The sequence below is a fragment of the Esox lucius genome, chromosome 9, assembly GCF_011004845.1.
Source record: "Esox lucius isolate fEsoLuc1 chromosome 9, fEsoLuc1.pri, whole genome shotgun sequence".
Classification (NCBI taxonomy): domain Eukaryota; kingdom Metazoa; phylum Chordata; class Actinopteri; order Esociformes; family Esocidae; genus Esox; species Esox lucius.
The window spans coordinates 5,437,813-5,498,037 of NC_047577.1; the positions used below are offsets into that span (position 1 = coordinate 5,437,813).

The following is a 60,225-nucleotide window of genomic DNA, read 5'->3' on the forward strand; positions in this document are numbered from 1 at the left end:
GAACTCAGTCTATGTGTGGGTGACTGTGTCCCAAATGGCATCCTATTCCCTACACAGTGTCCTACATCACACCAGGACCTGTAGAGAACTCAGTCAGCTGTGGGTCAAAATTACACTTTAATCCCCTACTTTTGAGACTCTCTACTTTTCAGAGGGGCCTCATCAAAGTTAATGAAAAGCTGATAACTGTCAACTTCCCTGTTCTGAAGTAACCATGTTTATTTTAGACAGTAATTGTAATACATTTTGAGACACCCATGGTAGTCCATAAAGACATTATAGCATCATTATAGCGTCATGCTTATTCAAACAGTTTTTCCCACAACAGTATTATGCATTTTGTAAATACATTTTGAGAAATAATGAAAGACCTCAATGTTTCTGCCCGTTGTTCAATGACACAGAACACCATGGGTCTATGTTGAAATACAGATGTCTGAGGGGGGTTGGGTGTGTCTGTCAACTTCTCTGTTCTACAACACAAACACACATGCACACACACACATGCACACTTGCGCACACACACACAAACACACTTGCACACACACGCATGCACACACACACACACACGCATGAACACACACACACAAACACACTTGCACACACACGCATGCACACACACACACACGCATGAACACACACACACAAACACACTTGCACACACACACGCATGCACACACACAGGCATGCACACACACACGCATGCACACAGACAGACAAACACACACATACACACACACACGCATGCACACAAACACACACGCATGCTCACACATGCATGCGCACACACGCTTGCACACAGACACACACACGCATGCACACACACGGACACACATGGACACACACAGAGACACAAAAGTTACAAATTACTAAATTTGATTGCTATGAGCCTCAATGGTGCCAGTGGGCTGTACTCTGCTGGCAATACTCAGCCCTCATTCAGAGTGGTTGCGGTTGGTGGGTGTCCCTTTGGTTGATGCTTGGCAATGTGGGTGGATTGATTTCCTGCCTGTTGGGCCCTGTCCGGGGCCTCCCCCGGGTAGGGCCACCGTGACACTGGACCCCCCTGTCTCACCCCAAAGTTTACGCTGTTATATTATTGTTCTGGGGGAGTATGGACAGTTCTCCTTCTCCACTATAAATCCTTGTTGATATAAGGAATGCATTTTCTAAATTTCCACTGTCTCCTGCCCTGTTTTAAATTTAGGAGGTCTTGGCCCACACCTGCGGAGTACCAGGCTTGAAAGACCTGTTGCTGTCCCTGTCCAGACTCCTCCTGGTTGTGTTGCAGATCTAGACGATATCTGACGATTTCAGCTGCCACTGTGCTGACACCTCCCCCCTCCCCTGTGTTGTCCCTGTCTTTGTCCATCTGGTCATGCTTCTGACCTGGACTAAGTTTAAATAGACTCTGGACTCAGCCCACATGCATGTTTTAATTATTACAACTTGTACTCTTAGAGTTTTTCTCGATTTCTAACAAGCGTGGGTCAATACTGAAACCACAATAACAAAACACTTCACACAGTCTGCCTTTCTAAAACACTTCACACAGCCAAACAAAGTTGAGGTGGTTCTGGTATCTGGTAAGGATGCCCCCAGGACGTCTCCCTAGGGAGGTGTTCCAGGCACGTCCAGCTGGGAGGAGACCTCGGGGTAGACCCAGGACTAGGTGGAGAGATTATATTTCGACACTGGCCTGGGAACGCCTCGGGATCCCCCAGTCAGAGCTGGCAAACGTGGCTCAGGAAAGGGAAGTTTGGGGTCCCCTGCTGGAGCTGCTGCCCCCCCGACCTGATACTGGATAAGTGGATGAAGATGAGATGAGATCTTTGCCAAACAACTCACTAAAACCACCAAAACGCTTCATACATGTCTCAAACAAGCTTGTTCAACCAAAACACTGGCAACAATTCTCACTCAGAAATACACACTGTCACTCGTAACACACTGACCCAAAAATCACTAACAACAGGGAGCATTACAGAAATTAAAACGTTTTTTTCTTTATTTATTTTTCACATAAATCAGTATTTGATCATAGAATAAGAAAAACACCTCACAAGAATGAATCGGAAATGCAGCAATTTGAAGGAATATCCTTTGTTGTTTCTACATCTTTGCTTATAGTACATTTTCATCATCATCATCATCTTCTTCCGCTTCATCCGGGGCCGGGTCGCGGGGGCAGCAGTCTAAGCAGGGATGCCCAGACTTCCCTCTCCCCAGACACTTCCTCCAGCTCTTCCGGGGGGACACCGAGGCGTTCCCAGGCCAGCCGGGAGACATAGTCCCTCCAGCGTGTCCTAGGTCTTCCCCGGGGTCTCCTCCCGGTGGGACGGGACCGGAACACCTTCCCTGGAAGGCGTTCCGGAGGCATCCGAAACAGATGCCCAAGCCACCTCAGCTGACCCCTCTCGATGTGGAGGAGCAGCGGCTCTACTCTGAGCTCCTCCCGGGTGACCGAGCTTCTCACCCTATCTCTAAGGGAACGCCCAGCCACCCTGCGGAGAAAGCTCATTTCGGCCGCCTGTATCCGGGATCTTGTCCTTTCGGTCATGACCCAAAGCTCATGACCATAGGTGAGAGTAGGAACGTAGATTGACCGGTAAATCGAGAGCTTCGCCTTGCGGCTCAGCTCTTTCTTCACCACGACAGACCGATACATCGACCGCATTACTGCAGAAGCTGCACCGATCCGTCTGTCAATCTCCCGTTCCATCCTTCCCTCACTCGTGAACAAGACCCCTAGATACTTAAACTCCTCCACTTGAGGCAGGCACTCTCCACCAACCTGAAGTGAGCAAGCCACCCTTTTCCGACTGAGGACCATGGCCTCAGATTTGGAGGTACTGATTCTCATCCCCACCGCTTCACACTTGGCTGCAAACCGTCCCAGCGCATGCTGAAGGTCCTGGTTTGAAGAGGCCAACACGACAACATCATCCGCAAAGAGCAGAGACGAAATTGTGTGGTCCCCAAACCTGACACCCTCCGGCCCCTGGCTGCGCCTAGAAATTCTGTCCATAAAAATTATGAACAGAACCGGTGACAAAGGGCAGCCCTGCCGGAGTCCAACATGCACTGGGAACAAGTCTGACTTACTGCCGGCAATGCGGACCAAGCTCCTGCTTCGGTCGTACAGGGACCTGACAGCCCTTAGCAAAGGACCCAGGACCCCATATTCCCGAAGCACTCTCCACAGGATGCTGCGAGGGACACAGTCGAATGCCTTCTCCAAATCCACAAAACACATGTGGATTGGTTGGGCAAACTCCCATGAACCCTCCAACACCCCGTAGAGGGTATAGAGCTGGTCCAGTGTTCCACGGCCCGGACGAAAACCACACTGTTCCTCCTGAATCCGAGGTTCTACTATCGGCCGTATTCTCCTCTCCAGAACCCTGGCATAGACTTTCCCGGGGAGGCTGAGAAGTGTGATCCCCCTGTAGTTGGAACACACCCTCCGGTCCCCCTTCTTAAAAAGAGGGACCACCACCCCGGTCTGCCATCCCAAAGGCACTGTCCCCGACCGCCACGCGATGTTGCACAGGCGTGTCAACCAAGACAGCCCCACAACATCCAGAGACTTGAGGTACTCAAGGCGGATCTCATCCACCCCCGGTGCCTTGCCACCGAGGAGTTTCTTGACCACCTCAGTGACTTCAGCCCGGGTGATGGACGAGTCCACCTCTGAGCCCTCATCCTCTGCTTCCTCAATGGAAGATGTGACGGCGGGATTGAGGAGATCCTCGAAGTACTCCTTCCACCGCCCGACGACATCCCCAGTTGAGGTCAACAGCTGGCCACCTCTACTGTAAACAGCGTTGGTAGGGCACTGTTTCCCTCTCCTGAGGCGCCGGACGGTTTGCCAGAATCTCTTCGAGGCCAGCCGATAGTCCTTCTCCATGGCCTCACCGAACTCCTCCCAGGCCCGAGTTTTTGCCTCCACAACCACCCAGGCTGCAGTCCGCTTGGCCTGTCGGTACCCGTCAGCTGCCTCAGGAGTCCCACAAGCCAACCAGGCCTGATAGGACTCCTTCTTCAGCTTGACGGCATCCCTTACTTCCGGTGTCCACCACCGGGTTCGGGGATTGCCGCCTCGACAGGCACCGGAGACCTTACGTCCACAGCTCCGAACGGCCGCTTCGACAATGGCGGTGGAGAACATGGTCCACTCGGACTCAATATCTCCAGCCTCCCTCGGGATCCAGGCGAAGCTCTGCCGGAGGTGGGAGTTAAAGATCTCTCTGACAGGAGACTCGGCAAGACGTTCCCAGCAGACCCTTACAGTACGCTTGGGCCTGCCGAGTCTGTCCAGCTTCCTCCCCCGCCATCGGATCCAGCTCACCACCAGGTGGTGATCAGTTGACAGCTCCGCCCCTCTCTTCACCCGAGTGTCCAAGACATACGGCCGCAGGTCAGATGAAACGACAACAAAGTCGATCATCGACCTGCGGCCTAGGGTGTCCTGGTGCCATGTGCACTGATGGACACCCTTATGCTTGAACATGGTGTTCGTTATGGACAAACTGTGACTAGCACAGAAGTCCAATAACTGAACACCACTCGGGTTCAGATCAGGGGGGCCGTTCCTCCCAATCACACCCCTCCAGGTGTCACTGTCGTTGCCCACGTGGGCGTTGAAGTCCCCCAGTAGAACAATAGAGTCCCCAGTCGGAGCACTTTCCAGCACCCCTCCCAGAGACTCCAAGAAGGTCGGGTACTCTGCACTGCCGTTCGGCCCATAGGCACAAACAACAGTGAGAGACCTATCCCCGACCCGAAGGCGCAGGGAAACGACCCTCTCGTTCACCGGGGTAAACTCCAACACATGGCGGCAGAGCTGGGGAGCTATAAGCAAACCCACACCAGCCCGCCGCCTCTCACCATGGGCAACTCCAGAGTGGTGAAGAGTCCATCCTCTCTCAAGGAGTGTGGTTCCAGAGCCCAAGCCGTGCGTAGAGGTGATTCCGACTACCTCCAGTCGGAACCTCTCAACCTCACGCACTAACTCAGGCTCCTTCCCCGCCAGCGAGGTGACGTTCCACGTCCCTAGAGCTAGTTTCCGTGTCCAGGGATCGGGTTGCCTAGGCCCCTGCCTTCGACTGCCGCCCGATCCTCTACGCACCGACCCCTTATGGTCCCTCCTGTGGGTGGTGAGCCCACGGGAAGGCGGCCCCACGTCGCTCCTTCGGGCTATGCCCGGCCGGGCCCCATGGGGAAAGGCCCGGCCACCAGGCGCTCGCGTGCGAGCCCCAACCCCGGGCCTGGCTCCAGGGTGGGGCCCCGGCTGCGCCATACCGGGCGACGTCACGGAACTCAAATAATTATTCATCATTAAGGGGTGTTTTGAACCGCTCTTAGTCTGACCCGTCGCCTAGGACCTGTTTGCCTTGGGAGACCCTACCAGGGGCATATAGCCCCAGACAACATAGCTCCTAGGGTCACTCGGGTACTCAAACCCCTCCACCACGTTAAGGTGGCAGTTCATGGAGGAGTAGAGTAGTACATTTTACTTTTGAAAAATAATAAGAAAAAACGAATTTACCCAAATTCCAGGGCTGCAACAATAACAAACAAACACTCACAAGTATAGTATAATCACTGGCCTCTGTGTATTGTAGGGACCAATGAATGGTTTGTGTAACAGCGAACCATCATTGGACAGTGCTGCACACATTGTGATGTTATCTCCTCTCTGGCCTGGGACATCCATGGTGGCTCTCTGTCCAATCACATTTCTTCCCCTGCGGTGAGTTTTTGCCAGGTTGAATCCAGCTTCATCCACAAAGATGAATTTATGTGCAGTTTGACTGGCTTCCATCTCCATTACTCTCTAAAAAAACAGTAAATCCATAGTTTTACAGTACTTTACATTATGTGTAAATGTGTAAATACCCTGTTTGGTTATTGAACAGACATTTTACCTGGATATATTGATACTAGAGTTAATTTCTCTCAAAGGGTACAGTGTACAACACTTGGGTTGGTTTTCAGTTAAAACTGCAATTGACTGTGTTTTGATTGACTAAATATTCTAACATTATTAAAATGTTCTTACAAATATCAAACATTTTCTGGTTACTGCACAAATGCACAACATTTGGCATCATTCTGTTTTGAATGTGTTTTTAACAGTTTTGAGAACAGTGTGTAAGCATTTGAGAAATCATGAATATATTGTTTTGTAGATGGTGGAGTATGAATGAGGAAAGAGTTCATGGATTTGGGAGAACGTGTTAGTTGAATGCATTTTCTGTGAAGGCAATGAGAAATTATTCACAGTTTGGTTCACATACATGTCCGTTTGGCTGACTGTGTGAAGAGTTTTGTTAATGTGACTTCTGTATTGTTCGATGCTTGTCAGCAATCTGGGAAAACTGTAATATGTTCACCATGCACAGCCAGAAGAGGACTGGTCACCCCTCAGAGCCTGGTTCCTCTCTAGGTTTCTTCCTAAATTCGTCCTTCTTAGTGAGTTTTTCCTAGCCACTGAAATTCAACATTATTTTTGTTTGCTCCTTGGGGTTTAGGCCGGGTGTTCTGTAAAAGCACTTTGTGACAACCGCTGATGTAAAAAAGGCTTTACAAATCAATTTGATTGATACATTTGATTGAACGGTTGCAGATGCCAAAGGAGGATTCCATTAAAAAAGGTAGGCTACATTAAACACAAAATATAACCTTTTCAACTATGTTGTTTTCTCGCTCTTTGTATAATTAAACTAAAATGATCCAATGTATAAACCTGATCACAACAGAGCCAATACCCTGAGATCATGTATAAACCTACAACTTTTTCAAAATAGCAACAAATACATTATTTACATTTGGATTGATATAATGTACTTATAATGTACTTATAATCATCTAGACAAAATAACATCTAAACTCAAACAGACAGACTCACCTGAGTAGAAACAGCTGAAGACAACATGGAGGATATTCATTCCACAACAGTTATTCTACTTTCACACTCCAACTTTTACTATTACTTAATTGTTTCCTATTTATTCCTCACCAGTGTTTTAACAGAAAGATGTACTGTACTGAAGCTCCTCCCTCCAGCCCCTCTCACTCTCTGCCCTTGTTTCCGTCTCAATGTATTTAATTTTAATGGCTTTATTTGCATAGGAAATATCCTAACATGGCTAAAGCAAGTGGAAAATAAGAAAGTACTAATAAACACAATATCAAAGAAACAACTATGTAAACATTAAGGACGCAAATGTGTCATAACAATAAAGATGTTTCAGAGGTTGTGTTATCGGTAGTGTTTAAGTTTGTAACGTGTGAATTAAGTCACGACGACAAGGGTGAAAGTGATGCACATTGAAAATGATTCAGACTGGTTGAATGTTAGACTTCTAAACCACAGCAGAACTCAGTCTATATGTGTGTTTGTGTCCCAAATGACATTCTATTCACTACACAGTGGCCTACTTCACACTAGGACCAGTAGAGAAATCAGATGGCAGAGGGTAGAAATGACACCCTAGTTCCCCTACTTTAGACACACTGTACTTTTCAGACAGTTGATGAAAAACTATGAAATCTGTCAACTTCACTGTTCTATAGTAATATGTTTATTTCAGCCAGCAATTGGAAATGATGAGACGAGAACGGTAGTCGATGAGGAAATTATAGCAGCGTTACAGTGGCTAACCCAAACAGATTTTCCCAGATCAATATTACGCATTTTGTAATTTCATTTTGTGAAATAATGAAAGACCTCAAGGTTGTTCAATGACACAGAACATGTTTAAATGGAGATGTCTGAGGGTGGTTGAGTGTGATAATGTTACCATGTTCATTTTAGCTGAGGAGACACACATAATCACAAAGGTAAAAATGCATTTAATAAATGATGGTCTACATTAGTTATTGGTTCGAAGAAGCTCTCCTTCCCAGACAGAGACAGTGGTTGTCATATTGTCGTCACCCTTTCCACTGCTTTGGGATCCAGAGCCTGATTGGCTGATTGGTTGGGGTCAAGGTCATGAGCAATGGTTTCTAGTTTTGCGTTGCATTCTGGGTAGAGGTAATATTTTCTTCATCATCAACCTGTGAGAAAGCGAGTAATTCTTAGGTAAAGAGACACACAGGCATGTACACACCAAGTTATTCCCATTTAAGATCCTATTAACCCTAACTCTAACCTGAAACTTAAATATAACCCATCCCCCAAAACCTAACACTATGTACTAAATCTGAACCCAATTGTTTGTTCTTCCCTTAACATAACTTTTTAGTCATGGGGACTAAATGTTCAGGGTTAAAATGTTCTTGTTATATTGTCCCTTCAGGGTCCCAAAGCCCCACACTGTTGTTCCTTGTATCACTGTTTGTTATTAACTGAAGTGTTCATAAATAGAGTCAGAGGTCTATGATGCTCCTTTCCCTTCTGACACCGTTAGAAGGGGAACGTGGGCCCCATGGCTCTGAAGAAGGCCGTGGGGCCCATATGAGAGATTAAATAAGTAACAGTGAAAGAGGCAACAAAAGTGCTGGTTTCTCTTTTCTTCAGAGTGATATTACCTTTATATCCTACCACCTGGAATAAGTCTGATGGGAAGTGCGTGTGCTATTCTGAAATGTTTCATTTCCACCTCAGTAAAACATTGACACACACATGCACATGCAAATGCACACACAAATGCACGCACACACACACACACACACACACACACACATACACACACACGCATGCATAAACACACACACACGCACACATAAACACACCTGTACGCATGCATGCACAAAACACACACACGCACATAAACACACACACACGCACATAAACACACACACTGGTTATCTATTTCTCACCTCGCCAGTACTTTTTTTATTTGCATCATTAGAAATTGACCCTGTGGAACACACAACATATACACTTAATTACTCAGTGTGTGTGTCTGTGTGTGTGTCCGTGTGTGTGTGTGTGTATGTGGCTGTGTGTGTCCGTGTGTGTGTGTTCATGTGTATGTGTGTGTCTGTGTGTGTATGTGTGTCTGGGTGCATGTGTTTGTGTGTGTGTCTGTGTGTGTGTCTGTGTGTGTGTCTGTGTCCGTGTGTGTGTGTCCGTGTGTGTGTGTGTTCATGTGTATGTGTGTGTGTGTGTGTGTGTCTGTGTGTGTGTCTCTGTGTGTGTGTGTGTTCATGTGTATGTGTGTGTGTGTGTGTGTGTCTGTGTGTGTGTGTGTGTATGTGTGTGTGTGTGTCTGTGTGTGTGTGTGTCTGTGTGTCAGGGCACCCGTTTAATGTCCTTAAGATCACACTCAACGCCTGAAGACACCCCCACCTCCCCAGGGCGTTGAGGTGCTCAGCCCCGAGGGAAGAGTGTTCCCTATTGGCTGAATGGTTCTCTGAGTTCCTTGTCTGTATCTATGTGGGTGTGTGTTCGTGTGCGTGTGCGTGCACGTGTGTGCGTGACAATATCCTACCTGGTGTGATGTCATTCTGCCAGTGTCTGTAGAATATAACAGGGATGCCGGCGAACACCAACACAGCCAGACTCACACACACAAGGATCACCACGGAGGTGCCTGGAACCCACAGAACAGACCCCGCCCACCCAGAATTACACAGAAGGTGGCACGACCAGCATACAGGTTTACATGTCTGTTTATGATTTATTCTCCTGGCGGGGAACGGACAACGTTAAAGCATGATCTGACATTCTGACCGTGGCCTGGGGTAAAGGTTATAGTAAGCACCAGCGTTCGGGTTGAGGTTTGATGTGGAAACTGAAAAACCCACAGAGCGCCGTTTGTGCGTCGCCAGATACAGAGGATCCACACAGAGACTTAAACAAGCTGGGCACATGGCATGATGAACGGCACAGCTGGGGGGGAACTGGAAGGAAGGCCTGTGTGTGTGTGTGTGTGTGTATGTGTATGTGTGTGTGTCTGTGTGTGTCTGTGTGTAGGTGTATGTGTGTGTGTGTGTGTGTATGTGTGTGTGTGTGTCTGTGTGTGTGTGTGTGTGTGTGTCTGTGTGTATGTGTGTGTGTCTGTGTGTGTGTGTGTGTCTGTGTCTGTGTGTGTGTGTGTGTCTGTGTGTGTGTGTGTGTGTGTGTGTGTGTGTGTGTGTGTGTGTGTGTGTGTGTGTGTGTGTGTGTCTGTGTGTATGTGTGTGTGTCTGTGTGTGTGTGTGTGTGTGTGTGTGTGTGTGTACCTGTCAGCAGAGACTGTGAATGAAGCCCTCTGTTGCTCCCCTCTGTTGATCCTTGTGTTGGTTGGACTGTTTCTGGAGACGGACCAGGCAGAGCGGCTGGAGCTTGGAGAGGTGGGGGGGGCGAGGGATGATAAATGTGTAAGTGGTTCAGGGGTGACTGTTAGAAGTGTTAACAGATCAGATAAGTGGGACAGGATCACAGGATCCAAAGTAAGTTCTCGCCTCACAAGAAGATACTGTATGTGATGGACCATTGTTAAGTCGGTCTGGTGCTACAGGCAGGATTGTAATAGAGGTTTTCCTGGAAATTGAAACCAGTAAATGGTGTTTTACCTACCTCGGCCCTATCAATGTACGTATACATGTGTCATATTCTCAAATGAAATTCTTGCGTTCGCTCAGTAACAGTCCGATCTGAAAATGTAAGGCCGTGTTAAAGACATACATTCCACAGACGGCACACGCCCGCTGACAGTAAGATGGATTTCCTGAAGCGAGGCGTGGGCAGCCCTTCCCACTCCACACCAGTACGTTCCAGAATCTTCCACCACCAGCCCTGTGACGGTCACAGTGAACAGCCCGTCTCCCCTGTCCTCTAAACTGTACCTGGGAGAACGTGGAGAACGTTCCGTCAGCGACAGTCCAGGTTGGAACCACAAGAATGTGTGGACGATCATCATAAAGAGACACTCACCAATAAAATAGAACCATACTATATTTAAAATATCTAAAAGGATTCAAATCCTTGTCTTGTCAACCTTCCACCATCAGTTTAATCTGAGTCATTGAAACGACCATAGCCTACCTCTCTTTCTGTATGTAACCGCCACGCCCTTGCATTTTGACCAGGACATGCTCCGGCAGACAAGTCCCCTGGCAGAAATATTTACTGCTGTTTTGGGAACGTTCATGAAAGCAGTGGATGGTGACCTCTCCTCCCAAGAACCCACTCACGTGGATTATTTCAGAGGCCTCCAGACACACGGCTGTAAAAGCAGAGGCAGAGCTACAGGTCAGGGTCAAACACATGGAGGCAGAGCTACAGGTCAGGGTCAAACACACAGAGCCGGAGTTACAGGTCAGGGTCAAACACACAGAGGCAGAGTTACAGGTCAGGGTCAAACACACGGAGGCAGAGTTACAGGTCAGGGTCAAACACACGTAGCTGGAGTTACAGGTCAGGGTCAAACACACGGAGGCAGAGTTACAGGTCAGGGTCAAACACACGTAGCTGGAGTTACAGGTCAGGGTCACACACACGGAGGCAGAGTTACAGGTCAGGGTCAAACACACAGAGGCAGAGTTACAGGTCAGGGTCAAACACATGGAGGCAGAGTTACAGCTCAGGGTCAACCACTCGGAGGTGTTGCTACAGGTAAAGATCCAAGACTTGTAGGCGGAGCTACAGGTCAAGGTCAAACACACCGAGGCTGAGCTACAGGTGTTCAACCCAATTCACAGCTACTAATTAACATTTGACTGTAATTTACTAAAAACTATCTGATAAATTGTCAAGACAAGATATGGATTAGTGATTGACTGAAAACCAAACTCACCTGAGAGGAGGCAGCAGGTGATAACATTAACGATCATTGTCCGGACTGCAGAGTTCAACGAAAGACTCTGCTTCTACCACAAAAACTCCAGTAGCTGTTACATATGACGTCGTCCGTAACTACAAAATACAACTTATTTAAACTTGAAAAAGACACCTATTGTTAGCCCCAACTGCCGATCCACTTGTCAAGTTACACTTAATGTTACACCAATGACTACAGGACTAATTATTCAGTCATTTAATCCAACTCCTCATCCAAATGTTGCATCTTCAGTCACTCTGGCAGTGTGGATTTTAATCCTGGAGAGTCAAATAGAGTCCATTTATTCTCCCCATTTTAAGCAACACTTTGAACAGAGATGCCTATCTCTCTCTTCTCTCCATGCCTCCCCCTCTCCCTCTCTTTCTCACTCTCAGTCTTGACCTCAAGTGATGTCATCTATCATCCGGGGAGACACACACACACAAACACACACTGTAGTCATGAGCTAACTTGGAATTGAAGCCAATAGTTATTCGTGGTCCTAATGTATGTGTTCATTGTTAGATCACATTGTGACCTGGGGGAAACAGATGTTTACATTACAGGTCAGCTGATGGCATCACTGGTCGGTCATTGTTCAGTCTGAGGGGGAGTGCTTCTGATGTTTCCCATAGGGGGCTGTGTGAGTTAGCCCAGCACCGTGCGGGAGGGTTATATAGATCAGCCTCATGAACAGAATGCAACCCTTTATCTGGCAGGATGAAGGAGAACGTCGTCGTTTATTGGCTGAATACTGTCACCTAGTGGCATATTAGACTAATTACACAAATGAAAAACTTTCTCTACATTCATGCATGGATCTTTGGCCACCGGTTGTAAAAGTGGAACTGTCAAGCCAAATCAGGTCCCGGGCAATTGTGTAGTGTCACATCTGTGCTAATGTGTCACAAAACAGGAGAAAAAAAGTCCATATATGATTGTTTTACAGTGAATGCACTGGCATGTGCAATGTCATCAAAATACTGAAATTATGAATGAGTGGCTGTCCGATATGCTCAACCAGCATGTTGGAAATAATTAATAAAAAACTACTCTGCCAGCACTCAGATTTTCTATTTCAAAATAAAAGCCAGCTTTGAAATTTACAAGGCAATATAGTAACAATGTAGTCTGTAAAAACAGATAAGAACAACATTGGAACGGACATTAAACATAAAACATACCGTCTAGATTGTTAACTATATTGCCATATATATGTCAATGAAGGCTTTTATTTTGAACCAGAAAATCAGAGTTAGCGCTGCTAGCATAATATCCGGCGGCTAGAAGAACGGTAATGAAGCCTCGTATGGCCGTCACTAGAGTCAAATCTGTCTACGCCCTCACATTGTCCAACGCCTCAAAGTTCCGTTGTCTCATAGTCCATCATCTCTTAGTCTCAAGAGTATCTGTTATTTTTCCTGCCATTAGCTACCAAATTAGGCCAAGTCTATTTCAGAAATAAGACTTAGCCTAATCTAAACTGTTATACAAGCTGTACACTCACTACTTTACATTGTAACAAAGTGTCATTTCTTCAGTGGCGTCACATGAAAAGATAATCAAATATTTGCCAAAATGTGAGGGGTGTACTCACTTTTGTGAGATACTGTAGATGACTGTACCGTTTCTATTTAGGTGTCCGGCAATCCACAATACTTCTGAGCTAATGTTCTATTAGTGGAACAGGACCTCAGGCGAGGGACATGTTGCCAGTACTAGAGCTCTAGGTTCCAGTGTGTGATTAGTCCTTGGTTCCAGTGCTTAGGGAGCTCCTGCCCAAGGTCTTTAAGCACTGGAACCAAGCAGAAGATCATTCATTTAACAAGGCCTCTATATAACTTGGTTCAGTTCAAGTCAGAAAGGAGGAATAAATTCAAAGATGGAAAGGAGAAATTAAAAGACTTTGGCTGAATGGTGGACATTTACAGGTTTTTAGAATTTTATTGGTACATGGTAAACAAAAAAAACAAATGAGTGCATTGGTTTCATTCATGTCCACAAAAAATAAATTGCATAGGTAATTCAAAACAAATGGATCTTGGTGCTCTGTTTGGACCTTTGCATTCTGAGACAACCGGTAACAGGAACATGTTACTATGGAAACGAACAGTGGCGTGGGGTTTGACTCTGCAGTGTACACCATGCACAACAAATAGATCCAATCAACTCACATACACCACTCATTTCCCATTAACTACACACATACACAAAGTACACCTACAACTCACACACGCTAAGTGCAAAACACAGAACCACAAAACCAACAAAGAACATTCCGGCATAGAAACGGGCCAGTCACTGACTGCACTCTAGATCATATTTCTATACATTCCAGCAGCAGCATTTCTGTCATAACAGAAGACGCCATCTTAAAAAAATCTGACCAACAAAAGAGGAAAAAACCTAAACAAACGAATGCTTATACCCAAACTAGTGCACTAGCCATACAAAGTACACTTTGTAGGGCATAGGAAGCAATTTAAGCCCACACCCTATGTATATAACAGACATAGAAATATACACTGCTGGAAAAGCAAAATTATAGGACACTGCAGGTTGCTAAAGGAAGAACAATCCCCCCGGTCTCTGGTTCTGAGTCCTGGAGTTATGACGTAGGAACAGGTCCCGGATCAGGCCCAGATGACAACGCCTCGTCTATTCTGAAAACACGTCCGGGTTGTTGTGAGGTCCGAAGAGTTCAAGTCATCAGGTTGTCAAGCGTTGGCGGAAAGTGGCAGCTTCTTGAACACGTCCCGTTGAGAGGACACAGCGGTGGGCGTGGACGGCCTCCCGCGACGGATCACCAGCAGGGATGTCGGAAGGTGGCCAAGAATGTTCCGGAAAGCGAGTGGAGTGGCCAGCGTCCCGTCGGGAGAGGGCCGTTACTCACGCTGGGGGCTCCCAACAGTTCGTCGGCGCCACCCGGTCCGTTTTACTGGATACCGTAGCGAAACGGACGCAAAAGTGTTTCGCCGTGGCGACAATCGCTTCTAACCGAACCAACTCAGGGAGGCCCCACTAGGACGGGAGAACCTGCGCGATGGTATCCTTGGCGCTCTGACTCAGTCTCTCCGGGAACACGACTTCATACTCCACCAGCAAGTCGCCTCGGCGGTCCGGCCGCTTGGGCAGAGGAAGCCCCTCCCCCGTGATGCGCCGTTTCATCCCGGGGCGCACCACGTCCCTCGTCGACACGGTTACCGTCCGGCCGTCCAGAGTGGGGGCCTGGACGGTGCAGCCACAGAGCGCCTGGAGGAGAGAGAGAGAAAGGTCAGGACCCGAAACTAAAACAGCCTCCTTCCCGATGCTTCTCCTGTCATTTTAATCCTGCCTCTGGGTGAGCGTTTAGGCTCCGTTAACTTTCACTTTTCACTTCCCCAAATCAAAGCATGGCTGTTTTATTGATATTTCTTGTGAATATCATTTCTGAAAGGACATCTATAAAAGGTGAGGCCTTTCTCGGAAGGAACGTTAAGTTCATGTTAACAACAGGGTGGGCATTTAGCATTTACCTGTAAATGTTATGATTTAAGAGCTCGACCAACATCATTTTCTGAAAGCTTAACAAAAACGATTTGCGCACGAAAGGTGACCTCTAAATGTCACCCGATTGTAGGAATGACCCTTAAGTTTACCGTAGTTCTGCGAGTTAAAGTTCAACCTATCACAAACGGGCACTGACACACGGTTTTGTTTCACTGAGCGCTCTGTGGGCTAGTGTTTGAAAAACGGCAACGACAAAACCTAATAATGTACTCATTAAGTAACAAACAGCAAGCCAATGGACATCCGCCTCACCTCTCGGAGCGAGATCTTGGCTGGGTACACGATGTCAGAGCCGTCTCGTCGGAACACAGGGTGTGGCTTATCCTTGACCACAAAAACAATGTCCGCCGGGATGTTAGTGGGCGTCTCGTCGCCCTCTTTGGGGAAGGTGATCTTGGTCCCCTCCTTCCACCCCTTCTTGATCTCCACCTCCAGGATCTTGTCCTCCGTCCGGGAGGTGCGCCTGTCCGGGTTCAGCCGCTTGTGGGAGATCTTCATTCGCTTGGTGCAGCCGGAGAACACCTTGGGGGGAAAAAAAAGTGGAGCCAAAGTGGAACGTCACCGAGTGTGTTCTCCGAAAGACGCGCTACGACATGGATGCGCCGCGTGTCTTTAACAGACCGTCTAACAACACCAACCTCTTCCAGGGTCACACCGAGGTCGTGGATCACCGGCGGGTCCTGGTGCTTCTCCACCATCTGCCGGCCGCCCCCGCCCATCCCGGAGCTGAAGGAGCGCGGGAAGCCCCCCATGCCCCCGCCCCCCATCCCGAAGCGCGCGAAGGGGTCGTCCGTGTCCATGTCTTCCGCGTCCATGCCCCCGCCGTTCCGTGAGAAGAACTGGTCGAAGGGGCTCCGCCCACCGAAGAACTCGGCGAAGATGGCGTGGGGGTCGCCCTGGAAGGTGTAGCTAAAACTGGGGCCCCCGGGGCCACCTCCCGCGGGACCTCCTCCCTTCAGCCCTGGGGGAGAGAAAGAGGAGCAGAGGAGAGAGCGAGCGCAAAAAGTAAGACATGGTAAGATTGAGGAAAACAAATACATCATTGAGACCACACACACACACAAACACGGCTACCTAGCAGAACCGTGGTTGAATAAATCGAGCTCAACCGGACAACCGTTAGCTGTAAATAGCTGGTCTACTGCAGGACATAGGCATCTATCCACCACCGGCCTGCGGGGAAGGAGCTCGATGACGGACAGGGCTGAGGCCAAATCATCCCCAGACTAAGTCTCCTCCCCGCTGTGACGTCAGCGCCAGAACTTTCCAGCAACGCGTTCGCGCACCTCCGCGCTCCAAAAGCGTACCGCTGGGCTGCCAATAGCCCTTTCTATCATGATTAAACTACTTCTAGTCCGAACTTGCCCTCTGCACTTTCACTTACTGTGCCTCGCCCTTACTGGTTATGAATATACGTAGCTCGTTACTGGGTTTGTTGTAAGAATTGGGGTCAACAAGTGTTTCAGACACAAGCGCAAAGTCGCCTAGATAGGTACTCTAATAGGTAGTTATTGGCGCGTCTCTACGATCGTCTTGCTCTAAAGGTTATCTAAACGTATAGAGCCATCTGAAACCAGTTCCTGAAGAATAATCTTCTGTCCTGTAGGTTCAGCCCAAACCTAATATAGCGCACCTGACTATATTTGGCCCAGAAACAATTTAGTGCATTAAATTAATCTGTATCTGGTTTAAAGTAATGTACAATAGGTATTTACAACCAACGTACTTTGGAGAGTATCTTCCGTACACTTTCATAGCTTGTTTACGTTTTAAGAAGGCGTCGCGTAGGAAACAAGTACCCTTACCTTCTTCACCGTATTTGTCGTAAATATCCTTCTTCTTCGGGTCGCTTAGAACGTCATAGGCTTCAGCGACTTCTTTAAACTTTTCTTCGGCTTGGGGTGATTTGTTTTTGTCCGGGTGGTAACGCAGAGCCTGCTTGCGATACGCCTTCTTGATTTCATCTTCGCTCGCTCCTTTCTGTATGCCCAGGACGCTATAGTAGTCTTTGCCCATTTTGACCATCTAGCTACGGTGTGGTTCAGTCCGATTAGCGGTGAGAGATGGGACGTCAGTCGTCTAGCGTTTACTCCGCAGTCTCGGTCTTCGCTGAGGATCCATTCTGTTTTGTATCCACGCAGAAACTTCGAGAATTTTCCACCACAATCAAGTAGGATCGTCTGTTCTCTTCGGATGGAAAAAAAAAAAACAACTCGGGCCGGTCACGCCCACTTTAGTGTCACAGAGTTTGGCAGTTCGAGAAGACACGCCCCGCCGGGTGTTTCATTTTGGCAAGACAACACGCTTTAGTTGAGAAACATTTATTCAACAAAGGCAAACAGATCAAAATTTGGAGGGACCGTTTCAAACAGATCCCCTAAGTTTAGGTTTTTTTCCCCGGTTTTGGAAAGAGATATTCGTTTTGCGAAATGAATGCACCCCAGTCTGGTTGTATCTCGCTCCTCCCTCCTTATAGCTAAATGTAGTGAAATGTTACAATGAAATTCGACCGTAGTGCCAGTGGTACAAAACCATCAGATAACACAAATAGGTATAAAAAAAAAAACAACAACAACCGTAACATAAACTGCACACAGAAAAATCTTTGGAACCCTTGAGGTCTTATGCACTTTCTCAATTACATTGAGAATCATGAGAATACTTGAGTCAGTTTCAACTTCACAACCCACAAACACAAAAAAGGGCGAGGCCTATACCTGCTTTGGTGCACACCACACTGACACACCAGACAAAGTTAACAGTAATGTAGGAACATAATTATTGATCTTAGAAGTCAATACGTAGCCCCCCCAGGTGTGGATAAAGTTTAAATTGTCTTTGAATTGCATAAGCATTATCACGCAACTCCATTTGTTCCAAATGTATCACTCCATACTATACAATTGGCTACAGTACGTGCATTAAGGCGTATTCGCTTGGCTTTTTGACCGGTTGATTGGCCGTGATATTAAACCTGTATACCCCACAACGATTGGACCAGCGCCTCGCTTCCTCTTGCTCTGATTGGATGACACGGCCGTCGCTCACCTCGGATGAGAGCTTCCGAACACTGACTGCCAAGATGAAGCACTACGAGGTAAGATAGTATCCGATGAAACTGTAAACCTTGAATGGAGATCTTGTTCATTATATTTGTAAGTGTTTTGAGGAAGTCCGCCTATTACCCAGCGGTTCTGACGAGCCCGGAACTGTTCGATTTAAGATTGTAAAACGCTCTGGAGAGGGAGGATGAGATCACGCTGTTTTCCCTCGGATGTCAAAGCCTCAAGTGTAGTGTATGCGTGGTTATGGCCTCTCGTTTTCAGGGTGGTCGGATGTATAGCCTACGGACCGGGGGTTCTTACTCGTTTATGATGAATAGCAATGAAAACATAAAAACAGAGCCGTTCCCATTCTTTTATTTACGGGATATTTTCTTCTCTCTCAATGCTTGAAAATTGCAATGGCAACGCTTGGCCAGCTCAAATCTGGTGGGTTGGAGTGCAGTGATCTCTTATCTCGGCGTTGTTGACTCATTGCAGGTGAACAGTCGACTGCGCAACACAGCATAACCTTTGCAACAGTGCCAGTTTTGTAATAAGTATTTTAGCCGCTTGTTATATACATGTTGACGTGTTCACTACTTTACAACAAACATACAATGCCGGGCTAAGGATATCACTGATTCAGAATGACATTGTTGATTGGGAGCGCTTAAGCGATCATTCTCATGACACTACATTAACAGCCCTTGGTCGGTCCAGTCAGGTTGCCTCCTCAATTTAGTTTACATAATGACAAGCATTTTTTTTTTTATCACATCTCAGAATGTGTGCGTGATTTGAAGTATGGCCTATATTGGACAGTGTAGCACGAAAATGACTTATAACAGGGCAGAAAAGCATGGCATACTCGGTAATATAACCTTTCTCCTATCTGTGCACTCGAAAGCAGTCCGATTGGCTGATTCCATTTCCCCGGTTATCACACCACATAGTCCGTCCCAGAGGAGGGCTTTCTATTATCGCCCGGCTCTCCCGTGGTCAGGTAATGGCCCAGGCTCCAGGCAGCTCCACGTCTGTCTTCTCAGACCCGTTACTGACACAGATCGAGGACCAGCTTAACCCCCACTAATCTCAACCTTGATCAGTGTTCTGGGAGCGCGTTAATCTTCCCTCAGACAGGGTTTAGACAGCTCTGTGGGCCAGCTAGTTACAGCAGGTGTCGTCATGGCTACCGGGGCTGTTGCAGGTGTGTTGTCGTCATGCAGAACAAACCGACCAGGCAGGATTTTGAAGAAGCCAGTTTGGTTAGGAGACTTGAGTTAGAGCTGACCCAACCAGCAGGTTCTTTTAGTCGTTTCCCAAGTTTCCTCCTCTGAAATCAGACCTACGCGTCTTTTAAATGGGGCATGCCTGTCTCGAGTTCCAAATGGGTGTCTTTCGCAGTTTTGGGACAGGCAAGCACAATTGATCATGGATAACTGTCAAATTCCTCTTAATCTCTCAACAGGTTGGCCTTCTCCTGAGTATACGATTTGTTTACATTATGAAACGGGTAGACTTATCTTTGCATAAACATTTCCATAGCAATTTAATTTACACTGGCACGTTCTTGATTACAGGGTTGTGGCCGTCAATCACAGAAATAGCCTATCTAGAGATATGTGTGCGCGCTGCACAGAAACTTGCCCGACAGAATTATCTTCACGCTTGCAAATCTCCAGGGGTGCTCAAACGAAAATGTGGCGCAAGCTACTTCAGAAGGTGGTATCTTGACCTATCGATATCTAGTGTCTCGAATCTTCCTGGAAAATGTAACGCAATGTAAAGAAGCCCATAGACGAACTGAGAAGTTAACCCATCAGTAATGAAGTAACTGATTGGGAAACAGAGGAGCTTGATACATTGTTATTTCAGCAACCATTTGCTGACATTGTAGCCCCAGTGTTCGGTCATGAATGTCCACACCTCTAGCTGAAAGCTGTATTAAGCCAACACACAGTAGTCAGCCGTAAGATATCTAGTCTGTAGTAGTAAGCCGTGAGCTAAATAAACCCAGTATAAAACGTTGACCTGGTAAGATGTTAGGGTACATCCATGTTTACACATATATCACCACAATCCATTTGTAGAATGCTTGCGTTTCGGTATAAATGGGAGAACTGTCATCTTTAATCCGAATTAGACGTATGAAAGTATTTCCGGGAAACTCAGCGATTTGACCTGACCAGTACGTAAGTAGTTACATAGCATCGCCACACGATGGCGCCAACGCGTCGTGATAACTAGGAATGCCCTCTGCTGCGCTGTTGACAACACATTGAAAGATGATGCACCAAATCCACCTAACCACTGATCTGGGATTAGATTAGAATATGCTCTATCTATCGAGTGACCTTAGCAACAATACAAAAACCCAATTTCCTCGGTAGTGTCTTAGGGACCCTGTCAAAGTTGTGTACTATGTGATCATTTGGCACACACATGGGTATGTGTGTGTGTGTGTGTGAGGCAGGTGTGAGGTTGCTAGTAGCAGGGGTCAATGGAGTCCGATGGACTCTAGACAGGACCTGGTCCCTACCGCCCCCCAGGCCCGCTGGGGGGCACCGACCCGCCAGGAGAGGGACAGACGGGGAGAGAGTGTTAGCCGGGTCGTTGTCTGCCCGTCCGTGTTTCCCGAGCCACTCACTGACCGGGTGGCACTGCCAAGCCACCCTGGCAGCCCAGCTGTCTGACTGGTTCAGTACAACCCCACGCCCGGGCGGTGTGATCGAGGGCACCAAAATAAGGTTGCATTAAAAAAAAAATCAGCTGTTGCATGAAAAACATTCCACTGTACTCCGTTGTTTTTCAGTTTACTTTTTAAATATTCTCGCTATCGAATAGAAAACGTTCATACTTCACCCAGTGTTATACACTAACTCAGCTGTAATTATTAACCAGCACTGCTCAACACCCCCCTGGGGAGGGTCTTTATATAGATGTGAGGCAGTCGGTGGGGGGGGGGGGGGTAAAACGGGGGTGGTTTTAAATGGCCAGACTCGTGTTCAGTTATCCCAGACATGTCTGTGTTTCCTGGCTGTTCAGGGGCTGTGGGTGTCCCAGGGAATGAAACCCAGCTCCGTTCAGCGCCGACTGCTGAACGCCACGACTGGGAATCTCACACGGCACCCACAGCTCTAGGAATTCCCCAGGTTAAGGTTACGGACCGTATCGGGGGAGGCGGGGGGCGTGGGGGAGGGGGAATGTAGCAGGAGAGGAGGGGAATGCCCCTGACTTAAACCCTGGGAGTCCGAGGTGTTATCACCCCGCTGTCTTTCACCTCCCTACCTGTGGAGGCTGTTGTCTTTCACCTCCCTACCCGTGGAGGCTGTGTCTTGTCTTTCACCTCCCTACCCGTGGAGGCTGTGTCTTGTCTTTCACCTCCCTACCCGTGGAGGCTGTGTCTTGTCTTTCACCTCCCTACCCGTGGAGGCTGTTGTCTTTCACCTCCCTACCCGTGGAGGCTGTTGTCTTTCACCTCCCTACCTGTGGAGGCTGTGTCTTGTCTTTCACCTCCCTACCTGTGGAGGCTGTGTCTTGTCTTTCACCTCCCTACCTGTGGAGGCTGTGTCTTGTCTTTCACCTCCCTACCTGTGGAGGCTGTGTCTTGTCTTTCACCTCCCTACCTGTGGAGGCTGTGTCTTGTCTTTCACCTCCCTACCCGTGGAGGCTGTTGTCTTTCACCTCCCTACCCGTGGAGGCTGTGTCTTGTCTTTCACCCCCCTACCTGTGGAGGCTGTGTCTTGTCTTTCACCTCTCTACCTGTGGGATGGAGGGAATAAAAGAAGCGTATGGAGATGAAAAGGGGAGGGTGTATTTATGGAGATGAGAAAGGGGGAGGGTGTATTTATGGAGATGAGAAAGGGGGAGGGTGTATTAATTTTATCTGTTGATGGTGCTGTAGAGTGGGAAGGAGGGCGGAGCCGCAGGGGGGCGGGGCTAGGGGAGTGGGTTGCTTATGCAAAGTGTTATATTTAGCTGTGGGCTGCTTGGCCAGGCTCCGCATAGGTCGAATAGGAACATTTGTTCTCGCTGCCGTTTGCCAGAATCTGTCCCGTGTGCTGGGGCGGGCCCGCAGTCCGAGCCGCTACGACCGGGACACATGTTCCGCGGTGGACTGGGCCTGTGTCTCCAGCCCACTTCTCTTTAACCAAGAGCTCTGTCCTCTATTCTCCCCCTCTGCTCTTGCCTTGAGTAACACGGTCTGCCCAAGTGGTTTCTGGGCTGTTGCTGTCAACTTGCTTGTCAACATGTCTGGGGAAAAAAACAGGGTCTGTCCTGACCTGGGGTGTCGGGGGGGGGGGGTGTAATGTTTGTCACTTCCTCCCTTCCGGGGGGTGGGGGTCCGTGGTGCCTTTAAATAAAGCAACCAGCATGCCAGGAGAGGAGGAATGAGAGGGGGGGCGGGAGGGTGACAGATTGATAGAAAGGAGGAAGAGACTGAGGAAAGGGGGAGGGAGGAGGGGGCAGACGAGGAGCAGAGAAAGCTGGAAAGAGATTTATTTCCACAGCTGAAACCAGGAGCTCCCTCGTCCTCCTCTCCTCACTCAAACTCCTGCAGAGGATTAGGAGAAACCTGTTTCTCAGACCGGGAGCAAAAAGGAGGAACTAACTGGTGGTTGTGGAGGAGCTTGGATATGGATACCGTAGTGTTTAAAGGAACTACGGCCAAAGAGAGCCTCCTAGCACCTCCTCCCATACTGCCTCCCCCTGTAAAACGTCCAAAAGCTAAGAAGACTAAGAAAGCTGTTGTTTTCTTTGAGGTGGAGATTCTGGATGCCAAGACCAAGGACAAACTCTGCTTCCTGGACAAGGTAAGACTGCTTTCGAGTGTGCGTGTGCGTGTGCGCGTGTGTGTGTGTGTGTGTTTCACCCATCCGTGTTTGTTAAATGATCTCAACAGGTGCAGTCGAGATTGGGCATTTAGACTTTAATCCAGAAAGATCCACTGTACTCAGGGCAGCCGACCTGTCCTGTCTGTCCCTCCTGTCCCGTCTGTCCCTCCTGTCCTGTCTGTCCCTCCTGTCCTGTCTAGGTTACCTTTTTGTTTGTCTGTTGTTATGTGTGTTTTGTCAGAGGAAGTGGACTCCGTGTTGTTGATTATTGTTAGAGCAGAGACAGGATTTCTAGAACTTTTCTTACCCGTGACCTGAAACATCCTCAACCAAATAGAGAACATGTGATTATGTCGCTTTTATTCTCCAAACCGACGATCCGCCCCTCAGCTCTGGCTTGGTTAGGTTAGGGCCTTTGTCCTTTGTGTATTTGCAGTGTGTAAATGGACAGGTCTTGTTTAACAGAACTGTGTTTGGTTCTCTAAACAACTTAGGTTCCCAACTCACAGCTCTACAGTGTCATTTAGTGATAAGACAGGTGTAATACCCATCTATGTTCAACTTGGTGTTGATACAGTAGGTTAGAGTCAGTATAATATGTGGTATACTGATGTCTGGGTTCAACTTTGTGTTGATACAGTGGGTTAGAGTCCGTATAATCTTTGGTATACTGATGTCTGGGTTCATCTTGGTGTTGATACAGTGGGTTAGATTCAGTATAATCTTTGGTCTAGTGATGTCTGGGTTCATCTTGGTGTTGATACAGTGGGTTAGATTCAGTATAATCTTTGGTCTAGTGATGTCTGGGTTCAACTTGGTGTTGATACAGTGGGTTAGATTCAGTATAATCTTTGGTATACTGATGTCTGGGTTCAACTTGGTGTTGATACAGTGGGTTAGAGTCCGTATAATCTTTGGTATACTGATGTCTGGGTTCATCTTGGTGTTGATACAGTGGGTTAGAGTCCGTATAATCTTTGGTATACTGATGTCTGGGTTCAACTTGGTGTTGATACAGTGGGTTAGAGTCCGTATAATCTTTGGTATACTGATGTCTGGGTTCATCTTGGTGTTGATACAGTGGGTTAGATTCAGTATTATCTTTGGTATACTGATGTCTGGGTTCATCTTGGTGTTGATACAGTGGGTTAGAGTCCGTATAATCTTTGGTCTAGTGATGTCTGGGTTCATCTTGGTGTTGATACAGTGGGTTAGATTCAGTATAATCTTTGGTATACTGATGTCTGGGTTCAACTTGGTGTTGATACAGTGGGTTAGATTCAGTATAATCTTTGGTATACTGATGTCTGGGTTCAACTTGGTGTTGATACAGTGGGTTAGATTCAGTATAATCTTTGGTCTAGTGATGTCTGGGTTCAACTTGGTGTTGATACAGTGGGTTAGATTCAGTATAATCTTTGGTATACTGATGTCTGGGTTCATCTTGGTGTTGATACAGTGGGTTAGATTCAGTATAATCTTTGGTATACTGATGTCTGGGTTCATCTTGGTGTTGATACAGTGGGTTAGATTCAGTATAATCTTTGGTCTAGTGATGTCTGGGTTCATCTTGGTGTTGATACAGTAGGTTCACATTCTGTGTTAATTGAGGACTGGTGTTGAAGTGTGATGGACCTGATAGGACAGGTGTCGGCCTATCAAAGACATCCCTCTCAGGCCTGCAGGGTATCAGGTGACCTCGTCACAACGTTACCACTGCTCTGAGACCTGTTCTCAGGTTAACGGATCCCGGTGAAGTCATCCCCTGCTTTACATGTCCGCCATCTGGGGAATTTAAGTTCCCTAAAGTGGTGATCCAGTGTGGGGTTGAATGTCTTACCGAAGCATGGGTGAGCACTGGTTACCTTGGGGGGAGACCCACAATGTCACGGGAAGACAACGGTGATGTCATAAAGAGAATGAAATGTGATGTCATGAAGGTTATAGGTTGCCTGGAGACCAACTGTGTTACAGAGAACATGTCTGGAGAAGAACACTTGTGAAAATTAGCTACAACGGTTTAGATCTTTGAGATCTGTTAGGTCGATACAGTTTTTACACACACACACACACACACACACCTCAACCCCTGTGAACCATGCAGTGTCATGGGTTGCACATTAGTAAGGGGTCACACGCCTGTCTGCCTGTGACCCCTGTCTGCCTGTGACCCCTGTCTGCCTGTGACCCCTGTCTGCCTGTGACGCCTTTCCGTCTGCCTGTGACCCCTGTCTGTCTGTGACCCCTGTCTGCCTGTGACCCCTGTCTGCCTGTGACGCCTTTCCGTCTGCCTGTGACCCCTGTCTGCCTGTGACCCCTGTCTGCCTGTGACCCCTGTCTGCCTGTGACGCCTTTCCGTCTGCCTGTGACCCCTGTCTGCCTGTGACCCCTGTCTGCCTGTGACCCCTGTCTGCCTGTGACCCCTGTCTGCCTGTGACGCCTTTCCGTCTGCCTGTGACCCCTGTCTGTCTGTGACCCCTGTCTGCCTGTGACCCCTGTCTGCCTGTGACGCCTTTCCGTCTGCCTGTGACCCCTGTCTGCCTGTGACCCCTGTCTGCCTGTGACCCCTGTCTGCCTGTGACCCCTGTCTGCCTGTGACCCCTGTCTGCCTGTGACCCCTGTCTGCCTGTGACGCCTTTCCGTCTGTCTGTGATGTGTGTTTACTGTATGTATGTTGTCTATTCTCCTGGCACAGTCATAATAGCAACTGTTTGTTGCCTAGTGCCCACAGTTGGAACAACGTTTGCTGCTAATCCCAGACATGAGCTCAGTGAGTTGTGTGCGTGTCCCTCTTGATTTGCAGGTTGAGCCAAATGCCACTATCGGAGAGATCAAGTCCATGTTCCACAAAAGCCGTGAGTGTGACCTCGGACGAAACTGTACACCGCACAAATATAATTGCACAATCTGAATTTACTTCAGCCTTACTTCCATGCCTTACTGCCTGCCTGCCTGCCTGCCTGTTTGTTTGTCCGTCCGTCTGTTTCAGATCCTCAGTGGTACCCAGCCCGGCAGTCCATCCGCCTCGACCCAAGTAAGTCCGAAACCCGTCTTCCGGTGCTTTGGGTCACATCAACCCTCATCTAGATTCTGCTGACAAACACACGTTAGGGGAAGGAAGTGAACAGAACTCCTGTGTGGTTATAATATTCTCTATTCCCCCACCATGATGGGGTGGTGATGTGTCATCGGTATCTTTGGGGGCAGTAGTAGTGATGCATTGTGGGTATGACAGTAGGGTCATTGCGTTCATAAAAAAAAAATAGATCTCAGAAAAATATTGTGATTTCCTCCTGACTCTCCTCCTGTTCTCCTCTGCCCTTTCCTGTTCTCCTCTGCCCTCTCCTCTCTCTACCCAGAGGGCAAGTCTCTGAAGGATGAGGATGTTCTGCAGCATCTTCCGGTGGGAACCACGGCAACCTTCTACTTCAGGGACCTGGGAGCACAGATTAGCTGGGTGACCGTGAGTACATGGAGAACCCGACCACAGACTCAGGAGAACGTCTGACAAACCCATTACCACCCCCCCAACATTAATAATGACAGAGAACTGACAAATTACAAGTTATTCACGTGAACAGCATGAAATGGGACCATTAAATGGGATGCAATGTGTATATATAGCTGTTCTGATTGTCAAGAATACCTAGAGTGTGTGTGTTTTAGGTCTAACTATACTCATGGGGGCAAAATGTCCCCCTGAGTATAGTAAAACCAGAACAAAATTGACACACTGGGACCTTTTGCCGGTCCCCATGAGGAAAAAGTAAATTTCCGGCTCAGCATTTAGGTTTAGGGTCGATCTTATATATCAATTTAGAGTGAGAATTGGGGTGTCTTTAAGGTCCAGGCATTGTTGGTTAAGTTTAGGGTTAAGGTTAGGTATTACATCTATGTACATTTTAAGCAGGGTTAGGGTTATGGTTAGGTTTAGGGTTAAGATTAGGGCAAGGGAGCATGCAATTTCTATTTTCTGGTCCACATGAGGATAGCCATACAAACTTGTGTGTGTGTTTCCCCTGACCCTGGTGCTAATTCTGGGGTTTGGAAAGGGTCCCTGTTACCACCTCCTCACAACTAGAGGGAGGAGAATTAAAGGACACAGGAACTAACACAAAGATCCTAATCAGAACAAACTGTGGATCTACTCCATGGAAAGCGGTTGTTACAAAGCTGTACATCATGAATAATGTAACATTTGAAATGATTGATATGTAAATCGTCTGTGAAGGTTTTGTCTGAATAGGTTTTACATTTCTATTTCTTCTTCACCTCTCCTCCCTGCTGCTCCCTCTCCTCCTCCTCCCCTCTGCTCCCTCTCCTCCTCGCTTCTCTCTCTCCTCCCTGCTGCTCCCTCTCCTGCTCCCTCTACTCCTCAGGTGTTTTTGACGGAGTACGCCGGTCCCCTCCTCCTCTACCTGATGTTCTACTTCCGTGTTCCATTTATCTACGCCCCCAAATATGACTTCACCACCAGCAAGCACTGGGTCGTACAGTGAGTGTGGACACAAACACACACACACACACACCTGGTTGTAGAGTAACTGTCAAAGCACTAACCATGTTAAGATCCACACAGACACAACTTCCTTACATGGACATTTAAGAAATGGCCTATCCCTATATAATAGCCTAACCTATAGCACTGTTTGGCAGAACTTTAGAGAATCAATACCGTCTCTGTGATGATTGTTGTTGATGCATGCTCGGGAATGACGTGTGTGTCTGTGTGTGCGTGCGCCCATTCCAGTCTAGCCTGTATGTGTCACTCGTTCCACTACCTGAAGAGACTCCTGGAGACCCTGTTTGTCCATCGCTTCTCCCATGGAACCATGCCACTGCGCAACATCTTCAAGGTGACCGACAGACCCAACCACTCGGACACTCAGGGGTGCAGAACAGACATGCACGCTCACCCTCACTCCATGTTCCAGCTGCAGTGATATGCGCTAGGCATCACGCAGGGCAACGGGCAACGGGCATGCATCGTACGTCCGTAGATGTTTTTCCTGCGGGTGCTGTAGGTATTTTTGTAGATCAGTTGAATACCTGGACACATACTGTTTGAAAACGTCATGGTTCTTCAATTTTAGTTTGAGCTAACACTGCAACTGCTAGCAAATACGTCCGCTTCATGTTAGCGAGTCGCACCAAGATGTTGTCCCACATACACAGCAGCATGGTTATTAAAGGTTTCGGCTTTAATGTTGGTGCCAACAAACAAACTATATGGGAGAAAATATACCTCCAGGATGTTGCCTAACCAGCTACGACAACAGCACAAACAGCAAACACTGCAAACACCATTTTATGAAATGAGCAGTTAAACAAAGAGTTTAATAAAGGCTGGCCCTTCAAATTGGTAGTAAGTGTAAAATAGAAAACACTGAACTTTAACTTGATTTTTATTCAGTTTAAAAGCACATTATGTAGACTTTGATTATTTTGAAGTGAGATCTACGCTGTTTACACCCATGTTTGTAAATCGCAAATCATAACCGTAATTGCAATATTTGTCAAAGAAATCACGATTCAGTATTTTATGCAAATCGTGCAGTGTGTGTGCGTGCGTGTGTATGTGTGTATAATATATACAATAGTACAAAGACAACATATCAAAATGTTGAAACTGAGAAATTTTGTTTCTGGAAAAATACATGCCCATTTTGAATTTGAAGCCAGCAAAATGCTGGAACAGAGGCCTGTTTTCCACTGTGTTGCATCACCACTTCTTTTAACAACAGCGTTTGGGAACTGAGGAGACCAATTCCTGTAGTTTTGAAAGTGAAATGTTTTCCCATTCTCACTTGATATTGGATTTCAGCTGCTCAGCAGTTCAGGGTCTCTCCATTGTCGTATTTTTCATTTCATTATGCGCAAAATGTTTTCAATGGGTGACGGACTCTTTTACTACGGAGCCATGCTGTTTTATTGCACATCATTGCATTCTGTTTTGTTTAACACTTTACAGTGTCCCAACTTTTTCGGAAACAGGGTTGTGCGTGAAACTACACCCAAGGGGGTGAATACTTGTGCAACCGACAGTTCATTAGAATGGTCGAGGAATTAGAAAGGAAAGTTGGACACTGGAAATGCCCCCAGAGAAGCAGATGCAGGAGATGAGCTTTTGTTGCTGAGGATGTTCTCCCATTGGCTCTCTCTGAGACACAGCCTTAGAAGCCCTCTTACCTAATCCCGTTGCAGAGTTACGCATACCCCACACCCCCCCCTCCGGGAAACCCTAGCCTATAGCCTTGTCCCCCCTGTGACCTTTGACTGTTGAGAGTCTGGGGTCAGGTGACACGTTCCTACTTGCACTCGGTTCCATATATAGTGCGCTAACGCTGACCTGAGGTCAGCCAGGTCTCACCACGCCAGGACTGGTGTGTAACGAGCCAGCAGACCACAGCATGGTAACGAGCGCTGTTCGGCCAGGAAGTGTGTGTGTGTGTGGGTGACACTGTGTCCTCTGTGTTCTAGAACTGTACGTACTACTGGGGTTTTGCTGCCTGGATGGCATATTACATCAACCACCCACTGTATACACCGCCCAGTGAGTATACCAAAGATGATACACACACACACACACACACACACACACTGCTGCCAAAACCACCCGCCCGCTTTCCAGTATACAACCGTCCAGTATGCTGTGTACTGTGAGATGAATCCAAGAGCTTATCTGCATTACGAGAGAGTGAAACTCTAGACTGCTCTTGGTTTGCCTTATCATTTCCATAGAGTTTTAATTTACCCCGCCTGTTATTTGAGACCTACCACGCAGGGTTGTAGCCATAAATCGAGGGGAAAATTGAGCGATGTGTGTGTACACACTGCACAGAAACCCAAGACTGTTCTAATAGAAATGTCTTCACACTAAATGTAAATAAGCCCGGAGGGTGTGTTTTGTGTTTTTCAGCTATATACGGTGAGCAGCAGGTGAGAATGGCGCTGGTCCTCTTTCTGGTAAGACTCCACTCTGATCCACCCTATTAAAGCCATTAGAACCGTAAAGAGTGCGTCATCTTCATGCCTGTAGTGTACGGTCCCTTATAAACTGGTCGCTTTGAATCCTGAATGCCGATTGGCTGACAGCTGTGGTATATGAGACAGTATACCACAGGTATGACATCACAGCACTTTTTACTTCTCGCGTTGGTAACCGGTTGATAAGGCATGTTGTATGTTCCTCTGTATATTCGACTGTATACTATAGTGTCGGAAAAAAATCCTGGAAAATAAAATGCTATTTGGGGAACGCTGATCCAACATACTCTGTCTGTTTCCTTTACAGTTCTGTCAGATTGGGAACTTCTCCATCCACATCGCCTTGCGGAACCTCCGCCCACCAGGTAAACACACACACACACACACACACACTCTGTTTCCTCCTTCTCTCTCCCAAACGGGAGCTCCCTCCCTCATCTCAATCTCGATTCTCTCCATCCGGTCCAGGATCAAAGACCAGGAAGATCCCGTATCCCACTAAGAATCCCTTCACCTGGATCTTCCTACTGGTGTCCTGTCCCAACTACACCTACGAGGTGAGTAGTCCACCTCCGCCCAACACAGACACCGTCCGCTCTCTCCCCAGGGACCTCCCCCAGTCTTCATGTACTCAGTGTCCCAGAGCTGGCACCCCTGATTAGACCTGAGCGTTAATCATCAAGACGTTATTCGGACTCAACATAACTGTTTTCTTGTTGCAGAACCTGTTGTCTAACATTTCTATTGCGCACATTTTGGGTGGGTACTTCCCGGTAAAAAATTTTACTGAGAAAAAGTTTCCCCGGGCTGAGACGCCTGTGTTTTAAAGTTAGGAGCGACACTGCCCTCTGGTGGTGAATAGGGGTGACACTGCCCTCTGGTAGTGAATATGAGTGATGTCTAATCTATGTTCTAGTAGTCAGGGTGTGTTCATCAGTTTTTTCCCTCTGTCGTCTGCAGCTGGGCTCCTGGCTGGGCTTCACCCTGATGACCCAGTGTCTGCCGGTGGCGTTCTTCACGGCCGTGGGCTTCATCCAGATGACCGTTTGGGCCAAGGGGAAACACCGCAGCTACCTGAAGGAGTTCCGGGATTACCCCCCGCTCCGCTCCCCCATCCTCCCCTTCATTCTCTAGAGGGGGGAGGGGGTGAAGACGCGGGGCCTCACACGGCCCAAAACCCTACGCTACACTGTATTGGACCGACCTGGGATGAGAGCCACCGTCCATAACCGTTCCCTCTGGCTAGGCCATCTCCCCCCCCGACAACCCCCGTCTCGCCCAAACATTTTCAGACAGGCTGTCTTGTGCTATGACTTACCAACCAGAAGTATGTGACTAACAACAGTTCTCAACCTACTTTTATGAATGGCTGGGGTTTTTTTTGAGCTTCTCGGCTGCTTGACGAATGACCCGATTTGATTGGTGGTTTTGTCCCAAATGGCACTCTATTCTCCAGGAAGGACCGTGACGTTACACTGTGGGCCTTGTCGGAGGTGGTGCCCTGCATCCAGAGAATGTGGTGTCATTTTGGATGCACTTTGTGTAACAAGGCGTATCTCTGCTCCGGGCTCGTTTGGTGATCGAACTTACAACGTAAAAAAAACATCTTCGATTAGAAATTGGAAAGAAACAATACCATGGCAAACTTTTGGTGGTTCTCTAGGGGAACTCAGAAGTAATTTATAATAAAACTGTTTACGAAAACCAAGTTGTTTTGTTGGGTCAGTGTGTGAAATAGTTTTTCTGGATACTTCCTTAGATAAGTATACAGGGACATCAGGGCAGTAGCAGAAACACGCAAATAAAGCTGAACCCCCTCAGTTAATACACACACCCTCCCTTGGCCAATAGGCACCCCTGATGGGTCAAAACACAACCCTAGGCTAATGAATGACAATGAATACAGACAAACAGGGAGGTCAATGCTCAAGTAGTAGAGCTCCAAAACAATAGCGGTCTTTATTGTAAAGAGCAGCAGGTATGTACACAGAGGGGTCTGGGGTTAAAAGGTCAAGAGGAGGACAACGATTAGGCAGCCTGGGCTTCCTCCAGCCTCTTCTTCCTCATCTGCAGCCGTCGTTCCCGTTCATACTCCTTCATACGCATGACGTAGCTACACACACACACACACACACACACACACACACACACACACACACACACACACACACACACACACACACACACACACACACACACACACACACACACACACACACACACACACACAGTTAGCAAACCAAGACAACACATGAAGTCCTATAACCAGGCTGATACTCCTGGTATTAACCCTCCTCCTATAACCAGGCTGATACTCCTGGTATTAACCCTCCTCCTATAACCAGGCTGATACTCCTGGTATTAACCCTCCTATAACCAGGCTGATACTCCTGGTATTAACCCTCCTCCAATAACCAGGCTGATACTCCTGGTATTAACCCTCCTATAGCCAGGCTGATACTCCTGGTATTAACCCTCCTATAGCCAGGCTGATACTCCTGGTATTAACCCTCCTCCTATAACCAGGCTGATACTCCTGGTATTAACCCTCCTCCTATAACCAGGCTGATACTCCTGGTATTAACCCTCCTCCTATAACCAGGCTGATACTCCTGGTATTAACCCTCCTCCTATAACCAGGCTGATACTCCTGGTATTAACCCTCCTATAACCAGGCGGATACTCCTGGTATTAACCCTCCTATAACCAGGCTGATACTCCTGGTATTAACCCTCCTATAGCCAGGCTGATACTTACTCCTGGTGCTCACAGTAGTCCCAGTCATGCCTCTCGTGTTTGCAGGCCAGGAAGTTTGGCCAGTTGTCCCTCTTACACTTCATGAGCTTGATGAGGTGGTGGGCACAGTAGTCCCTCTGGTTTAGAGGGAGCTGGGCCAAGTTCATCTGTTCCTGGGTGGCCACCATCACTATCAAAGGGACAAAATAATTAGGACATGTAGATAGATGGAACATCTGGATGGGAGAATACAGTAGCAGTGATTACACCAAAAGTAACAATAACAATTAAACCACACCAGCAGTTCAGTTGAGGTCTGGAAAAAAATCTTTGATTCTGGGGGTGCAGTTGAGTTACCCTTTAATACAAGAGCACAGCAAACAAAAGGCTTTGTTGTTTAGCAGGGATCTTTTAGTAGAAAAATACATTGTAGTTAACATTTCATAAAGGAGTTTTGAGTCTTTTGGGGTTAAAGTGTTCTGGCAATCTGCTCTTCGAAAGTCTTGAGGAAAAATTTGACAAGGTAAAGAAGATTATTTGCCCTGTTATGATTTTGAACTTGACAGGACGTGATGACCTGTCACGATTAAAACATTACATTAGCTAGCTTTATTTGTTGTCTGAATTTTTTTTTTTTAGCATCACATCAATCTTCACTAATATTGAAACCAAGTGTCAAACTAATATACTCCAAATAGCGTACAAGGCATGCTGAAATCCGAACAACTTACAGCATTACATTACTAGCTGGCTTGGCTATGTACGTGCTATGTTGTTAGCTTGCTGGATAGACATAGGCTAACAACAGCATAAGCAACCCGTAACTGGCTGATATTCCTTTCCACATTAAATAACCATACATGACAACAAGCGTATGTAGTCACCCAGACACTTTGCAAGTATTCCACCCAAAAACAGTCCAATGTCACGTCTTAAAGACATAACAGCACATACCTCTCTCTTTCCTCTCAGCGAAGCCGATCTCGGGGTCGAACCCAAACGGTTTCGCAGGGTCAGGCTCGGTATCCCTCTCGGTGATATACCGCCGCCCGAGGTGAGCGCCCATGCTGCCAACGGTATTAGTACACTATGAATGTCAAAAATCTGGTTGTTTCTTACTACTCTCCTCGGGAGTTAATTCAATATTGACCATACAATTCTGCAATCTCCCATTCGGTCACCTCCACAAAACACCCAACCAGGCACTTCCGTTCTGGTACGGAAATGAAGAAGTCAAGCCGTCCTTGAGTAAAACACCCCTCCGATTATTGAGCCATGAGTGACATTAGTTCCGGGGGAGTCGCAACGAAGAACATAACCTGTCAAATATCGGTACTGACCTAATAATGCGTCTACTCATTTATTATGATAATTAAAATACCTAAATATTATTAGATTACCCTTTATTAAGTTTACAAAAAAACACAGAGAAAAGCAATGAATCAGTCATTCAACTTCAATTTCTTTTAATTTCCTCAGCAATACGCATATAATTATCACTTTTTAACTACATAGATTACATTCCAACAGCATAGATTAAAATAAAATAAAAAAATACAGTAAATGTTCACCTGTAGCCTAGTTTACTGTAAACGGAAAATCTGCTGTTTAAAAGCCCGCAATGTGCATATCCATATGTACTGTATCTAACAGGTAATGTTAGATGCGTCCCAGGCATCAATGGTCAGGGGAGGGTGGTAACAGTGTTCTAGAATACAGGCATTTCTATGTTCACAAACACAAGGTTAAGACCAACGTAAGAATCCTCGCGGAAGCATTTGACAATAAAACATTGCTTGATTCCATAGGACTAGCATTTCAAATACTGCCAGGAGTTCAGGAAATCAACTAATAAAAACTGTCCGTGGATATCCTTTTTAAAATTGTCAAATGAACAAAATGACAGTAAAGCAGTTAAGCCAGGATTGTGTGGAGGAGCTAGCTGAACTTTATCACAGTCGGGTGTGTTTTTTACCTCACTTTGATGAAGATACCTCTGTGATACTACCATTCAATCCCAGTCATACCGAACACGGAGCTGGTCCCTTGATGAATAGTGGTGCCAAGAGCTGATGGGACATTAGAACCCCACTAACCTTAACCTGGTATTATTGAACATAGAGGTACAGTGTTCTAGAACTGTGTTCCCCATCATGAGGCACTAAAACCTCTGGGGGCATTTGCCCTCACTAGAGGGGGTACTTGAGGAGACATGTGACCACAGGCATACTGGTGACATCCACATGAGGGGATGTTTTAGGGACAGTCTGAGTAACGTATTATTCAGTTGCTGGTATAGAAACTGAAAGAAGTTGGGAACCGCTGTCAAGAACAGGAAGCATTTGTGGTAAAGGAGAGGAGGTGTTCTAGAACAGGGAGGCAGGAGTGGTAAAGGAGAGGAGGTGTTCTAGAACAGGGAGGAAGGTGTGGTTAAGGAGAGGAGGTGTTCTAGAACAGAGAGGCAGGTGTGGTTAAGGAAAGGAGGTGTTCTAGAACAGAGAGGCAGGTGTGGTAAAGGAGAGGAGGTGTTCTAGAACAGGGAGGCAGGTGTAGTAAAGGAGAGGAGGTGTTCTAGAACAGGGAGGCAGGTGTGGTAAAGGAGAGGAGGTGTTCTAGAACAGGGAGGCAGGTGTGGTAAAGGAGAGGAGGTGTTCTAGAACAGGGAGGCAGGTGTGGTTAAGGAGAGGAGGTGTTCTAGAACAGGGAGGCAGGTGTGGTTAAGGAGAGGAGGTGTTCTAGAACAGGGAGGCAGGTGTAAAGGAGAGGAGGTGTTCTAGAACAGGGAGGCAGGTGTGGTTAAGGAGAGGTGTTCTAGAACAGGGAGGCAGGTGTGGTAAAGGAGAGGAGGTGGTTGAGAGGTTGCCTAGTCACCAGGTAACTACATATGCCATATCTTAATTTGATCCTGTTTACAGATTTTTCCAGAAAGAAATAACATACTTCTAGTGCAGACAAAGTTGAAAAATGCTTCAAAAGTTATCAATTTCTATGGTCACACTTGTTTTGCCTTGACGAAAAAAATATAAACAAAAAACATCTAAGAATTGAAAACTGCATAAAAATGTGCATCTTGTGTTCGCTGCAGGATTTTTATTTTGATATTTGCTCAAATGAACATCCAGCACGTCGTCCATGCTCCTCACTGGTAGAGGTCATCATCTCCCTCGTTTCTAAACTGCCCTCCTGAACCTGACCCTGACCCTTGACCCCCAGGCTGAGAGGCAGATGGGAATCTGAGGAGAAAGAGAGGGGTTAGTTTAATGAGGTGTGCCTGTGTGTGTGTGTGTGTGTGTGTGTGTGTGTGTCTATGCTTGGTAATGACAATAAAGCTACATTGTAGTAATCTAAATGAATGGATTATAACACTCTACATGATGTCATGTATTACATGGACTTTAAACATAATCCTCTTTGATAGATCCAAACATAAATTCTAACCCAAAACCCAAATTATATTTTTTTAGTAAACCAAAAAGTGTGTTTAGTGTGTTTGTTTGTGTGTGTGTGTGTGAGAGATAGCTCCAAATGTTACCTGAAGTTCCCGAAGCCTCTGCTTTGTTGCAGCGTCTGGGCAAACATCTCGTACTTCCTGATATCGTTGTCACTGACGGAGCGCCGAGCGAACCTCATGGCCTCCTCAAAGTGATCCTTCCGGATCTCAGGAACAGGGTCTGAATCGTCATCCTGGAGACACAGAGGGAGGAGTAGTGATGTTGTGTGGATTGACTAGGTCTGTTTTACATTAGAACCACAACCTTACGTCTGTTTTACATTAGAACCACAACCTTACGTCTGTTTTACATTAGAACCACAACCCTACGTCTGTTTTACATTAGAACCACAACCCTACGTCTGTTTAACATTAGAACCACAACCCTACATCTGTTTAACATTAGAACCACAACCTTACACCTGTTTAACATTAGAACCACAACCCTACGTCTGTTTAACATTAGAACCACAACCCTACGTCTGTTTTACATTAGAACCACAACCCTACGTCTGTTTTACATTAGAACCACAACCCTATGTCTGTTTAACATTAGAACCACAACCTTACGCCTGTTTAACATTAGAACCACAACCTTACGCCTGTTTAACATTAGAACCACAACCCTACGTCTGTTTTACATTAGAACCACAACCCTACGTCTGTTTAACATTAGAACCACAACCTTACGCCTGTTTAACATTAGAACCACAACCTTACGCCTGTTTAACATTAGAACCACAACCTTACACCTGTTTAACATTAGAACCATAACAGTACGGCTGTTTAACATTAGAACCACAACCATACACCTGTTTAACATTAGAACCACAACCTTACATCTGTTTAACATTAGAACCACAACATTACACCTGTTTAACATTAGAACCACAACATTACGGCTGTTTAACATTAGAACCACAACCTTACATCTGTTTAATATTAGAACCACAACATTACGGCTGTTTAACATTAGAAACACAACCTTACATCTGTTTAATATTAGAACAACATTACGGCTGTTTAACATCAGAACCGCAATCCTACATCTGTTTAACATTGGAACCATAATCCTACACCTGTCTAACATTGGAACCATAACCCTACATCTATTTAACATTGGAACCATAACCCTACATCTGTTTAACATTGGAACAATAACCCTACATCTATTTAACATTGGAACAATAACCCTACATCTATTTAACATTGGAACCATAACCCTACATCTATTTAACATTGGAACAATAACCCTACATCTATTTAACATTGGAACCATAACCCTATGTCTGTTTAACATTGGAACCATAACCCTACATCTATTTAACATTGGAACAATAACCCTACATCTATTTAACATTGGAACCATAACCCTACATCTATTTAACATTGGAACCATAACCCTACATCTATTTAACATTGGAACAATAACCCTACATCTATTTAACATTGGAACAATAACCCTACATCTATTTAACATTGGAACCATAACCCTACGTCTGTTTAACATTGGAACCATAACCCTACATCTATTTAACATTGGAACCATAATCCTGTGTCTGTTTCTCAGTCCGTCTGATGTGATGAGCAGGTTTCTGAGTAGCTCCTCCCTCTGGCCTACAGCAACATCTGGCTTATTTGGCACTATTATACACACACACACACCTCTCCCTATATCTCTCCCTTTGTGTCCATCTCTCTCTCCCCCCACTTTCCTTCCGCACAATCTCTGGGTCCTGAATTCATCAACATTTTCTATATAGTCACATTTTCTGTGGCTGAAATTCACACACTCGGGTCCGTCTGTCTGTAGCTACCTTGTTTCTTCTGTCTGTTAAAGTGTCACGGCCTCTTCGTCTGTGTGTGTGTGTATCTATATTAAACTGCCTGTCTGTTGCTGTATCGCACCATTTGTCTGTGAAGGCAAACACGGTCTGTGTGTAGCTGTAGTACCGAGAGACTGCAGTACTCGTGGGTTAACAGTGGAGGGCGCCGTTAGTCTCACCATTGCCGTGCCTCGCCGGGTCTGCCTCCGGCGTTCCGCCTTAATCTCGGCCTCTATGGCCTCTCGGATGGCCAGCTTACAGGCTCTCTGACAGATCTCGGTCAGGTCAGCCCCACTGAACCCCTGGGTGATACTGGACAGGTAGTCCAGGTCTACGTCCTGGGAGAAGGAGTTGAGGAAGACAGAATCTTTATCACCTTTGTGTGTCATGGAAAACGGACTCTGGCACTAATTACTCCTCCGTGGGAGGGGGCCTGTAAGGAAGCACTCCTGTTTGGTGCGTTCGATCAATGAAAGTGGCGATTTATTGTTACGGTGATGTTACATCCACGTCTCCGCCCACTGACCTTGGCGACGGGGGACTTGCGGAGGTTAGCCTTGAGGATGGCCGTACGAGAGGCCGTGTCTGGTAGAGGGATGTAGATCAGCTGGTCCAGCCGGCCCGGACGCAGGATAGCCGAGTCTATAATATCAGGTCTGGAGGGGGGAGGGGGGGGAGAGGACATTAAGGAAGGGGAGACCACCAGATGGCACCCCCCCCCAAACCCCCCCCCCCATCTCCCCCCAACTCCCCTGTCCCTCATCTCCTCCTCCTCTTTCCTCCCCTCTCCTCTCTCCCTCCTACCGGTTGGTGGCCCCTATGATGAAAACGTTCTTCTTGTTGGACATCCCGTCCATCTCCGTGAGGATCTGATTGATCACCCTGTCGGCCGCGCCCCCTGCGTCCCCGGCTCCGCCCCCTCTGGACTTGGCGATGGAGTCCAGCTCGTCGAAGAACAAGATGCAGGGCGCCGCCTGCCTGGCCTGGGTTCAGAGGTCAGAGGTTAGGGGTCTGGGATGACTTCATTCTAGAAAGGCTACTGTATCACGACTGAAGTGGGATAGGGAGGGCTGTGTCTGGTTTATACCACAGACATTTCTTTGCTATGTCCTTACTGCATCTCGCCTATGTCACTGATACATCGGCGCTCTGCCATGAATGCCTGGGATATGTCACACCTATATCGGGCCTGTGTCAAAGCTGCATCGCCTCAAAGACAGGTTTCATAACGCACCTTGTCAAAGACGTCCCGCACGTTGGCCTCAGACTCTCCAAACCACATGGTGAGGAGCTCAGGGCCCTTTATAGAGATGAAGTTGGCCTGGCACTCATTAGCAATGGCCTTGGCTAGAAGGGTTTTCCCACAGCCTGGAAAGAGAGGGAGATACTATGTGTGTCTGTGTGTGTGTGTTTGTGTGTGTGTGTGTGTCTGTCAGTGTGTGTGTCAGGGTGTGTTTGTGTGTGTCTGTCTGTGTGTGTGTGTCTGTGTGCGTGTGTGTGTGTCTGTCTTTGTGTGTGCATGTGTGTGTGTCTGTGTCTGTTTTTGTGTGTGTCTGTGTGTGTGTGTCTGTTTGTGTGTGTGTGTCTGTGTCTGTGTGTCTGTGTCTGTGTGTGTGTGTGTGTGTGTGTGTGTGTGTGTGTGTGTGTGTCTGTGTCTGTGTCTGTGTCTGTGTCTGTGTGTGTGTGTCTGTCTTTGTGTGTGTCTGTGTCTGTGTCTGTGTCTGTGTCTGTGTGTGTGTCTGTGTCTGTGTCTGTGTGTGTTTGTGTGTGTCTAACCTGGGGGTCCGTAGAACAGCACTCCTCTGGAGGGGGTCATACCAAACTTCAGGAACTTATCGGGGTATTCCACTGGATACTGAGAGACAGGTGAAGGGGGACATTTGCATAACACTTATTTAACTCCTACTTTTCAAAACAATATTTCTGCCTAGTTTCTTAAAGGTGATTTTGTGTTTGAAGGTTTCCCTCTAAATAAGTCATGGTTAATTCAACAATCTTTAGTTAGTTAGGTTAACAATCTTTGCTAATTGGTAAATGGAAGTTTTAGGATTTTTAGGGAGATCTTTGCCTTTGACAGCATCTGGATCAGATTAAGCGTGTGCACAAATACAAATGCAAGGTCCCAAACAAGCAAAAAATGTATACAATTTCGTTCCAGGTCTTGTGTATAAAGATGTGGGTGACTAAAGGTATGTAAATGTTTGTAAAGTAGTGTAAAGCCGTGTGTGTATTACCTGGACTAGTTCCTGCAGTTCTCTCTTGACTTCCCCCAGACCTCCGATGTCCTCCCAGTTGACGTTAGGAACCTCAACCGTGGTCTCCCTCAGAGCAGACGGGTTACTCTGGCCCAGCGCCCACTGGAGACCAGGGGGTCAGTGAGAGGAGTCGCTCAGTGAGAGGAGTCGTTTGGTGAAAGGAGGTGCTCAGTGAGAGGAGTCAGTCAGTGAGAGGAGTCGGTCCACAGGTGTTTGTGTGTTCATGTGTGTGTGTGTTTATGTCTGTGTGTGTCTGTGTGTGTGTGTGTGTGTCTGTGTGTGTGTGAATGTGTATGTAGACTACATCCATGTGTGGTCCATTCCAACCTTCTGTGACCCCACCCACCTTGAAGTCGTCGTTGGTGACCGCCAGCGAGTCGAGCAGTTCAGCGTCGATGGTCTCGTCCTCCATGTCGATCAGAGTCATCTTCTTCCTGATGGCCTGCAGGGCCGCCTCGGAGCACAGCGCTGCCAGGTCCGCACCCACGTGGCCGTGCGCATCCATGGAAACCTACCGGGATGCACGCCGTGAGTCTCCATGGAAACGGTACGACGCACAGCAACAATGTCCTGCGTCCCAAAACGGTCCCCCTCTACAGTGCTAATTCATATACCTCGTCCCCCGCCTCCTCACCCTGCCTCTCCCCCGCTCCCCCCTCCTGCTCCTCCACACCTCCTCCACACCTCACCTTCTCCAGATCCACGTCGTCAGATAGTTTCATGTTCTTGGTGTGGATCTGAAGGATCTCCAGTCTGCCTGTGGTGTCAGGGATGCCAATGTCCACTTCTCTGTCAAACCTCCCTGGAAGGAACACAGACCCATGTTAACTAGTGTGTGTGTCTGTGTGTGTGTGTGTGTGTGTGTGTGTGTGTGTGTGTGTGTGTGTCTCTCGTCATCTCACCGAAGCGTCTCAGGGCGGGGTCGATGCTGTTGGGTCTGTTGGTGGCTCCCATGACGATAACGTGAGTCCTCTGTTTCAGGCCGTCCATCAGAGTCAGTAGTTGGGACACGATACGCCTCTCCACCTCACCATGGGTCTGACAACACACACGCAGTTATCAACACACACACACAGTTATCAACACACACACAGTTATCAACACACACACACACAGTTATCAACACACACACACAGTTATCAACACAAACACAGTTATGAACACACACACACACAGTTATCAACACACCCACACACACACAGTTATCAACACACACACAATTATCAACACACACACACAAATTTAACAACACAGACACACACAGTTATCAACACACACACACACAGTTATCAAAACTCACTCACACACACACACACACACACACACACACACGCACACACTGTTATCAACACACACACACATTCATCAACACAAACACACACCTTCTCTCGTTTAGGTGCAATAGCGTCCAGCTCATCTATGAAGATAATGGCCGGAGAGTTCTTCTCCGCCTCCTCAAAAGCCTTCCTCAGGTTGCTTTCCGACTCGCCGGCCATCTTGCTCATGATCTCAGGACCTGGAGAATGGGAATGCAAGGCAGCATGACGAACAGGAAACAGATCGGGGGTTCAGAGGTTAGAGGTCAGAGGTCAGAGGGGAGACTCTCACCGTTTATGAGGAAGAAGAAAGCCCCTGTTTCATTGGCAACTGCCCTGGCTACCAGAGTCTTCCCTGTACCTGGGGGACCATACAACAGAATTCCTCTGGGGGGCTAGAAAGAGAAGAGACCAAGACAAGAGGATAAAGGAGAGAATGAGAGGAGAGAGATGGACAAGAGAGAGTGAGAGGAAAGGAGGAAGAGTTCATAGGCTGGATAGATGTATGAACAGACATAGAAACGAACAGATGGAGACAGACAATGACGCAGTTTTACGGATGGATGAATGGATGGATGGATGGATGAATGGATGAATTGATGGATGAATGGATGGATGGATGAATGGATGAATGGATGAATAGATAGATGGATGAATGGATGAATTGATGGATGAATGGATGGATGGATGGATGGATGAATGGATGGATGGATAGATAGATGAATGGATGGTTGGATGGATGAATGGATAGATGGATGGATGGATCACCTTGACTCCAATGGCCTTGAATAGTGCTGGGTGTCTGAGAGGAAGCTCCACCATCTCTTTGATCTGAGCCAACTGTTTACGGCAACCTCCAATGTCATCATAGCCAATGTCATTAAGACTCTCCTCCTCATCCTATCAGGGGCAGGGGGAGGGTCAGGTGAGGAAATGATGTGACCCTGGTACATTAAACACACTGTCATCCATTCAGATTATTCTCATCCTATCAGGGGCGAAATCAGTTTTGGGCAAATCTCTCGCGGGCAGATTCGGCTGACTAAAATGAAGGGAGATTTTACTGAAACAGTGTTTCAGAGCTTAGTGTTGGGCTAACAGTGTTTCAGAGCTTAATGGTGGGCTAACTGTGTTTCAGAGCTTAGTGTTCAGCTAACTGTGTTTCAGAGCTTAGTGTTCGGCTAACTGTGTTTCAGAGCTTAGTGTTCGGCTAACTGTGTTTCAGAGCTTAGTGTTCAGCTAACTGTGTTTCAGAGCTTAGTGTTGGACTAACTGTGTTTCAGAGCTTAGTGTTGGGCTAACTGTGTTTCAGAGCTTAGTGTTCGGCTAACTGTGTTTCAGAGCTTAGTGTTCGGCTAACTGTGTTTCAGAGCTTAGTGTTCGGCTAACTGTGTTTCAGAGCTTAGTGTTCAGCTAACTGTGTTTCAGAGCTTAGTGTTGGGCTAACGGTGTTTCAGAGCTTAGTGTTGGGCTAACGGTGTTTCAGAGCTTAGTGTTGGGCTAACGGTTTTTCAGAGCTTAGTGTTGGGCTAACTCTGTTTCAGAGCTTAGTGTTGGGCTAACGGTGTTTCAGAGGGCTTGAATTACTGCTTGTAAATAAAAACCCAGTCTACAGCTGGGGGTGGCAGACTGCTTTCATTCCTGAAAGATTGTGTTTCTGTAGTTTATGCTGCACCCTTGTACTTCATCAGTTAAAAAAAAAGATTAGTGAGCTAATGTGGACAACTCTCTTTCTAAGCTGGACACCAATTTAAGGAAATCAAAACGTAAAAGTCATAGTAGCCTCCAGGAAATGTGTTTGAATAAATATGAAGAAGCGTTTTGGTGAAATAAGTGAGACATCAATCTGAGACCTCTCTTTTGATTGGTGGCCCGTCGCAGTGGATGATGGTATCCGGGGCGACGATGCAGTGTGGGGAGGGATCAGTCTCCACCACCTTGAACTCCACCGCCCGCATGCCCCCCCGCACCAGGAAGATGTCGCCTTGGAAACACACCAGCGTTGAGGGTCAACAACCCACGTAGGTCATCAGGAGAATGGAGTTTTGGGTAAAGAAACAACATTGATCTCAGCGGAACAGGAACAGGCTTGTCACCCACCAATAGCATTAAGTACAGTTACAGAAATCCTCAGGGGGCCCAGTGAGGACACGTAGTACCAGGTGACCCTACCTCCCTGGGTCTTTAGGGGAGACCAACCTTTATGAACGGGCCGGTAGGCTTCCAAGAAGTAGGGCTTCAGGAAGACATCGAACAGGTTCCCTGTTAAACCTTCGATGGTGTCATCAATTGGAAGGACATGGATACGACTGCCGTACTTTACATCTGGGCAAGCGTGGATACTAGACACACAACCACACACACACACACACAGTGCATATATGATATAGATATGAGTCAATGTGACTAAAATGTAAATGTAGTCTGATTCAGAGAGCTCAGCCCTGTAGTCCCCAAACATGGTTTCACAGGTTTTTATTAAATACTTTTAGACAAAATTTAAGGAAATCAGCACACCAGATGATGTCATGGTCAATGTGAACAGTGGCCTACCTCATGATGTCACAGCTGATTTGAACTGTGGTCTACCAGATGATGTCACAATTGATTTGAATTTTGGCCTACCTCATGATGTCACAGTTTATTTTAACTGTGGCCTACCTCATGATGTCACAGTTGATTAGAACTGTGGTCTACCTCATGATGTCACAGCTGATTTGAACGGTGGGCTACCTCAGTGGTTCCCAAATCTCTCCTGGGGCCCCCCCAGCCATTCCATCTATTAGATGTATCCCAGAGCTAGCACACTTGAATCAACTTATTAACTAATGAACAAACCCTTACCTGTTGAATGAGGTGTGCTAGCTCTGGGATAAATCTACTAGATGGAATGGCTGGGGGGGGCCCCAGGAGATGTTTGAGAACCACCGGCCTACCTGATGACATCACAGTCGATTTGAACCGTGACATGTCTAACGACGTCACAGTCGATTTGAACCGTGGCCTACCTGATGATGTCACCGAGGCGCACCCTGAGATTGTTGCGGGCGACACGGTTCAAGCGGACGCGTTCGTCCGGACAGGTGTCGTCCGTCAGCACGATGCACACCGTCTCGCGGCGCTTCTTCCCCCGCAGCACCACAGTGTCCCCGCGGAACAACTGCAGCTCCTCCGTCTTCGCCTGCCAGGGAGACAGCCAGTGACGCACACCTCAGGACAGGTGACACGCGGGAGTTTTAAAGAGCGTTTTTTTGGCCTGGTTCTGGCTGTCTGCGCCGCGTGGAAACCGTGACAACGGGGCTGTTGTTACCTTGTCCTGCCAGTTGCTGGAGCACCACGGTAACATATATGAATAGCCTGCCTGCTGGTTGATTCACATGTAGTGACATGGTCACGGGAAATGTGCCGCTGTTTTGTGGTGATCTGGCTTTTTTCCCCCTTCAGGTTCTGGCCCTAAACATTTTTTGTGAAGCTGGACTGGGCCTTGTCTCTGGAAAACATTTCCGGGCCCCATATGAACTTTAAAACACATGACTTGGGCCCCACAGGCATGGACTAATAAAAAAAATAACATGGCAAATCGTTTTGTCAGAGTGACTATTGGACTTATACAGGAAGTGCCCTGCCTGTGCCAAAGACAAACAGGCAGAAAGAGAGACAGACATACAGGCAGACAGACAGAGAGACAGACATACAGGCAGACAGACAGAGAGACAGACATACAGGCAGACAGACAGAGAGACAGGCAGACTGAGGAGACAGACAGAGAGACAGGCAGACTGAGGAGACAGACAGAGAGACAGGCAGACAGACAGAGAGACAGGCAGACTGAGGAGACAGACAGAGAGACAGGCAGACTGAGGAGACAGACAGAGAGACAGGCAGACAGACAGAGAGACAGGCAGACTGAGGAGACAGACAGAGAGACAGGCAGACTGAGGAGACAGACAGAGAGACAGGCAGACTGAGGAGACCTGTGAGAGGCTGACTATGCTGTTGTCTTCATTATGGGCCTCATCCACCACCAGCCTGTTGGGTCGGTGCTTCTGCTTCAGGATAGCAGTGGAGAAGTCCTCCCCCTTGGGACTGACAACACACACAAACAATTAAAAAATACACACACACACACACACACACACACAGAGAAAAACACACACAAACAGTTATACACACACACACACACACAGTTAAACACACACACACACACACACACACACACAGAGAGAAAAACACACACAAACAGTTAAAAACACACACACACACACACACAGAGAAAAACACACACAAACAGTTATACACACACACACACACAGTTAGAAAAACACACAAAAAGTTAAAAACATACATATATATACACACACACACACACACACACAGTTAGAAAAATACACAGTTAAAAAACTCACAGGCCCACACATACACACACAGGTAGAAACACACACACAGAAATGTGCACAGACACTGAAACAGGCACCCAGAAACAAACACACAAACACACTTGTCCCACATAGCTCCTGTTACAGCATGTGACCACGGTCCGAATTTAGCCCTGACCACAGCTCTGTTTACACAAAGCCCGAGCACACACACACACACACACACACACACACCTCCTGGCAACAGTGTGTGTTACATCAATATCACAACAGCTTCCTGGGCAGACTAAGGAATGTCATGTCAGGTTGATCTCTACCTTCTATTAACCTAATGATTGCAACCCTGGTGAGTTCAGTGTCTATACGTGTGTTAGAGTCATCTCCAGGTCGCTCACATTCAGGCTTCCAGTCCCAGAACACATCCACCTATAAATAACCCAGAAATACGACTAGCACACGCACTCACTCCGTTCCTCCCGAGGCTGGCATGATTGTTATGGTCCTTTCGAACAGAACCTTTGGGTCCCGAGCGGGTCTGGATACCGAGGTCTCTGGCCCAGGGTTCTGGAGTCTCTGGCCCAGGGTTCTGGAGTCTCGGGCCCAGGTGCTGGTTTCCGTCCCGGTGTGGGTGACAGGCTGGGTGTTGTTGTGTTGCCGAGCTCAGTGGTTCTGTAGGGACCCTCAGCAACAGACTGCGTGCTCCATGTCAGCGCCGTCTAGGGAAAGTCCCTCGCTCTCCCCGCTCGTTCAGCCTCTCCCTCCTCCCCCCTCGGTATGCCTTCCCCCGTTCAGTCTCTCTCTCCCTCCTCCCCCGTCGGAATGCCTTCCCCCGTTCAGTCTCTCTCTCCCTCCTCCCCCGTCGGTATGCCTTCCCCCGTTCAGTCTCTCTCTCCCTCCTCCCCCGTCGGTATGCCTCCCCCCGTTCCCCACAGAACCTTCGTCATGGTAGACCCTACACGGCCCAGTACAAACACACCCACCGGCCTCTACTGCCCACGCGCACGCAAACACGCACGCAAGTTCTCTCTCTCCAACAGTCGCCCCACCGACCTCTACTGCACACACGCGCACTTCTCTCCCTCCAACGCTCACAAAAATGGACACGCACACGTTTATACCACATGTGCTGAATCATATCAAACGAAATGTAATCAGAGACAGAAGGAAATTGTAGTTTGGGCTGTGCAACCAGGGGAGGAAAACAATCCCACAAAACAGACCCAGCGGAAGGCTTCGCTTCAGAGTTTTATTCCAAAAGCATCGTAGACTTTACAAAACATGAATCAAGCAGCTAGGGGATTGGACCGACAGAACATCACTTACAGTATGGAAGCTGGTAAGGCAGTCAGACTCAGTACACGGGTTGCAAAATTACTGAAAGTTAAAAAGAAATTCCCCAGTTTTTCCCCTTAGTCCCGGTCGGAGGGTTCCGGTTTTCCTACTTGTTCCCTTGTGATTCTGGGAATCGTCCGCCTGTGATTTTCAGGACAACCGGGGAATTTATTGAACATTCTGTGATTGTTGCACCTTAGCAGTAACAGCTGGCGACAAATTTACAACAACACAACAGGTGAGGTGAGTTTGTTTCGGATGGCGCGGCGCCGCGGGCAGGTGGAGCTCATACAGGGCTAGAGGAAATGCCTAGTGTCCAGCTCTGCCCACCTGGGACAACCACCCAAAGCAAACATGCCTGGTAACAGAGTGAGATGGGAAATATCACTTGGCCAATGAATGCCCACGAACGGAAAACTCAACCAATCGCGACACAGCCGGGAAGCAGGACACAGAGGGACTTTGAGAGACAGAATCATAGTCTCTAGGTCTGAATGGGAAGAAGTGATAGACATTGGTGGTTAGGGACTAGGGGTTAGGGACTAGGGGTTAGGGACTAGGGGTTAGGGACTAGGGATTAGGGTCTAGGGGTTAGGGTCTAGGGGTCAGGATCTAGGGGTCAGGGACTAGGGGTTAGGGACTAGGGGTTAGGGACTAGGGATTAGGGTCTAGGGGTTAGGGTCTAGGGGTCAGGATCTAGGGGTCAGGGACTAGGGGTTAGGGACTAGGGGTTAGGGACTAGGGATTAGGGACTAGGGGTTAGGGACTAGGGGTTAGGGACTAGGGGTTAGGGACTAGGGGTTAGGGACTAGGGGTTAGGGTCTGTTTCTGGGAGGAGCCGATGTCGTCACACTGTTTTTACCATCTCCATGTTTGTAGCAGAAAATATATAAACACGGTTCAATAGAAAATGCTGGTGACTGACTGACTGACTAATCGATACGTTTGTGTTCAGATGCATTAAATTCCATTTAATGGATTTCGAAATAAATCTAGAAAAGTTTTTTTTTTTTCTTTTTTCTGTTCCACTCCAATATTTACAATACGTTATACGTCTGCCAGCTGAACATCTCGATTCCCCCATGTTAAGCAGCAATCGTGGCGTTCGGTCAGCATGTTGCCCTGGGTCTTCCCGGTCCAACGCAGCTCGGTTAAAGGTGGACTCTGCAACTTGACATGGCTGGAGATGATGAGGACGGAGAGTGGGACAAACAAAGGGGTTTTGGTTCATCAGAGCAGCGTCTCTTTTGTTCAGTTCATGCTTTGAAGGAGATCCTTCTCGATCTCCTTCGCCGCGTAACTACGGGACCAGCTACACATCCACACACCAACGCATTTCAGCACTCCGCTGCTTTTTCCAAGTAACAATCTGACATGTGCAAGGAGAACACAGGAACAGAGCAGCACCTGCTAAAACAACAACAACAATAGCAACAACATAATCAACGACATAACAGAATCGACGGTCCAATCCTCGGACATCCCCGCCCACTGCCTTCAACAGGGAGGTCCCGTACCGTCGCCCTAACCCGGGCTGATTTCCAAACGGCACTCCAGTTCCTCGTAGCGTGCCGGTTATGCCCCCCCCCCCAGTACTGGATTAAAACAGGCTGGGGGGGGGAGGATTCTGGACACTGGGTCTGAATATGGTCCCTACAGCCAGATGCATTGGATTTGTGTCGGACAGGACAAGGGCACACGTCAGGACACAGGTATAGGATTGGAATGAGGGCGACGCCCACTCACAGACATTCATCAGGTGCTCCGGTCCGTCAGAGGCTTCGAGTCCACGGTTCAGTGTTCAAAGGTCACGTTGAGCGACAGTTTGACGCCGGGTGAACACATTCAATAGCCACCCAGGGTGAAAAATCTGCTTCCTCTTTAAGTGTTCTTCCACTCCTCTTTGCCTGTTTAATTCTTAATCTCTCGCTTTGTCCTTTAAAAAAAAAAAAAAAAAGAGAGTCCAGTCCTGAAGAGTGAGAGAAGAGGAAGACAGAAGCGGAGGCCTGGTTGGTCAGGTAGGAGTTCAGGGGCATGGGAGTTTTGGGGTGATGGAATGTTCCTCAGTTATAAATCGGTGACGTTGTCTGTCTGTGTGTGTGTGCGCGTGTGTATTTGGACTGTGTGTGTGTGTGTGTGTGTGTCCAGGTAAAGTCAGCAGTCATCCTCCTCAAAGTGTGTCCTCTGGAGAACCTTCACGTGGCGCTCGTAGATCTTCAGGGCAGGGCCCAGTCTGATTGACAGGCCGGTGAGGACGTCATTGCGTTGCATTAGGAGGAGGGACTTTCCATCTATCTCCTGATTGCATGGAGAAGACAGAAAGGGATGGAGAAAGAGGGAATGTTAGATATGAAGATATAATACAATAATTACAGGGTAATTACATAACATGTAAATAGTACTGTGCAATAAATTGGCATACTGCAGAGTAGAGATTATTATACAGATTACTACAGCTGGGTATAGTACACTATACTACATTATAATAGGACATAGAAGACTACATTAAATTATAGTAGAATAGTAGAGTGCAGCTTCAAAACAGGATCCTGTACAGCTTCTACTCCTAAAACATAAGAATATTAAACCGGATCCTGTACAGCTTCTACCCCTAAAACATAAGACTATCAAAACAGGATCCTGTACAGCTTCTACCCCTAAAACATCAGACTATTAAACAGGATCCTGTACAGCTTCTTCCCCTAAAACATCAGACTATTAAACAGGATCCTGTACAGCTTCTTCCCCTAAAACATCAGACTATTAAACAGGATCCTGTACAGCTTCTACCCCTAAAACATCAGACTATTAAACAGGATCCTGTACAGCTTCTACCCGTAGATGTTATCAAAGCAACAGGGCACGCACTTCAGGACTCACAAGCAGCTTTTCCCCCCAGGCCATAAGGCTTCTCAACCAGCAACTTTGATCTATGATAATATCACATGAACACTTCAAATGCTCTGATGTCTCGCTATGCACACTCAATGTACATTAGCATATTTTAATGTACCATTCAAAGGCACTATCACACTTAAATCCACATTTATAATATTGAATATTTCTTCCATATTGTCTATAAACCCCTTTTCTCAACTCTTGGGAATTGCTGCTAGTTTACATTATGTATATTTTTTGGTTTATATTTTACTCAATGCTACTGGGTAGATGTCACATGCCGTGTCATAAGAATTTCACTGCTCAGAATGTTATTTTATGCACTTGACAATAAAAAGATGTTGACTTCCCCCAGACATAAGACTGTTTAACAGGACCCTGTAATGCTCGTAAGCCAAAACATCGACTCTGTTCCAGGACTCCCTGTACGCACCCACTAATTTTCTTGTTACCGTTCTTCTTTCTGTACACGCAGTGTATTCTTCCGCCCATCCAGAATATGATTTTGGTGGTACTTTGTTTTTACCCTGCATCACTGGAAACGGGCCTGTCAGTTAGTATTTCACCGTCAGTCTAAACTGCGGTTTATGAAGCGTGTGACAAACGCTAGTTGCTTAGATTTTGGTTAGCGTGCTGCCGAGGTGCCGCACTGGGTGACAGCTGTGTCTCTGTCGCCCCCTGGTGGTGGCACGCAGTACCGCGCCCTCGTCTCACCTGAGTCCTGAAGGCCAAGGCCTGCTCCGGGAACCCCGCGGACGTGAAGTAACTGACCACGTCGGACACCGTCCAGTTGACAGGGTTGAGACTGCCCAGCTCGGACTTCACAAACCTAGAGGGGGAGAGAGGGACAATCATTTCCCAGAAAATACCCATACGCCTGTAAAAACACGATTTCACTGTTGCCCCAGAGCAAACCAAGAACGTTCTTTTCTCAGCCTAAGCATCAACACTAGAGATCATTTCAAAACGAACGGAGCTGAGAAGGGCCTTCTTCAACACACCAAGCAAAGCCCTTAACAATGCCAACAGAGCAGAAGGAGGATCTCCTAACTATTACATTCCAACACGCAGCTACTGTGGTTCATTGTACACAGACGGCCAATCACACAGCAGCTAGACATGTGACACACTGACAACAGAAGTGGACGTCTAGTGGCCAATAACAAACATCAGACAAACAGCCAACAATCTCCTCTCTTTACTTAAATTTAAACGTTTGTTAGTTCTCTTCATTTACTTAGTTTCACTTTAAATGGCTTTATTTCCATTTGAAAATGAGAGAAGAGCTAGGTGGAGAGAGAGAGAAAGAGAGCGAGAGAGCATTGAAAAGAAGATAACTATTTACATACTATATACATTCACTTGGGGGGGGCGTGTCAGTGGGTGATAGACAGTGTTTGATTTTGAGTCAGTTTCACTACTTGCAACTGTCATTGCCTGACAATATGACTAAGCTATATGTACTTCTATATCCTACACACAACTTTATCCCTTCCCTCCCTGATCCCTCGCTTCTTGCCTTCTTTCAATACACTCAGCTGCTCCTTCCTCCACAAGCTCATCACTGGTCCTTCACTCCTCTCTCCTCGCACTGTCCATCATGTGAAATATATTTGCTCTCCTCCATCTCATCCCTCTCCCCATCTCATCCCTCTCCCCATCTCATCCCGCTCCCCATCTCATCCCACTCCCCATCTCATCCCGCTCCCCATCTCATCCCTCTATCCTCCATCCCTCTCTTCCCCATCTCAGTTCTCTCTCTTATTTGGGTACCTCTCTCTCCCCAGGTAATGTCTTTCTCCCCCTCCCACCCTCTTTTCTCTCCTCGTCTCTCCCTCTTTATACTCACACTCCTCCATTGATCCCTCTGTCCGTCGTCCGTCCCGAGTCGCTGGGGGAGGCGGTGGGGGTGAGGAGACAGGAGGAGACACCCACGTCCGTCTTTCGGGCCACACCTGCCGTAACACAGAGGAGGTTAGCAACACACACACCTTACAAGGCGGCAGCCATGAGCGTTTCGGAGGGGTCCCTCACTCAGCTAATTCTTGTGTTGTTATTTAAGTTGTAATTTTGCGTCACTACATGTGCCCCCGACAAACTGCATAAGAAGACAGACTGACAAGAACCCTCTCAGCTGGCTGCAGATTTTGTCGTCGCAGGTGGTTTAATTCAAGCAAAGTTGAAACAAATTCTAAAAACAAAATCCAGGGAAGAGAAACACCTACACGACAACGCTGTTACTCGGCTCCAGGTCAGCACTCAACACCGTTAGTCCCGGCAAACACGTCACCAAGCTCCGAGCGCTGGGTCCGGACAACACCCCGCCCAATTAGACACTGAGACAAAAACTCCTCCTCCCTACTGACTGTCCCAGAGGGGGTGTGTCCTTAGCCCTCTGCTCCGCCCCTCGCTCCGCCCCCAAGACCGCCTGGCTCCGCCTGACACCAGCTCCATCATTAAGCTCACCTGACAATGCCGTGATTACAAGCCTGCCAGCCAACAACAATGTTGAGTCCGGCCTGGGTGCCAGGACAACAACCACTCCCTGAGTGTCATCAGAGCGGAGTACAAGAAGCGGCTTGGTACGAGGGAGTGACCGCCAAAATGTGTTAAACGATCCCAGGAAAAAAGCCAGCAGCGTCGAGGACCCCCCCCGGTCAGGAGTGGGCGGTGCCAACGCACGGCGAAGCCACAGAGACCGTTTCTGTCTGTCACACACAACCGCACGCGGAGTCAATGTAAGTACATGTCTGTGCTCCAAGATTGATAGTGAACTGCTGTTATTATTGTTGTTTATTTTTATCCCTGTCGTCGGTCTTTTAAAATGCGTTATGTTGTTTTTTTGGTCCTGCTCGTTATCATTTCGTTGTGCAGTGGATATATAATGTGCTTGAGTATATAATATATTATACGGAGTCTAGGAAAATGACCACTGAAAAACATCAAATACACAACAAAATAAAACAACACACACACACATATATACACGTGTTGTGAAGCAGAACTCACAGGGCTGGTTGCGGACAGAGGAAGTGTGACCACAGCTCTCTGACTGCACCCCGTTTTGATCCTGAGGGAGAGAAAGAAATGTGAAAAAGGAGAAACAGAAAGCAATAGATAGACAGACTGGCAAAGAGGAAGAATGGGGGGTTTTTTTTGGCTGTTGGAATGAAACTGACAGGGACTGTATCTGAGGGACTGCCCATGATACAATCTGCTTGGTTCATCTACGTTATACCTTGAGGACGTCCAGTCATTTCAGCACCAGCACTGTTATGTTATATTTGTTTAGTACACATTTGTTTTAGTATTACATATGTATTCATTGTACCACTACTCTCATTGCCATTGTTGAGCTTGCAGTTATTAGTAGCGGAAATGGTTTCGTACTGTTAACACAATCATTGCCTGTCTGCCATTGGTCAGACCACTGTTATTTCCTGTCCGTAATCTAATGTCATTAAAGCCTACTGAAGTGACCGCCCGGGTGAAGGAGCGAGCCAGTACCTCAGCGTCTGCACGTGTCTGGTCCGAGGACGTGGTTTCGGCCGTGTGCTCCGGTCGTTTCACCCCCGCCTGGGCTTTGGAACCACCGGCGATGTCATCCGAGTTCTCGGGTTCCGTTTCCATGGGGACCGGGTCGACGGGGGCGGTTGACCCTTTGGAATCCTCCTCATCGCCCGACGTCTGGGTGTCACTCTGTTCGCCATCTTTGGCGTCACCAGTCGCCTTATCCTCGTCTTCGTCGTCCTCCTCTTCCTCCTCCTCCTTCACACTCGTAATCTCCATTGGCTCCTCGTCTGTTGCCTACCGGTGTGTGTGTGTGTGTGTGTGTGGCGGGGGGGGGGGGGGTGTGGGTGGGAGGGACAGAAAAAGAAAATGAAGCCTCTCGCTACTGTAAGTTGCCCTTAATGAGAGTGTCTGCTGGATGACTTAGACATAAATGTAGTTATTGATTTATAGTATGAATTAAAAGATTTTAATTCTTTAGAAGTTTAGAAGTTAAGGAGCGTGTATCTGAGGACACCGTATGAGATGAGAAGCCAACAGCCGAGTGGCGCTTCGGGCTGGTAACTGAAAGCTCACCAGTTCTAATCCCAGAGTTTACAAGGTGAAAATATACTGCTCCCTCGAACATGGCGTTCTGTCGTAATTGCACTGGATAGGAGCATGTGCTACATCACTTACAGTCCAAAAAAAATATATCCTGTTATTTCCAGAAGATTCTGACATGTAACCATCTGAATGCTCACATTTTCACAGGGTACCTAAATTACTACCTCTGCCAGCCCCTCCATCTGTTGTCCTTCGTAAAACTTTGCTTTTGGTGATTCACTTCCTGCACTGACGCTTGCCGGTTTACTGATTCATTGATTAGAACACACTTGCTACAAGGGTATGCGGCTGCTTCACCAAGCTCTCCAAAAATGTACACGCTTACTGTGAGTCTCTCTGGATAAGTGTGTCTGCTTAATGACCACAATGCAAATGTAGCCACCAGCCACTCGCTCATGTCATTTCTCTGCTGAATTAACTCAGGCGTCCAACAATGGATCAGTCCCTCTCGGCCAGTGTTTCCCAATCCTGGTCCTCGGGACGCAAAGGGGGGCACATTTTTGTTTTTGCCCAGGCACTCACACACCTGATTCAAATGTTGCCTTACCTCTTACACACTTGATTGACATAACCTATCATCAAGTCTTTAATTTTATTCAGGCATGTGAGTGCTAGGGCAAAAACAAAAACGTGCACCCCTTTGGGTCCCGGGGACCAGGATTGGGAAACACTGCTCTAGGCAGGTGCGCCTCATGCAGTATCTCAGACACCGCTGGCCAGATGTTGGTGCTATGTAACCAACAAAATTGAAACGGTCTCTTCACAAGGTAACACACTGCAGCCATGAAACTGGGTGCATGTAGGATCCTCTCCTCGCAGCTGAAGGTGTGTACTGGTTTTGTTCTAACGTTTGTTATTTTGTGAGGAACAGTGGCTGCATAAAAGTCGACGTTCATGAGCAACAGCTGCAAAACACAATGGTTTGCAGGTCAGTGCCTCAAACAAAATGACATCTATTGAAGAATACACATGCCTGTTTGTACAGTTTGCTGAATAAACACATAAAGCAGTGGAGTGTGTTCCTATTGGAGCAACATAATAAGGTGCACCTTAAAAACACTGTTAAGACAAAACATGTAAGAATGCTCACATCCACCACAAGCAAGGCTGCATAGAACATTTGTAACTCCTAATCTATGTTAGGAAATTTGGCACACATGCTCAGGGAAATTAGAGTTGCAAACTCAAGCAATATGAGACACAGCTGGCAAGGTTTAGACTGAACTTGGGTGAATAATGTGTCTTGTCAAAGAGATCCACCACAAAATGAGTCTGAATGGCCAAGGGGGGCCTGTAAGCCTGCGTGGAAAGCATGTTTACTGTTGCCTAGTTAATTTGTAATACAGGTCAAAGGTTGCACAGGGATGTCAACAGACTTTCACAACCCCTAGGGTACAGCCCACAGGGGCTAACGGTAGCTGTGTATGACTGAAACGAAGCCTCCGTCGGTTTTGGTCACCCATGCATAATTGACGCGATACCTGGTGCGCGAAACACTAGGTGCTAGGCAGAAGTCGTGCAATGCTAAAGCCCAGAAATCCTGTCTTTGGTGACGTCCACAGGATGCAACATACTTTGTTGCTCGTCTGTGTCGGTCTGTCTCGGCACGAAGTGCAGCTTGAGTCAAGCGCAGACGGTGAGTGCCTTTATGACTTGGGCCGCCGCTCCCCACGACATACAGAGCCAAATTCGTCTTTAAACACGCACTGTCCGCTCGGATTTATATTGGTGGGTGCGAGACAACGAGTGCGTCTGGCGTGCGCGTTGGATATTGCATACTTAATTCACAAACGAGAGGATGCATTTCAGCCGTTAAAATACAGTAGCAGCCTACAAAGGGCGTAATGAGGCACGAAACCGGAGAGAGGGCGGCGGGGATAGGTGGAGTGAGAGCGAGAAGCACGGAACTAAGAAGATTATAACGGGAAAAAACAAGCGGCTGTGATCAAATATCGGCGCAGACCGAATTTCCGCCATGGAAAGTATGCTTCCCTTTTCTTTTTACCTCCCATGACCTAACTATCGCAATGAATAGCCACAAAATAACCCCCCGCCCCCTATCCCTCTCAGAACTGCGCTCCAAACAGAGCCCGTGCTCGAGTCACGCTCGTCCACGTCTCGCCTTCTCCGAGCGTCCGTAGGCCTATAACTTACAGCCAGCCAGACACCGCCTAGGGGACGGAACAACAGAACTTTCACCGCGCCAAACATATAGAAACAAAACAGAAAATTATGATATCGATCATTTTAGACCGGCCACTATCCCACAGTCTCCCTGTAACGCTCTCTCTTGGCGCGCTCCTGTGTGTGCGTGTTTTCGGAACAACAGAAGCGAACGGACGAGCCAGCGCCGTTAAGCAGCGGAAAAAGCCCGCACCTTTGTGCTGCTTTCATGACAGTGGTGCGCAGCCCCATAGGAAACAGCACACATTCAGTCAGACAGTTGGAGGACAAAAAAACAAGGTGTCTGTTCGCCCGACACACTGTTCACGTTAGACTACAACACATCACACCACAAACGTCATTAAACCCACGATTCATTTAGGTCAGGCCCCGTCAGAGGATCCGGGATTTGCTTCCAGAATAGTTTGGCGTGTGATTACAGCTTAGTTACGCCAAAAGACAAAGAAAATGTAGAGAAAATACAAAGACACGGTGGTGTTTTGATATGATCATTAATTCATAAGCAGACGGGGTGTAGCGAGAGCGATGTGAGTATAGGCTACAGAACGTGTTGGAAATGTTAAGTTACCTTTTTCCCGATGTGCATATCCTGCAGTGCGCTCTTCAGCAGTCTGTCGGTTGGCTTGGCCGCTGCCTCCACACCCCGCACCGGGAGAGTGATGTTCCCGCACCGAGTCCTCCGCAGCCGACCCCGCTCCACCTCCTTTTCCAGAACCACTTTGACTCTGTTACGGGTCAGCTTCCCCTCAGAGGACATCCCGTCCTGGCTGGCGAGGTAGCCCAGGATCTCCTTCAGTCCCAGTGGCTTGTGGCCCCCGCGTGTCTCCCCTCTCAAAGCCGAGGCTCGGTTCTCCTCTGCCAGGCTACGGACGGAGGCGATTAGTCTATCCCCCAGATCCGAGCTGATTTGCCCGCTGCCACCCACCCCCTGCCCTGGGTTCCCCCCGCCCTCGCCGACTCGTATTTTGGGTTGTATTGGCTGGTAATGTTTCGGCCTCGGGATGTGGCTGTTAGTGCTCGAACTAAAACTGACGCTCCCTGGGCAAGTTTTATGCTCTGTGTCAGCAGCAACACCACCACTTCTGCGACTATTGCCCTCCATCTCCTCCCCCTCTCCCGCTCCTCCCAGGACACCCGTGGCTTTGCCCGGAACGCCGCTCCCGTTGTGGCCAGGTTTTATGTCGTGGTGGCCAGCCAAAGGGCTGCTGCGGCCAACCCCCTCATGCCCTCCTTCTCCTAATCTCTTGTCTTTCGACGCACTTGCTTTCTCACCGCAGCCGCTCCCAGCAGCACAGTCCGTTGCGCCACAACTCAGGCAGCCACCGGGGCCGTTTCCGCTATTCCGGGGTAGAATGTTTTGTTTTTTATCAGAGGTGATAATAGGGGTTTCGGGACGAGGGTCAGTGCACTCGCTCGGCTCGGAAACAGAGTCCTCCTCCCGATCCCCGTTCTCCTCCTCCTCCTGGTCGGAGAAACTGTGCGCGCTGTCCCCGTTGTTGTTCAAACTGGCGTGTTTGGATTTCTCCCCCTCTGCCTCACCACCACCAGCACTGACGCCGCTACCCGGCGTTAAGTCACTCTTCTTTCGGCTCTTTCGCTGCACCTTCGCAGCATTTCTGTAGGATATGGATCCCTTGTAGCTAACTTTGAGCACTGTTTGGTCTTGGATCAGTTTTTCCAGTTCCTCCCGGGTTCTGTCGGGGTCCGGGCCGTGCCGTCTTCGGACCATTCGACAGATCCGATCAAGGTCCGGTCGGGCTTTTCGGGAGCGCAGTGAGTCGATGGTCTCGAGGATCCAGTCACGGTATTTGGGTTCTGACATTGTTAGTCCGCTGTTCTCTCTCGGTTCCGTTGGGTTTGGCCGAGTGCGTCTTTTCTCTTTCGTTGTTCCTGAAGTGACGCTGTTAGCAGCTCCTATTCCGACCCTGTGCGAGCAGAGAGCGAGCCCGGCAGAGCGGAGAATGAGGAGCGGAAGCCTAGCTATGCGCCTGCGCTGGCCACATTGTGCGCTTAAGGTGGACTGAGAGCAATACCGTCCTTGTCCAGACACGGACAATATTTAAGGTGGATATTTTCCCTTTTTTAACGCATCTCACATGCGTCTTTCTTTGTTCACATTCCCGCGGCATTTGTTAAAACCACACACGTTTATTTTGTGTTTGTGGAAAAAAATACCAATATGTTTTATTTCGCTGTTCTGCTTGGTGAAAACTGAATTGGGTCTCTCTACCCTGTAGAGTTAACAGCTCGATGGATGTCACTATTGCATCACACGACATTGAATATTTTCTGACCTCTCTCGCAGAACTGCTTCTTGAAATATGTCTAATTTATGGGCCTATAGATTAAGCATTTAACGCCCAGTGGGGCTTGTGTTTGGGGATGGCATGAGAACTACTCTTAGAGTGCCTCGAGTGGCCTAGTGAGCAGAAAGGGACTACATGTCAAACTTTACCTGTTGAGGCAAGAACAAACAGCAGTTTGCAAAAAAAGAAATTATCAGATAGGCCGACCCTAGCCAAGGAGACTTGAACTGAAGCATCCGAACGTTAATCTGGTAAATCGCCAAAGATCATTATAAAAAAAATGGGAGTTTTATTTGTATATAAAAAAAATGTATCATCATCATTGGAAAATTGGTGCATTTGAGTGAGAATGCATGTGTGAAACCAAAATCAAGGCAACCTTACGCAGATAACTGTAAATTAAACGCATTAGGTTGAAAAGCATCTGCATTACCATAATATTGAGCCTTAGGTCCTTTAAAGATGCAATCCGCAATTTTTGCCCTTTTGTAAAAGTCGGCTGTTGCAACCAAAAGGGTCATCAGAAAAAGGTGTACGATATCTCCTATGTGCAGATTTGAGCCGCGCGTCATTAAAAATCGCAATTTTATAACTTGGAATTTCATGGCAGACTGCGGTATGATAATGATTATGTAGGCCACAGGTGTCAAACCACTATGGGCAGAGTATCTACAGGTTTTTTCTCTTATCTAGTACTTGATCGGTTGATTAGGTCACATATTAGTCAGGTTCTCCCATCGCCTGATTATTTGGGTCTCAACAAGGCACTGATTGAAAGGAAAAACCACACAGACCCTCCATTGAATCGATTTGAGCATGTGATGCACGCAATAAAGGCACTAGGTGGTTTGGTTTATGACCAAAACACCACGCCACCACGCCAAAACACCACGCGGGGCTGTTCGTAGGCGCAACACCACGGACTGCCTTGACAGCACTTAACGGTTGTGTATTGGCCGTTCATCACAAACCACTGAGATGCCTTATTGCTCTTATATATCAGTTACCAACGCAATTAGAGCATTTTGCATGGAATATTATTTTACTTTTATTAGTTACATTTTTTTTATTAGAAATGTAACATCTAAAGCAGTGCAAAACTACAAATACATACTTTAGAAAGGCAAACCATATTCCTGTTTGGGTTCCCTCTGTAGTTAGGCTACCTTCGCGCACATAAACACTCTGAGAGAGTCTTGTTGGTTCATTTTAACAG

At 47.5% G+C, this 60,225-nt stretch overlaps 6 protein-coding genes across 8 annotated transcripts; 1 reads left to right on the forward strand and 5 right to left on the reverse strand.

Moving 5' to 3' along the window:
- Positions 1-7,637: 7,637 nt before the first annotated feature.
- LOC109616126 (CMRF35-like molecule 8) lies at positions 7,638-11,926 on the reverse strand. 2 transcript variants are annotated; one of them, XM_029122563.2, is made up of 7 exons: positions 11,736-11,926; positions 10,985-11,165; positions 10,625-10,785; positions 10,180-10,281; positions 9,447-9,548; positions 8,833-8,873; positions 7,638-8,067 (listed from the first exon to the last, which is right to left on the reverse strand). In XM_029122563.2, exons 1-7 carry the CDS (start codon positions 11,770-11,772, stop codon positions 8,017-8,019), a joined length of 675 nt encoding a protein of 224 aa, XP_028978396.2. In that variant the 5' UTR covers positions 11,773-11,926; the 3' UTR covers positions 7,638-8,016. The 2 variants fall into 2 exon arrangements, with proteins under 2 accessions (XP_028978396.2, XP_019905250.2); XM_020049691.3 differs by lacking the exon at positions 9,447-9,548.
- A 1,889-nt stretch (positions 11,927-13,815) lies between these two features.
- dnajb1b (DnaJ heat shock protein family (Hsp40) member B1b) lies at positions 13,816-17,539 on the reverse strand. The gene is made up of 4 exons (XM_010903237.5): positions 17,114-17,539; positions 15,947-16,269; positions 15,561-15,830; positions 13,816-15,011 (listed from the first exon to the last, which is right to left on the reverse strand). The coding sequence occupies exons 1-4, from the start codon at positions 17,331-17,333 to the stop codon at positions 14,781-14,783; spliced, it is 1,044 nt and encodes a 347-aa protein (XP_010901539.1). The 5' UTR covers positions 17,334-17,539; the 3' UTR covers positions 13,816-14,780.
- A 791-nt stretch (positions 17,540-18,330) lies between these two features.
- tecrb (trans-2,3-enoyl-CoA reductase b) lies at positions 18,331-31,882 on the forward strand. Of its 2 annotated transcripts, none has more exons than XM_010903238.5 (12): positions 18,331-18,405; positions 23,116-23,166; positions 25,991-26,042; positions 26,177-26,221; positions 26,547-26,650; positions 27,567-27,682; positions 27,938-28,043; positions 29,668-29,740; positions 30,107-30,153; positions 30,482-30,539; positions 30,643-30,731; positions 31,135-31,882. In XM_010903238.5, the coding sequence occupies exons 1-12, from the start codon at positions 18,337-18,339 to the stop codon at positions 31,306-31,308; spliced, it is 984 nt and encodes a 327-aa protein (XP_010901540.1). In that variant the 5' UTR covers positions 18,331-18,336; the 3' UTR covers positions 31,309-31,882. The 2 variants fall into 2 exon arrangements, with proteins under 2 accessions (XP_010901540.1, XP_034150017.1); XM_034294126.1 differs by lacking the exon at positions 18,331-18,405 and adding an exon at positions 18,406-18,463.
- Positions 31,883-32,093: 211 nt separating this feature from the next.
- Positions 32,094-34,140, reverse strand: ndufb7 (NADH:ubiquinone oxidoreductase subunit B7). Its single transcript, XM_010903240.5, has 3 exons — positions 33,865-34,140; positions 32,932-33,100; positions 32,094-32,287 (listed from the first exon to the last, which is right to left on the reverse strand). The coding sequence occupies exons 1-3, from the start codon at positions 33,974-33,976 to the stop codon at positions 32,203-32,205; spliced, it is 366 nt and encodes a 121-aa protein (XP_010901542.1). The 5' UTR covers positions 33,977-34,140; the 3' UTR covers positions 32,094-32,202.
- A 212-nt stretch (positions 34,141-34,352) lies between these two features.
- zgc:136908 (uncharacterized protein LOC563679 homolog) lies at positions 34,353-46,934 on the reverse strand. The gene is made up of 19 exons (XM_029122390.2): positions 46,640-46,934; positions 45,772-45,883; positions 44,806-44,978; positions 43,997-44,139; positions 43,651-43,781; positions 42,566-42,697; positions 42,090-42,192; positions 41,864-41,997; positions 41,384-41,519; positions 41,171-41,283; positions 40,828-40,992; positions 40,461-40,583; positions 40,003-40,081; positions 39,461-39,594; positions 39,031-39,209; positions 38,753-38,882; positions 38,406-38,564; positions 36,443-36,594; positions 34,353-36,143 (listed from the first exon to the last, which is right to left on the reverse strand). The coding sequence occupies exons 1-19, from the start codon at positions 46,660-46,662 to the stop codon at positions 36,050-36,052; spliced, it is 2,415 nt and encodes an 804-aa protein (XP_028978223.1). The 5' UTR covers positions 46,663-46,934; the 3' UTR covers positions 34,353-36,049.
- A 1,313-nt stretch (positions 46,935-48,247) lies between these two features.
- Positions 48,248-58,681, reverse strand: samd1b (sterile alpha motif domain containing 1b). Its single transcript, XM_010903252.5, has 6 exons — positions 57,272-58,681; positions 53,911-54,210; positions 53,413-53,473; positions 52,253-52,358; positions 51,118-51,232; positions 48,248-49,803 (listed from the first exon to the last, which is right to left on the reverse strand). The coding sequence occupies exons 1-6, from the start codon at positions 58,523-58,525 to the stop codon at positions 49,660-49,662; spliced, it is 1,980 nt and encodes a 659-aa protein (XP_010901554.2). The 5' UTR covers positions 58,526-58,681; the 3' UTR covers positions 48,248-49,659.
- Positions 58,682-60,225: the final 1,544 nt, after the last annotated feature.

Coding starts and splice junctions, on each gene's coding strand:
- dnajb1b (XM_010903237.5), bottom strand. CDS start 17,333: ATGGTCAAAATGGGCAAAGACTACTATAGCGTCCTGGGCATACAGAAA. Junction 16,270..17,113: donor CGACAAATACGGTGAAGAAG/GTAAGGGTACTT, acceptor TCTCTCCCCCAG/GGCTGAAGGGAGGAGGTCCC. Junction 15,012..15,560: donor CCAAGATCTCGCTCCGAGAG/GTGAGGCGGATG, acceptor TCTCTCCTCCAG/GCGCTCTGTGGCTGCACCGT.
- ndufb7 (XM_010903240.5), bottom strand. CDS start 33,976: ATGGGCGCTCACCTCGGGCGGCGGTATATCACCGAGAGGGATACCGAG. Junction 33,101..33,864: donor CGCTGAGAGGAAAGAGAGAG/GTATGTGCTGTT, acceptor TCCCTTTGATAG/TGATGGTGGCCACCCAGGAA. Junction 32,288..32,931: donor GACTACTGTGAGCACCAGGA/GTAAGTATCAGC, acceptor GTGTGTGTGTAG/CTACGTCATGCGTATGAAGG.
- zgc:136908 (XM_029122390.2), bottom strand. CDS start 46,662: ATGCCAGCCTCGGGAGGAACGGA. Junction 41,520..41,863: donor TTGCACCTAAACGAGAGAAG/GTGTGTGTTTGT, acceptor GTGTGTTGTCAG/ACCCATGGTGAGGTGGAGAG. Junction 39,595..40,002: donor GCTGTTCTACGGACCCCCAG/GTTAGACACACA, acceptor CTCTCTTTCCAG/GCTGTGGGAAAACCCTTCTA.
- samd1b (XM_010903252.5), bottom strand. CDS start 58,525: ATGTCAGAACCCAAATACCGTGACTGGATCCTCGAGACCATCGACTCA. Junction 52,359..53,412: donor CTCTGTCCGCAACCAGCCCT/GTGAGTTCTGCT, acceptor GTGTTACGGCAG/GTGTGGCCCGAAAGACGGAC. Junction 51,233..52,252: donor AGAGGGATCAATGGAGGAGT/GTGAGTATAAAG, acceptor CTCCCCCTCTAG/GTTTGTGAAGTCCGAGCTGG.
- LOC109616126 (XM_029122563.2), bottom strand. CDS start 11,772: ATGATCGTTAATGTTATCACCTGCTGCCTCCTCTCAG. Junction 10,282..10,624: donor GCGTGTGCCGTCTGTGGAAT/GTATGTCTTTAA, acceptor CACCTCTCCAAG/CTCCAGCCGCTCTGCCTGGT. Junction 8,874..9,446: donor GCAGAATGACATCACACCAG/GTAGGATATTGT, acceptor TGTGTTCCACAG/GGTCAATTTCTAATGATGCA.
- tecrb (XM_010903238.5), top strand. CDS start 18,337: ATGACACGGCCGTCGCTCACCTCGGATGAGAGCTTCCGAACACTGACT. Junction 28,044..29,667: donor CACTGCGCAACATCTTCAAG/GTGACCGACAGA, acceptor TCTGTGTTCTAG/AACTGTACGTACTACTGGGG. Junction 29,741..30,106: donor CCCACTGTATACACCGCCCA/GTGAGTATACCA, acceptor TGTGTTTTTCAG/CTATATACGGTGAGCAGCAG.